The 72,089-nt window shown below is 45.7% G+C and overlaps 1 protein-coding gene across 1 annotated transcript; it reads left to right on the forward strand.

The window, feature by feature from the left end:
• Positions 1-33,643: 33,643 nt before the first annotated feature.
• On the forward strand, positions 33,644-57,429 carry LOC142574281 (solute carrier family 22 member 7-like). The gene is made up of 5 exons (XM_075683403.1): positions 33,644-33,772; positions 35,338-35,673; positions 40,761-41,053; positions 48,265-48,838; positions 56,060-57,429. Exons 1-5 carry the CDS (start codon positions 33,683-33,685, stop codon positions 56,753-56,755), a joined length of 1,989 nt encoding a protein of 662 aa, XP_075539518.1. The 5' UTR covers positions 33,644-33,682; the 3' UTR covers positions 56,756-57,429.
• The last annotated feature ends 14,660 nt before the right edge of the window (positions 57,430-72,089 follow it).

Genomic DNA, 72,089 nt, shown 5'->3' on the forward strand with positions numbered 1-72,089 from the left:
GACGATAATCGACGCAGAAGCGTAGGTTTCCGTCCTTTTTCTTTACCAGGACAACAGGAGAGGCCCACGGGCTTTTCGACGGCTGGATGATGTCGTCGCGCAGCATTTCGTCGACTTGTTGCCTAATAGCCTCACGTTCTCGCGTCGAAACTCGGTAAGGGCTCTGGCTGAGTGGTGGAGCGCTCTCTTCGGTTATTATGCGATGCTTTGCAACTGGTGTTTGTCGAATCCTCGATGACGTCGAAAAGCAGTCTTTGTATCGTCTGAGAAGACTTCTGATCTGTTGCTGCTTACTCATAGGAAGACTTGGATTTACGTCGAAGTCTGGTTCGGGGATAATGCTCATCGGGGTAGATGCGGCTGAATCCGAGAGGACAAAGGCATTGCTGGTTTCCACAATTTCCTCGATGTATGCGATTGTCGTGCCCTTGTTGATGTGCTTAAACTCTTGGCTGAAGTTGGTTAGCATAACTTAGCAAAGCTAGTTTTGTATTCCACCGTACTGCTTCTTTCTTCACCGTCACTACCCCGCACCTCCACCAGATGTCACGGGGTAGTGACGGTGAAGAAAGAAGCAGTACGGTGGAATACAAAACTAGCTTTTATTGGGCGAACCTGTGCCCACAAATCAGGCTACACTTATAGCACAACGATAGCGGCGAACACGGTCGGCGATCGTCGGAAATCTGATCAGCGGGTCAAGCGCGTCCGCTTTTATACAGGAGTCGGCGAATGTTCCAGACTAATCGTTCGGACCCGCGTGCCTTCCACAAAGTTCTACACCATTCGCGTCACGCGATGAAATCAGGTAACACAAGGTTCGGCGACAACAGACAGCCGGGCAGAAGCCTCGATAACTTTCCAGAAGCGTCGGATACATGCAGGCGCGTCCCTCGCTGTGTGATTACATTTGTTAAGCGGCGAAACGTGGTCGCCCGATAAAGATAAGTACACGTGTCAATATTCATCCTAAACGTTTACAGCAGCCCCAAGCACAGAGCACAAAAATTTAGACAAATACTCCAGCTCGCCCGCAACCGTGCCGGCGACAACCCCATGATCGTGGCCGGGGACTTCAACGCCCCTAACACAGCCTGGGGATACGTCGCCAGCAGAGCCAAGGGCAAGGACTTACTAAACGACGCCGATGAACTTGACCTAACGCTCATCACGAACGCCGCATACCCCACAAGAACGGGTAACTCGGTCAACCACGACACAACGCCAGATCTCACTTTCGTCCGCAACGTTCCAGACTATCAGTGGAACAACCTCTTCGAGGATCTGGGCAGCGATCACATTGTTGAGGCAACGATTGACACCCCATCCAGAGAACCCAGAAAAATGACGTACGTCGACTGGAACAAGTTCCGCGAGTTCAGACACGAACGCCGAACAGGCAAAGAATCACTGGAACAGTGGACGTCGCAACTAAAGGCCGACATTAAGGCGGCCACGAAGGAAATAGAGACAGATCTCCCTGTTGAAAACATGGACAGCCGACTGGCTCACAATCGCTCAAAAGAGCAAAGACACTATCGACGGCTGAGGAAAAGAATTTCTTCCCTCAACCGGCGGATTGCAGAATATTGCACGCAACTACCTAACCAGCAATGGAACGAAGTGTGCGACGCCGCGGACGGCCGCATCAACAGCGGGACGACGTGGCACTTGCTCAAACATCTCTTACAGCTAGAACCAAAGCGGACCACGGTCGCACGCTGAATAGGATTATGCACGAGGAACTCAAGATTACCACGGAAAATGAGCTCATTGACCGTCTCGCCGACCGTCTCGCATTTTGGCCAGCGGGAGGTACTTGTCTCGCCGACAAGTACCTCCCGCTGGCCAAAAATGCTAGAGGCACGACCGCCGAAGCATATCGCGGCAAGGCCAACCCAGAGATAGATCGGGACATCTCAACCGAAGAGATACGCACGGCGCTTGAGAACCTAAACAGCAAGTCAGCGCCGGGGCCGAACAAAGCACAAAGGCTGCCGCCGCCAAACCGGCGCGTGGCTTCCGAAGTGCACAAAACAAAGTAGAAAGCGTGCACACATGCATACATACCACCTGTAAAGTACATGAAGCACCCTAAGAATGCTACCGGGCTTTAAAACAAAAGGGTGCAGTTCTTCATTTGCTGAACCACCACAACAGGCCGCGTTTGAAAGGTTAGCGTACAAACTTGGCCTGTGTGTCGCTGGCGGGGCTTGGGAGGACCGGCGAACCACATTATTTTGTCGTTGCGTGTTTTTTTTCTCAACAGACACGTTTGTCGTTTGCGCGGCACCAAACCCTTAACACCTTTTCCCACCTCAAGTCTCTCCTGCCCATATTAATGCCACGCACGTTGTTCTGCCGAGATTCGACACCGCAGCCGGAATCAATGTGACACCGTGTCCAACAGCCTCCGCTGGTAACTACCTGCTGGGCTAATTCGCCGTGCGGCTAATTACGTGCTCCATGCAGAGACGCCAAGTATAGCTGCACGTAATCACGGTTTCACCGGTAGTAGGTTCACAATATACACCGCAAGGTGTTTGAACCCGCCACCTCCCATATTCGAAGTAAGAAACGTTCATCGCCTCTTGTAACGAAGCTGGTTATCACATCATAGTCCCTGGAGGTATATGTGCCTGTCGGTGGCGTCATTGCGTCGTAGATTGCGACAACGCCAATGCAGTAGTAGAAATGATCTGTGAGCTTTGCAGGACAACCTGTACAGTTGCGCCTGTACAGTGACTGGAGACGTGGGAGGGCCGGACACAACGTGTTCCTGATTCAATGCGATTGTAATTTTATTGTGTTTAGCATTTTTAGGGCACATCAAGCAATTTTCACGCGCTGCCTGTATGTACGGCTGCCTGTTTTTCTGCCTGTGTCTCTACTGTTTTCCAGCCAACTTGGATCACTGGGGAGTCCAAGGTCTTGTGGGTCACAGCATCCCGCTGCTGTGTGATATCAGGGAACCGGATTCGAAGGCGATCATCGGGCCAACTTGGATCACGCGAATGTGACATTGCATATGTGCCGTATTTCCGCGAACTTATGTTACTGAGCGTGTGCTACAACTTACGTGCCCCAGTTCAATGAACCTCGTTCATACCAACTTGGATTAATTGGCACCTCTAAGTAGGCATCTGCCACACTTCTATGAGCCTCTTGGATGTGACTTTGGGTCGATGGGTATGTGCAACTGTGTGAGTGCCACGCTGTTAATTTGTGCACTGAGTCCTATGGCAACCCATCCGCAAAGCCTTAGTTTATTTTATGTTTTATCCTCTTTTTTTCAGCGGAAGCTTTCCTGCTCCCCCGTGGCGTCATAAAGTCGGGCAACTCAATGCACTTCAAGTTCAGTGCCCGTGTTTGCTGCCCGCAAAGCGCGCCGAGCGGCCGTCCGCTCCCGCGATTTTAATGTCGGACAGGGACAGTACGTGTGTCTGGGTGGAGCTTCTCTTTTCAGCCGTTCAAACTGATTTAAGCGTTGAACAGCTGTATGCGTTTTGTGCCAAACATTGTTAAGCAACCAAAAGTAAGAATGCGTGCATTTCCAGGACGAAACTGAAATTACGGAGGCGTCTAAAGAGACTTAAAAAGAGAAAAATCATGCTCCAACACTTCGTATTGTGAAAATTTAACTTGAGGTTTGTCCTCTCAATTTAAGAATCAAGTGGACATAGACAAAACACGTTACTACGGGGAATCAATATCTAGTTTAATTACAGCATCAGCGAAAAAGTTTGGAAAACTATTTCGCCTAAGTCCTTGTAATGGGACCTTCGAAATTAACGCGGCACAGGTAACTGATTTTGAATTAATATCCAACTCATTTAACGACCACTTCAAATCTATTTTTACTAGAGATGATGGTGGCATTTTTTGTCTCCTTGCCACGTATGCTAGACCTCGTAATCTCAGAACAAGGTATCTTCAACATGCTGATAAAACTGAGTGTAAAGAAGTCACCCAAATTCGTTTCTTCAAAAATATGCCGAGTGGGTGTCTAAGTATTTGCACGTTTTATTTAATAAATCGTTACGCGACGGTGAAATACCGAATGACTGGGTGACAGCCGGAATCAAACCGTTAGATAAAAGTGGAAGGAGAAACAACATTAACAATTATCGCCCGATTTCATTAACATCCACAACTTCCAAATTACTCGAACACATTATACATAAACCAAATGCTAAATTTTCTTGATAACCATAATTTTTAACCAAACATCAGCACGGTTTTAGAAAATATTCTCGACGTGTACTCAGCTGATAGACACAATCAACCATTTTGCAACATCAATTAACAATGCTACGCAAATTGACGCTATGTTCATGGATTTTTCAAAAGCAGCTGACAAAGTTCCTCCCAAAAGCTACTCTTTAAATTACATAATGTTTTCAAAAATAATCAGCTAACTGAATGGACCGCTGTATGCCTAACCCACTGCAAACACTTTGTGTCCATTCGTAACAGCCTATCTGCATCAGTAACGGTGGATTCTGGAGTGCCCCACTGCTCGATGATAGGGCCACTTTTCATCTTCCTATATACCAAAGATATTGTACGAGATATTGCAGTTCATAATTAAACTTTTCGCCAACAATTGTGTTTCGAACTCCGAAATTAATGCCAAATCGAATCAAGTATTGCTGAACAGTGCCCTTCAGAAAATTGCTTCTTGGTGTTGAGAATCGAAGATGGTGATAAACGTTGAAAGAACGGTTTTCATGATAATAAAACATAAAAAGGAACATTTAAACTTTGATTACAGTATTAATAACACTTTCCTCTCTGAAGTTAGTAACTGTAAATATTTAGGGCTTTAGATTTCGAATGATCCCAACTGGAATACTCGTATTAAATCTGTGTCTGAAAATGCGAACCTAAACTCTTTTTCCTTAGTTAACGCTTTTGAGCACTTAAGCTTTAATCTATTTCTGTTCACCACTTGGCTTACATGGGACCCTTTTACAAAAACTAACATCGCCAAACTAGAACAGCTAAAAAGAAGAGCCATGCATTTCATTTAAAACACATTTACGAGAACTTCAGTTACAGAACTTTTCAACAAGGCTAATCTATCTCCTCTGGCACAAAGAAATCATTGTTCGCGACTGAAATTGTTATCTCCACTAATAAGGGCCATTGCAAGAGTGACATAACGGAAATCGTATCCATCTCATCCGGATACGCTACTCGGCAAAGACAGAATTTCACTCACCTCCCTTCTTCTCACGCAAATCCAAAATCAAGAAAGGGGCTGACAGATGGAATAGCACACTGCGGTATAAGAGAGAGAGAGAGAAACAACATTTATTCGGACCATCGAGGTGGTTGCTTTTGAGGTCGAGTGGGTGGTGTCGTCATTCCAGGACTCCACTGGCCATGGCTGCTCGACGTACTTGCTGGACGAGAGCTTCTTGTCCCGCCAAGGTATCGCCGGTCAGCTGTACCTCCCACCGCTCAAATGTCCTGCTAGGCGTCTTTAAGTGTTGAGGTTTGCCCCCGCACCCCCACGAGATATGAAAGAGTGTAGGGCGTGTGTCGCCGCACCAGGGGCAGATGCCGCGATATGTATGTGGGAACATTTTACTGTATCTGTGTAGGTTTGGAAATGTGTTGGTCTGAATACTGCGGTACGAAAGTTATAAACAGGGATAAGGTGCCTCAGAAAGGCTGGCCAACGTTTCGAAGAGGCCCTGTCTTCGTCAAAGGCGGCCTTGTCATCATCGGCATGTTAGTTTTAAAGGGTTAGTAGAGACGTCACGTGCGGTTGTTGTCGGTGGCGGCTGGTTGTAAAGGGAGAGACTTTAAAGAGAACGAGCGCTGTCACCTGACGTCTGTAAGCGTGCTTCCTAAGACGAGAGGACAAGAGCGGGAGAGCGGGAAGGCGGAGAAAAAAGGAAGAAAATGCGAAAAAAAGAGAAAAAACACACCAAGAGGGAAAAAAGAAAAAAAACAGAAAAAGAAGAGCATGGGAAGGTGTTGGGGAAGCGAGAGGGTAGGGAGCATTTAGGGGTGTCGTTGGCGGCATGTTTTTGCGGCTTTAGAAGAGCCAGCCAGGCGGTCAGTGCGCGAGTAACAAAAAAGACCCAAAAAGACATCATTTGAAAGTATGACTTTAGTAGCGTAGCAGCAATGCCTCGGGTAATTTTGAAGGAGTTAAGATGGCGACAATGAGTCTAGGGTGCAATGCATGGAGTAATTGCAAGGCAGCGGTATGGTCTTTCAAGGTACGTTAGCTCCAGTAGCTCAACGTAGGTGACTCCCATCTTGCAGGGGCGCCAACCCTGCAAGACGGGAGTCAGCATCCACAAGAAGAAGATGGAAGTACTCGGTCTGACCGCTGAATGACTCTGTAAATTAGAGCAATAAAGTGTATCCTATCCTATCCTATCAACGCATGTGTTATTACGATGGTATACAGAAATGACGATACCCTGTGTGGCTGAGCCGCCGAAAAGGGTATCGTGGCGTCTGGGACTTTGGAATTTGTTGGTGAGGGCGTTTCAAAAAAATATAATACAAAACAGACAAAAGGAAGGTGAGGGGGGAACCGCAACCGGAATAAGAAATAGGAGAGTGACGTGAGTAGAAGCGGGCGAGAGTGGGCGTACATGGGAAAAGGGGTCGTACAGTTTATTTAAACATAAAAACATGAAAGAGTCTATGAAATTGAGTAGTAGGCACGAAAAAATTGGAAATGGAGGGATGAGTGAGGTTAAGAATGAAAGTTAGCTGGTGGCACAATGTGTTATGCGCGTTGGTTGATGATATGAGAATTTCAGGTTTAAGTTACCGCTTTTGAAGGTCCTAAGTTACCACGTGTCAAATTCATTCCCATCGGGTGTAGGCGTTTAAATTTGTGTACGAGGTATAATTCCGTATATTTTCTCACGCGACGTAAACAGAAATTTGTTTGGCATTGAGCAATCTATCCAAATGTTGTATGATCAGTTTGATGAAATTAAGAGATGTCTGGACTGTCCCGAAAAAGAACATCAACAATGTAAAGCGTAAGGTGGAAAAGATGGAAGGGGCTCGAGCCCCTCAGGACATTAGTAAGCTTCGGGATGGCATTGACGCCCTTGAATGGCACAGCAGGCACCTGAACCTAGAAATTCAAGAACTTCCTGAGACGGAGAGGGAGAACTTGTTATCTCAGGTGAACGCAATAGCACAACAACTTAACATCGAATGTTCATCGGAGCAGGACGTTCTGGCTGTACACAGGCTGCCAGCTAGGTAGGGCTGGACCCGTGGCATTATTGTGCGCTTCGCGCGTCAGGAACTGCGAAATGCCTGGCTTGCTAAGAAACGATCACTCAGAGATAGTTCCATAAAAGTTTTCATTGCCGAAAACATGACGACTCGATCCAGAAAGCTTCTGGCTGCCGCTAAGGAATGGGCAAAACATTCCGGGTATAAGTATGCATGGCACGCGAGTCGGCATCTGCTTGTACACAAAGAAAATGGTGCCCAGGCTGTAGTCATTAAGCACGAGGATGAGCTCTCGACTCTTAATTAGTATTGATTGCTAATGTTCCTTGCTGTTGATGTTATTTTTTTTCAGCACCATGAATCACTTAAGGTCGCTTTCTAAACAAGAATAGTTTGCCCACACAGAAGCTGAACAAAAGAGAATTAGTTGTGTTCATATTAACGCTCAATCCGTTTCTAGCAAAATAGAAGAGCTGGAAAGCTTTTTTGTGGCGATAGATAAGCTGTGGGACGTTGTTGTGATAAGCGAAACCTGGTATGCGAATGACAGTCACATTCCTGAGCTTCCGCACATGAAAACATTTTACCTTAGTAGGTTAATAAGACGCAGGGAAGGTGTGTCCCTATTAATGTCTGACCATATACCTTGTAATACACTTTCTAATTTTTCTCGTACAACGAGTGATAATGAAGTGCTATGTGTTCATTCAGAGAAAGACCTCTTTGCTGTATGCTACCGCCCTTTTGGTGGTGTTCTTGCCCATTTTCTTGAATTTTCTGATGATCTGTTATCATTTACTAAGGAACACCGCCTAAATGTAAATATTGGAGGAGATTTTAATGTAAACAATGGCGCGGATACAGTACGCCGGTCCGATCTTGAAAGGGTATTCATTTGAAATGGTTGTATAAATACAATTCACTCCGGCACTAGAATAACAGAAAATACGGAAACTACGCTTGATTTGTTTATAACGAATTACTCTCCTCAGTGTATCATAAGTGCTGTTTTGAGTAGCGCTATAAGTGACCATATGCCTATTTGCGTGCTTGTCAAAACTAGAATTGCCCCTCGCACAGAGACACAAACGGAACCTTCCAGAAAGTTACCGAGGATACCCTAACAACTTTTCCAACAGAGCTGAAGCAAATGAACTGGGATGACGTTTTACAGGAACATGATGCTGACTCAGCGTACAATACTTTTCTTAGCAGGTTTGTTACCGTGTATAAAGGACATTTTGTTTACAAAGCTAACAGCAGAAAAAAAATGCCTCAGAAAGCCATTGTTAACAAATGTTCTTTGTAAGAAAATGAAGAAGCGTGACAAACTATCTGCCAAATTTATCAAAACTCGAGAGCCTCTGGACTTAAAAACATTTAAAATGTTGCGTAAGAAATTAAGCAAAGAGCTACGGAAAGCACGTGATGCTTATTTTCTGTAGGTGCTTTCGTGTTGTATGAATGACTCAAAGAAACTATGGAATAGACTAAATGCTCTTATGAATAGAAATCAGAGGAGTGATCCAATTGAACAAATTAGTTTAAAAGGTAGATTGTTGGTAAAGGAGGATTCGGAAAACGCCTTCAATGATTATCTTCTACACAGAGACGTTGATCTCAATCATCCCATGCCGCACTATGTACACATTACTCCAAACGCAAACACAATATTTTTTTCAGCCACTCATGCCTTCGGATGTATGTTCTGTATACCTAAGACTCGAAACATCTCGCAGTCGCGATGCCGATGGTCTACAGATTCAACCTATAAAATTTGTTATATATGATATTAGCCCCTGCTTTGACACATTTATAATTTGTCCATTTCCACAGGCGTATTTCCAGAAAATATGAAAGTTGCTAAGGTAGTAGTATTATTTAAAAAGGGTAATAATATAGATATAGAAAGTTATCGCCCGATCTCGATCCTCTCTGTTTTTTCAAAAGGTGTTGAAAAAATTATTCTAAGTCAGTTGTCTTCATTCTGTGAAAAATACAAGATAATTTCAAATGCTCAATATGGTTTCCGTAAAAACAGGTCGATTGAATTAGCTCTTCTCGATCAAAAAGAATTTATATTGCAGAACTTCGAACATAAGCTATTAACAATAGGCATATTTGTCTACTTTACAGAGGCGTTTGATCATATAATTCACAACATATTATTCTACAAACTAGAGAAATATGGGATTAGAGGCATTCCACTTCAATTATTAAAATCTTATCTTAATAACAGAGGCCAGTTTGTTTCTGTAGGCCACAATACATCGGTAACCAAAGAAATATTTTGTGGCGTCCCACAGGGTAGCATTTTGGGCCCGTTGCTGTTTAACTTATATGCTAACGATATTTCTTCCATCTACGAAAAGGCGAAATTTATAATTTAAGCCGGTGACACAAGTGCTTTCATCTCGTCCGGTTCTTGCACCAATTTAATTACTATGGCCTATCCTATTGGCCCACTGAGAACTGTTTAAAAGTAAATACGGCGAAAACAAAGGCCGTAATTGTTCATACCAAAGGCATGAGTCTTCTTCCTCAAGATCTGACATTAGCATATAGATCCATAAATATAAAGCTTGCTCTTTCTGCAAAGGTGTTAGGGGTACACTTCACGAGTGCTATGCAATGGACGACCATGTAAGCTTTGTACTCCAAAAACTTAGCCACATAACAGGTGTTTTAAATCGCTACATATATATTTTACCCGTCTCTGTAAAATTATTCAATTATAATGCCTTATTTGAGTCTCGCATACATTATGAGCATCTTGTATGGCGCACCAGAACTGAATTTAACTTGATTAAATTATTTCGTATGCAGAAGACAATAATGTGTGTCATCGCTAATGTACCGTTTGCCGCCCATACTGAAAACCTGTTCAAGAAATACAACATTGCTACAGCCCATAATATCTATAACTGCAGACTATTACGCGAGTATTACTTTAATACCAAACGTAACAATACTTTACTTGTAGAACTTGCAAATCTATCCGTCAATTCTTACCGTTATTCAACTCGTACACCTGAAGTATGGAAGGTTCCGCGCTCTAGAACTAACTACGGTTGTCAAATGTTGTGTAACAACCTTCCAAGATTACTGAATTCATATGACAGAGCAGGCTACAAGTTACAGGATTTATCGCTGTCAGAATTTAAAACTCTATTGCTTTCACCTCTTTAGAGCGCGTTTGTTGATGATTAATAATGTATGTTATGTTCTTTTTTGTCTACGTTACCAACTGCATATCATTTATTTATTTCAATGCCACAGTGTCTTTTGCATTGTTATTGTGGAAATATTTCACTGTTTTTTGATACACTGTATAACTGCAATGTGTTATGGTTATGGCCACTATAAAAATGCAATTTATATGGCACTTGATGTGTTACCCCATGCAGCCATATTGTACCTAAGGGGGTGAGGTTACCCCAAGCCGCGCTTATGCGGCTTTTTTCCCTCATCCACCTCCATTTACCACTCCTCTGCACATGTGTGTGTGTGTGTGTGTAAGTGGAAATCAGTAAATCAAATCAAATATAGAGCCTTGCTTTGTCGAATATATGACCATGTTCATTGAAGTAGCTGGCTAGTGCTTTAGGCAAATTGTGTTTTGTATCTGCACGGTGACCGTTGAGTCTTGTATTAATTTTTTGTCAAGTCTCACCTATGTACTATTTGCTACAAGCGGCACATTCTAGACAGTGAGACTACGTTGCTTGATGTGCAGGTGAAACTCGAAGTTACCTTGTGTGAGTAATTCGACGCTGTACTTTTTACTGCAGTAGTAGATTGAATATGTTTGCATGCAGAGCAGCTGGAGCGGTCACAGGGACCGGTTTCCAACTTCAACTTTGTCCTTAGTTTGGCATGCACGAGAATGTGCTTAAAATTAGTGTTGCGTCTGTAGGCTACTCTGAATAACCTTTATTCTCACGTAGCAACTTGTTCAGGTATTCATTCTTACCACGCACAATAGTGGACTGGAACCTGCTAAAAAATAACGTCATCTCTGCGCCAACATTACCTTCCTTCTCAACAAGTTTACACTGACGTTATTTTGTTTGTATCATGTTTCCAGTGACAGTGTTACTTATTTGGTGTAACCTTGTGTGTGCCCAACCTGTATGCTTTGCATTTCATATTGTATTCATATTGTCACAAGCTGTCATGAACCACGCCTGCCGCGCAGACAACGAGATGAAAGAAAGAAAAAAACGACGTTGCCCAAGCTGCCGCGAGACCGCTCTTCAACAACCGCGCCTAGAAGCCAGATTCATCTGGTTCTGCATTAAACACCTCGCGTGTAACATTTGGTGGAGCTGTGCGGGGTAACTTCCACGACCTACAACGGAGCCACCAGCACAAGAGCTACGCCGAAGTCGTCGCCTCGCCAGACTTTCGCCGTCGCGCTCAATCGTGGCCACAGAGCAAAATACCCTCACAAGCAGTGCGTCGGCGAGCCCAGTCCCTATCCAGCACTACCGAGAGCCACGCACGTTCTCGGCGAAGGCAGAGGAAGATGTGGATGAGTGGCTAACCCATTACGAAAGGGCAAGCCAATACAATAACTGGAACGCTGCCAGTCAGCTTAGGAACGTTGTTTTCTTCTTGGCCGGCACGGCGTTGGTATGGTATGACAACCACGCGGACATGCTAACTACATGGACACGCTTCGTTGAGGAGATCAAAAAGTGTTTCGGTGACTCGGACGCAAAGAGGAAACGTGCGGAACTCACGTTAACCTAGAGAGCTCAGGTACCCGGCGAGACTTGCACTACCTATATCGAAGAAATGTCGAAGCTGTGCGGAACTGTCAACCCTCAAATGACAGAGGAAGATAAAGTGGGGCACGTGGTAAAAGGAATAGCGGAAGACGTGTACAACTTCCTCATTGGTAAAGAGAACTTTAACACTGTATCAGAACTGATACGGCACTGCCGTACGTTCGAGGCGCTGAAGACTCGCCGAATTACACCAAAGTTTGGACGGCTGGCCAATGTAACGACTGTAGCAAGTGTTGACACGAGTCCTCCGCTCCCAGACGTTTCGTCCGCCATCCGCCAGATATACCGCGAGGAGCTCCAGCGACATGACGAACAGGCACGTTATGTGGCGCCACGTTGCAGCTCCTCCGTTTTCCGAGACATTCTTTCGGAACCTCCTTCGGCTACTTGGAACCACTCGGTGAACGTCGCAGTTCTTAACGGCTCCAGAGACGAACCGCATTACATTACGACCGAACCACCGCGCAATGAATCGCCCCCTCAACGTTTTGATCCACGCCCACGCAACTTTCGTCCACGAAGACTCGCCGCTACCTACGACTTTCAAGGGGAAGAGCCTCGTTAGCCTCAACCGATGTCTTCGGCAGAACACTTCAATCCGCATACTGAAGTTGGCCCTTCGCCAGTGTGTTACTGCTGCGGCATGCCTGGCCATATAGCTAGGTACTGTAGCCGACGCCGAGCATCAAAGCGCCGACTATGCGGTCTAGCGATCGTACACTGCGCACTCAGTGGCCAGGAGACTCCACTTCAGGAAGCCACTTTCGAGAGGACCGATGCACCGCCCAGGAGACCTACTTTGGAGAAGAAAGAACCCGGAACCGCTACCGCTCCCCTGCCTCCGACCGTACTCTGACGCCACCACCAGCTTTCCGAGCCTCCCGATCACCATCCCCTCGGCCGCGATTCACGTCACCATCGCCTCGGCGCCGTTTCGTGTTGCCCCCGCCGGGAAACTAGCCAGCGCGGCCGATGGAGGTGAGGTCGCTGGAAAATGTGTGCTGCCGACTCAACTGCCTCCAACTATTTTCATGCTAAAGAATAAGGTTCATGTACTGATTGATGGGGTCTCTACAATGGCTTTAGTCGACACGGGAGCAACTGTTTCGGTCATAAGTATGGGGTTTAAAGGCCTTCTGGGACGCAAGGTAATGTTTCGTTGGGACCAGTGCACAAGTTTCCGTGGAGTCAGTGGTGAATCATTATACCCGGTTGGTGTGTGTAACGTGGATGTGTCTTTGGGTGGGAAAGCTTTTAATGCAGAGTTTACTGTTCTTCCTCGCTCCTCGCATGACGTGATTCTGGGGATTGACTTTTTGCAATTGTGTGGACAATTGGACATCGGGTAGGTCAAGGTCCCAATCAGTGTGGTCGGACCAGACGTACTTTACAAGCATGTCTGTTAGGATACGACTCAGACGCTCAGTGAGACCATTGTTCTGTGGATGGTAAGACGTAGTCAGCTTGTGCTTGGTGGAGCAGGGCTGCAGGATGTCGGCGATGACTTGAGAAAGAAATGTCCGGTCACGGTCTGTGAGCAGTTGGTGTGGAGGTTCATGCTGCCGAATCACGTCGCGTTAAAGAAAATTGGCGACATCTATGGCGCAACTTGTTGGAAGCACTCTGGTGATGGCGTAGCGTGCAGCGTAATCTGTCGCCACAGCGACCCACTTGTGGCCAGATGTGGATAGAGGGAAGAGGCCAAGTGAGTCCAAGCCAACGCGAAAGAACGGCTACGAAGGAATGTCGAGCGGCTGAAGGCACCCGGCAGGGAGCGTCGATTTTGTTTTTCTGCGCTGGCATTTTCCACACGCCGCAACGTATTTCCGGACAGAGCGCGCAAGACCTGGCCGAAAGAAGCGCCGTAAAATCCGGTCGTAGGTGCGGGAAACGCCAAGGTGACCTGCCGTTGGTAAATCCTGAAGTTCTTGGAGAACAGCTGACCGGAGGTGCTTAGGAATGACGAGAAGTAGGGCAGGACCGTGGGAGCGTACATTGTGGCGGTATAAAACACCATCCCGGAGAACAAACAGGGGAAGGGATGAATCAGAAGGCAAAGATTCCAAGCAATCAATGACGGCGTGCAAAGTGGCATCACGGCGTTGCTCGTCGGCAACGTGTAGCAGCTGAGAAACGCAGAAAACGCAAGCGTCGGTTTCGGGGTCAGGGTCGGCGGGTGGTTCGTCCTCTGGATATCGTGATAAACAGTCTGCGTCTTGGTGTAATCTGGCCGGCTTGTACTCTACTGCATAGTGATATTCTTGCTGCAGCAGAGCCCAGCGACCAAGCCGGCCGGCAGGATCCTTGAGTTACGAAAGCCAGCAGAGCGCGTGGTGGTCCGTGATTACAGAGAAGTGCGTGCCATACAAGTACGGGCGGAATTTGGAAACCGCCCAGACGACAACCAGGCATTCACGATCTGCAATCGAATAGTTGCGCTCCGCTGCTGTGAGGAGGCGGCTAGCGTATGCGATAACGCGATCTTGACCCTGTTGGGATTGGGCTAAGACGGCTCCCATACCGTGACCACTGGCATCGGTACGCACCTCTGTAGGACAGGACGGGTCAAAGTGGGCTAGTATAGGTGGTGTGGTGAGTATGTTGGTGAGGTGGGCAAACACGGCAGTTTGAGCGGGGCTCTACATAAACGGCACGTCCTTTTTAAGAAGTGTCAGTAAGTGGAAGCGTCGGAAGTAGAAGCAGAGTCCTAAAAAACTTCGGACGTCTTTGACAGATTGAGGTACAGGAAAACACGTGAGAGCACGAATTTTCTCCGGTTCTGGTTGAATACCGGAAGCTTCGACGAGGTGGCCCATCACTGTAATCTGCCGACTACCAAAGTGACACTTCGATAAATTTCATTGGAGCCCAACCTCGCGGAAGACTTGAATAACAGCGGATAAGGGCTAAGTGTGTCTCAAATGTAGGCGAAAATACGAGAACGTCGTCTAGGTAATAGAGGGATGTTGACCATTTGAACCCTTGATGCAAAGAGTCCATCATGCGTTCGACCGTTACTGGGGCGTTGCATAGACCTAATGGCATAACTTTGAATTGATACAGACCAACAGGAGTGATGAACGCGGTCTTCTCTTAGTCGTTTTCATCCACAGAAATCTGCCAATAACCAGACTGCAGGTCTATGATGAAAAGTAGTTGGCACCGATGAGACAATCGAGGGCGTCGTCAATGCGAGGCAAGGGGTAGACGTCTTCCTTGGTAATGCGCTTTAGATTACGATAATCTACGCGGAAACGCCATGCGCCATCTTTCTTTTTAACAAGCATCACGGGCGACGCCCAAGGGCTTGACGAAGCTTCAACAATGTTTTTGGCAAGCATCTTGTTCACTTCATCTTGAATAACCTTACGCTCTGAAGCAGAAACTTGATATGGCCGCCGATGAATAGGACTGGCATCACCAGTATTTGTGTGATGATTAACAATTGAAGTCTGCTCCATTTGGCGATAGCTGAGGTCGAAGATGTCGTGGTATGAAACAAAAAGGCTTCACAGAGCTGCTGCTTGTTCACGCAATAGGTCCACAGCAATCATGGGGCGAAATGTTGCGTCAGGGCAAATAGCATCCTGTGGACATGGTGAAGAATTGGAGCAGACGTCTACGGAAAAAGTCGTAACGTGGTCATCTCTGATAGCACGGAGCGTTGTAACCGATATTCCTTTGGGTAGAGCTTCCTTTGGCAGATCAAAATTCACAACGGGGAGGCATGTCTTTTTATCGGCGACGGTGACGACGGAGTGGGGCACAGTGATGTTGCGCATCAAAAGTACACCAGGAACAGGTGTAGCGACGCAATAACCATCGGACGCAGGAAAAGAAGATAGCAAATAGACGAAAGCCAAGGCTTCAGGCGGCAGGCGGACAAGGGCGGTCGCACTAAAGTTGTTCGGCAGTTCGGCACGAATATGTGCGAGTAGGGAAAGTTCGAGGCAAAGGCTACCGGCAGAACAGTCGATCAAAGCTGAATGCGCTGTAAGAAAGCCGAGTCCGAGGATTAGGTCACGGGGACAATTGGTCATCACTGTAAAAAAACAGGAACTTGGCGGTAGGCGATACTAATACGGGAAATACACATTGCAGTGACGTCAACAGTGCTGCCGCCTGCCACGCGTACGGCTCGAGTAGTAGCAGGCGCGAGAAGCTTCCTCAGTTGACGACGGAGATTAGAACCCATTATGGACACCTGGGCTCCAGTATTAACACCGTCAAAGGGACACCGTCGACGCAAATATCAAGTAAGTTCTGGTTCGTTGGGAGAGTCCATGGAGGATTTCGACACGACGAAGGTAATGCAGCACTACCTCCAGGTCTAGTTTTCCGTCCACACGCCGTGGTGGCTCTGTGGCTATGGTGTTGGGTTGCTGAGCACGAGGTTGCGGGATCGAATCCCGGCCACAGCGGCCACATTTAGACGGGGGCGAAATGCGAAAATACCCGTGTACTTAGATTTAGGTGCACGTTAAAGAACCCCAGGTAGTCGAAATTTCCGGAGCCCTCCACTACGGCGTGCCTCATAATCAGAAAGTGGTTTTGGCACGTAAAACCCCATAATTCAATTCAGTTTTCCGTCCGGGAGGGTCCATGATTGGTCGGCGATGAATAGTGGCGTGGCTTGGGCGACGGGGACCGATGGTGCTGAGGTGACGGCGAGTGAGCAGAACGACTGACATCGACGGATACGTCAGAGGCAGGAGGCATATGGGGAGGCGAGTAACGGCGCGGGTCAGCATATGGGCGAGGAGACGGGGAAAAGGAGCTCGAATACGGCGACGTGCAGGAAGCGCGGCAGTGGCGAGTGACGTGGCCATACGGAGGCAACGGAAGCATATGGGCTTGTCGTCAGGAGTGCTCCACTCGGTAGGGTTATTGTATCTGGGGGAGGGGATACAGATAGCCGTGAGGCGTAGCAGTCGGCACCGGTTGGGCGTCAGGTTGGGAGACGGAGCAGGCAGCAGAAAACCGAGGTTTGCAAATTCTTGCCGCACAACTGCCTGAATGAGAGAGATCGCTGGGGCTGGTTGGTCAATGGTGGGGTCAAGAGGGCATTGATGGAACGACGCAGGAGTTGTGGCCTCGAGCTCGCGGCGAACGATACGTGTGACGTGCTCATTTAAGGGTGGTGAAGCGGTAAGGTCGACGCAAGACAACGTCGCAGCCGTGTTAGGGAGCCGGGATAACTGCGGAAAGACGTGGCGGCTTTTGGTGAGCTCAAAGCGACGGCATGCCTTGGCAATGACGTCGATGGTGGACACATTGTTGAAGACCAACAAGTTAACCGCGTCGTCCGCGATGCATTTGAGTACGGGGCCGACTTTGTCAGCATCGGCCATTTTCTCGTCGACTTTCCGGCAAAGAGCGAGCACGTCTTGTATGTACGAGACATACGATTCAGTAGAAGACTGAACTCGGATAGCGAGCTCTCTTCTAGCAGTCAGCTGCCGACCGGTGGGATTTCCAAAGGGGCCGCTGAGCTTCTCCTCGAAAGCGTCCCAGCTAGAGATCTCGCCCTCGTGTGTCCGGAACCAGACACGAGGAGTTCCGCCCAAGTAGAATAGGACATTCCGTAGCATAATGGCAGGGTCCCAGCGGTTGTTTCGGCTAACACGCTCATACTGGTTGAGCCAGTCCTCAACGTCGACATTATCTTGGCCGGAGAATATGCCAGGATCGCGGGGATTGGTAACCGTAACGTACGTTGTTGTCGGGGTTGCATGAGTAGAAGAAGACGAGGTTTCGTTACCGGGAGCCATGCCGGAAAGCAGGATGGTACGGCCGCTACGGAGCTCCGGGGCGAGGACGGGGAACGGCCCCCTCCACCAAAATGTAACGCGAACGAAGGAATAAGTCTGGAGACTATTTACAAAGTATATTTACAAAAGGTAACTGCAGCGCTGGCCAGTTCAGCCGACAGCTCGAGAGCAGAGAGCGTTCGTCGTCTTCGTCGGGGCGCCCGCGTGCATCGGCCACAAGAAACACGCAACAAGCATGTATCAATATTATAGCCATGCGATTGAAATCGTTTAGATCAATTGTACCGTGGACACGACAGTCACTTTTGCTCACTGCGAATGCAAATATTGCATTAATGAGCGCCATTTTTAAGCATATAAAGTCATATTCTAAAGATTATGCGGATCGCACGCACTGTGCGAATCGATGTAAGCCAAGCTTTCTGTGTTGTTTCTTTTGATTGACGGTAATTAGCGGCAATGCTGACTGCGAATGTATGATTTCTTCAGCGTATACTGCAATAGGAGAGCGCTGAATTGATGGCAAACGTTATCTTGCGTGCACTACCGCTCTTTGTATGCGCAGTACACAACATACAGTGAGCCATGTTTGCTTGATGCGTTGTTGTGCGCCATTGTTTGTAAACTGAGATGGTTGAGCATTGTCATTGCTACACATGGCACATCGCATCCAGACAGATGTGTTGGCAGAATTATGGTGCTCCACGTGCCAAAACACTTTCGGATTTTGAGGCACGCCGTAGTGACGTACTCCGGATTAACTTTGATACGCTGTTGTTCTTTAACGTGCTCCGAAATCAAAGTGCACGACGTTTTTGCATTTCGCTTCCGTTTAAATCGGGCTCCCACGGCAGGGATCGAACCCGCGACCTCGTCCAATGCCATAGCCCTCAAGCTACCGCAGCGGGCACGTAAGTGTTGATTTGACGTACGACCACCTCAGTAGTGTCACCTATACCCTACGGTAATTCATTGCGACTATGCGTCTGTACGCCTTGCGTCAGTTGTGCACTTGACAAATTTGCATGGTGTTTAATGTTTAGAAATAGCAGAAACCTGCAGAAACGTACCATGCCTTCAGTTTGCCCGCAACCGCTGTCGTGTCTACAGTAGTAGAGTTCCGTTATCTTCTCTCGTCGTCGTTTCCCTGTCCCGTCCTTTCTACCTGTATGAGATCTGCGAGCGAAGAATGGCAAGGGTGTTACTCAGTCGTTTCGCGAATACCCCGGTTCTACCCACTCTCCACCACTTCTGCCTGCCCCGTCTCTACCATTCTATATAGCTCTCTTCAGGACGTGTATGTTAGGATAAGGGTAAGCGCTGCAGTTTTTGCAATGCCTTTTGCAGGGGGTCATGGATAATTACATCACTCAAGAGGGCTAATGGGACGTCGCCCAGAAAGCTCCAGAGAGCACTATGCACATGTGACGCGATGCAAAGGTCCAAGCGAGTTTCTTGCGTCGCCTTTCCTCTTTTCCACGCTCCCTCCATGCATATGTACGCTCTGAACCTTCCCCCGACACGGCGTGCAAGACAGCAACAGCACCAGTGGCGAAGTCGCAGGAATAAGCAAAGAAAGCTTCACTTTAACAAAGTTGTCTTTATTTGTTGGCGTACAGTGGCGTGTCGTCATGGCGTCATCACGTCCTTTGCGGGATTTCTAAGTTGCGAGAGCTAACTGGCCGACTTAATTGCCCACTAGACTTTCTGCCTTCAGGAGAAACCTTATCTTGTTGCCAAGGGGCGAACGGTCTATCCACTTTACTACAGACCTACAAGACTGTTTTTTTGGCCTGTTCATTATTTGCGCCCTCCACAGCTGTACTGTAAAGGTGCTTCTTTTTTACAACATTGCATTAATAAGTGAGCTCGTTTTCGAATTATATTCTCTAATAATATTGAATTCTTTCTATCATTGTCGTACGTAATCTACACAGAGTACTCAGGCACCCTCTAATGAAATGCGCTAAATTTTTGTCTGATTATGCCCGCCATTGTGATGCAAACAAACGTAACGTCAACTCATTTTCTCAGAAATAAACGCTGAATGAAACGCTGACGTCATCCTGAGCAAGATCAAGAACCGCCGTAGTGCTCGATCTTATGATGCCCCTATTCGCAAGCTTATTTTTGTGTTTCTTTTGTGCGGGGGGAGGGTGGGGGATGGTGCTCTTGCATGGTAGTAACGTCCCTCGAATGTTTCTGATGTGATGGGCCCGCTAACCATTACGCTACCACCTATATACTGTCACGTTGTAGTGATGTGAAGAACAAAGCACTTCGAAAAGAGTGAGTCACGAATATAACTCATTATCAGGTGAGCTTGCGCTGGAAAACACTCGGACAAGGACGGCTGCGCGCAAAGTAGTGCTTCCTCTGAATCTGATCTACGGATCAAGGTTCATCAGATTGTAATGTCTGTACATTGTAGCGCAATCTCGGGCCCCCAAATGTGATGGAGAATGTACGACAGTATTCGCTTTACGCGCGCAATCTGATAATATAACGCTCTTTCGCTATTGAATCCATGACAACATACAGGATATTAGAAACACATGCAGGCGCGTCTTGAGCGAACCGATAAACTTACAACAGTAGTTAGACGCTAAGAAAAGCCCTCCTCCCCCCGCCCTCCCTTCCTAAAAATAGTGTGCAGTTGCTTTCAATATTAGCTGAAACATAATGTGGTAAAAAGGGCCCCCAATAGTGCACAGCGCCGCCGACAAACCAAAAATTCAAGAGCTAAACACTTTCCAATTAGTGGTATTTATCAAACCAGTATTTCGTGGTTCGATTTAGCCCTGTATTATGGGCCAGTTTTACCACGGGTACTGTGTCGCAGCTCATATTTCATCTTAGCTATAATTGTCAGAAAATCAAAGTATTTCTTTCTTTAAGTCTTCACATTAGACAGCCAAAATAAATGCAGCGAAACCCTTACCCTACTACTTCAGTACTTTTCGTTCTAACGTACATGTCCTCGCTGATGCATATATTATAAAGTACTCAAAATGTATTCAATGCTCTCCCCGAGGCAGCTGTTCTTTATTTCTGATAATGCTAGGAAACCGAGCCTGATGCCACCAACGCTCAGAAATCTAATCGGGAACGCACACAATGTTTTCGCACACCTTGTGTGATGTACGATAGCGCTCAGGTGCTTCTTGTATAATGTAGGAAAATCGGTTATAAAGGCAAAAATGCACCGGTGGGCGCATGTGCTTAAGCTCATGAAGTTGATTTGCACCAAGATAACCTGTCCAAGCTTTCACACTTGCTTTATAAGAAGCTTAGAGCACCACCATTATGCCGGCTGCTTTTAACTGCATCAAACTATTGAACCAATACAAGTATTTGTGACATCATTTTATTACTGGAGTGTTCATAGTGGTAACCTCTGGATGCGGAGTAAGTTGAGAAGTTGTGTGCGTCATGAACGAACCTACGTTAATTAGATTATAGTACTTGATCTTACGTTGGGGGGGGGGGGGGAGCGGCTAAAGAAAATGAGGAGTTTGGAGCCCGTCCTCGAGATTATCCAGCCGAGAGAAGAAATTTCGATTATATATGCTTCTGTAAGAGCCATGTGAACAAATATTTTCAAGTAAACACTCTTGGAAGGCGTAACTGATGCAGAAAAAGAACATCTGTAAAGTCAGAAAGAACAGCGCTTCGAGACGAGACACGAAGGAGGAACCACACAAACACACTGCGCTAACAATTTGAAGCGCTGTCCTTTCTGTGATAATGAAGCAACTAGCCCATCAGTCAATGCTTGCAAACCTGTAAAGTCAACCTGACCGCACCTAGCCTTTTTTGATGCTGTCATCAATATTATGGCCCCGTGACCATGTTCCCTGAGGCCAGTCCCCTTTCGATTGTAATGCACGCTGTTTTTCCGAAGGCAAGCAGTTTAAAGTTTTAGCAGTTTTAGTGTCAATATATCTGTGAACGTGTGCCGCCGAAAGCTTGCTTGGTTGCGCAAGCGATGCATGACTCAATGATGGCGCAGATTTAGCGCGTCGCTGGCATCAAGACAATGCGCTGCCGCCGAGGGAAGGAAGATAACGAAAAGGAACTGCTTGGTAGCTGCTCACAGAGCCTTGCAGATAGTGACGGTGTCATCGTGACGAAATCTGGGGCGGCGATATCGACTGCTAGGCGTTTTTTTAATTCTTTTTTTATACAGCGAAGCCGTTAAGAGGAAGCTTTAGCTCGGATGCTCCTATCTAAATACATGTAAAAGGAAAATTCGTTTTTCTCGGCAACCACTGCGCCAAATTTGACGGGGTTTGCTGCATTTAAAAGAAAAACTTAAAATCTAGTGACTGTTGGTTTCGAATTTTCGATTTAGGTTGTCAAATTTTTATAAAAGCTTGGCGAAAATCGCAAATTTTCAGAAAACGAAACTATCAAGTTTACAACTCCGTAACTCAGCAATAAAAAATGATATCGCAATTCTGTGAATTGTACCTGATAGCACATCTAAAGCGGACAAAATTTATATGTTACACATGAACCTCAAAAAATGGGGTAATGTGTAATTACAACTTTTGCAGAACCCTTGTAAACAACGTAACAAATTCATTTAAGATGTAAAGTGACATATCAACTTTGTCCGCTTTGAATGGTCTAATGGATGCCGTTTACAGAATCACGATATCTGCTCTTGATGCAGGGCTATTAGTTTGTAAACTTCATGCTTCTATTTTTTTTCAAACGTGTGAATTTTTGAAAATCCTTTTAACAAAATTTAAGCCCTAAATCAAAATTCCGCTTCCAACAGTCACTAGAATTTAACTTTCTCTCTCAAATGCAACAAATTTCATTAAAATCGCTCCAGGGGTTATCTCAGAAAAACGTTTTTTGCGTTTTTACATGTATTTGAATAGGCCGCGTCGGAGTTGGGCCCGAGCTAAAGCTTCCTCGGAAGTTTTAGCTCGGGCCCGACTCCGACGCGGCCCATTCAAACAGATGTAAAACGCAGAAACAATTTTCTGATAACCCCTTTAACGATTTTAATGAAATTTGTTGGATTCGAGAGAGAAAGGTAAATTCTAGTGACTATTGGAAGCGGAATTTCTATTTAGCGCCTGAATTTTGGTAAAAGAATTTTTTAAAATTTTACACACCGATAAATATAGAAGCACGAAGTTTACAAATTAATGACACCGCATCAAGAACTCATATCGCGGTTCTGTTAACAGCATCCATTAGATAATTCAAAGCGGAGAAATTTGATATGTCATTTGACATCTTACGTGAATTTCTTTTACGTTGTTTACGAGCGTTATGCACAAGTTGTATTTACATATTAATTAATTTTTGAGATTCCTGTTTAAGATGTCAAATTTGTCCGCTTTAAATCTGCTATCAGATACAATTCACAGAATTGCGATATCAGTTTTGTTGCTGAGTTACGGAGTTGTAAACTTGATAGTTTCGTTTTCTGAAAATTTGCGATTTTTGACAATTTTTATAAAAAAATTGACGAACTAAATTGAAAATTCGAAACCAACACTCACTAGATTTTGAGTTTTTTTTTTTATTGCAGCAAACCTCGTCAAATTTCATGCAATGGTTGTCGAGAAAAACGAATTCTTCTTTTAGATGTATTTAGATACAAGCTTTCGAGCTAAAGCTTCCTCTTAAAAGGAAGCCTTAGCTCGGGTGCTCCTATCTAAATACACGTAAAAGGAGAATTCTTTTTTCTCGGCAACCACTGCACCAAACTTAACGAGGTTTGTTGCATTTAAAAGAAAAACTTAAAATCTAGTGACTGTTGGCTTGGAATTTTTCAGTTGGGTGGTCAATTTTTTATTAAAAGTTGGCAAAAATAGAAAATCTTCAAGAAACGAAACTATCAAGTTTACAACTCTATAACTAAACAACGAAAAATGATAATACAATTCTATGAATGGGATCTAATGGTGCATCTAAAGCTGACAAAATTGATGTGTTACACATGAACATTAAAAAAATTAGTAATAGGGAAATACAACTTTTGCAGAACCCTTGTAACCAACATAACAAATTCACGTAAGATGTAAAATGACATATCGAATTTGTCCGCTTTGAATGATCTAATGGATGCCGTTTACAGAACCGCGATACCAGTTCTTGATGCGGAACTATGAATTTATCAACACTGCTTCTATATTCTTCAGACGGTCAAATATTTGAAAATATTTTTAAGAAAATTCAAGCCCTAAATCGAAATTTCGCTTCCAACAGTCACTAGAATTTACCTTTCTCTTTCAAGTACAACAAATTTCGTTAAAATTGGTCCAGGGGTTATCTCATCAAAACGTTTTTGCGTTTTACATGTATTTGAATAGGCCGCATCGAAGTTGGGCCCGAGCTAAAGCTCCCTCTTAAGAGGAAGCTTTAGCTCGGGTGCTGCTATCTGCGAACACAAGGATAAGTGAACACAAAGATATGCGCATGTTTCTTTTTATGTTGTCCAAGTAATAAAATCTGATAATAAAAGCGATGACTTAACAAATAACCAACCCATTCCTACGTTTTAGGAAGTAAAAATAGAACATACAACATTTGAAGAGCCCTCCTGAAAAAACCAAAACTTAAACCATATATTGAGTTTTGTGTTTCGACCATCTGGTGGAACACTGTCGAACTCAGTCCTACGTGGTGTTAAAAAAAGAATCACGCAGCAGGGCATCGAATCACTACCAGCATGACGCGAAACGATTGGTGAGAGTGATTCAACGACTCGGACACGGCTTCCAACGCTTCCTCCTATGATACGTTCGGCTATTTATAGATACCACGTGAACTTGCACTACTGTGTGTCAGAAATCGCTTTTGGGAACAGTGTTATGTCATGTGTAGAGAGTCGAGACAGGCATCAATCGAAAGCTGAGTCTCCTGACTACGTACACTGCAGCGACTTTTACGATAGGCGTTGTAGTTCTATCACAGCTACCGTTTTTGCCTCGAAAATCTAATACAAATTTTCGTCGTTTCCATAGGCTTCCACTGCCAAATCTTCAACCACTCTGGGAACAAATTCTTGCTTGCCAGAGAGTCATAACTGCATTTGGCTCGTGTGGATTGTCTTCCGGAACTGTGTGTCACCTGCCTTTTTCAATAATCGACATGCAACTTTTGGTATCCGCGAAAAACCTTCTCGTTCCATTGAAAACGAGCTAGCTTCGGGCCGGGGACGCTCGGAGCGCCAGTTGGTACGTGTCCAGAAAAGCTGGATATGATACGTTGTTTCCGCTATCAGCCCAGTTTGCTGACACTTGCAAAGGTCGATCATGAGCATGAAGGCGTCACGAGGATATTGTCACAATGAATGAATCAATGCATGACGATGACTGTCCGACGGCGACTCAGTGACGACGATGGCAGGACAATGGCGGCCTATTTAAGATTCACTGACCACAACATGATTACGATAGGATGACTTAATGACGTCGATTGAGCAACAACGACAGTATGACGATGGTGGCATGACCAACAATGTGGTGGCGTTTGTGAAGCGATGAAGCTGGTAAAACGACAGAGTGACGACGACGGTATGAGGATACTGGTATGACGACGACTGTCTTAAGACGATGGGGACGCGACATTGGCATGAGGAGAGTCGGATAACGAAGTTGGAAATATGATTATGAAACGACCACGATGGCATCACGACAACAGTATGACAACGAATACGTGACGACCTGCATACGATGACGGCGAACGACGATGATGGCATGACAACAGTATGATGACAATAAGATGACGTGGGTCCGGCTGCGATGGCGCGACGATGACTGCGTGACGACGATGGCATGACGAAGACGCCGCCATGACGACAGCCTGACAAATGGCACCACGACGTCGGCACAACAGTCGGATGACGAAGTTGGAATGACGACAATTGAATGAAGATGACGCCATCATACCTAGTGGCTCAAGCTCTTAGACAACTTGGGGCACCGAGTTGACGTGAAAGGCGTGAAGAGAACGACATGACGAGAGTCGCATGATGAAGCTGCTGTGACGACGATCGAATGGCCATTGTTGAATCAGATCGGCGGTATGACAACGAACACATGACAAGTGCATGGCGAAGATGGTGTGGCAAGACTGTATGACGAGAGTCGGATGCAGAAGATGAAATCATGACGATACGACGTCCCATACCTACAGTGATAGAGGCCATCACACAAATTGGGCCACTGGCTGGGCAAAAGATTAGACAGACAGACAGACAGACAGACAGACAGACAGACAGACAGACAGACAGACAGACAGACAGACAGACAGACAGACAGACAGACAGACAGACAGACAGACAGACAGACAGACAGACAGACAGACAGACAGACAGACAGACAGACAGACAGACAGACAGACAGACAGACAGACAGACAGACAGACAGACAGACAGACAGACAGACAGACAGACAGACAGACAGACAGACAGACAGACAGACAGACAGACAGACAGACAGACAGACAGACAGACAGACAGACAGACAGACAGACAGACAGACAGACAGACAGACAGACAGACAGACAGACAGACAGACAGACAGACAGACAGACAGACAGACAGACAGACAGACAGACAGACAGACAGACAGACAGACAGACAGACAGACAGACAGACAGACAGACAGACAGACAGACAGACAGACAGACAGACAGACAGACAGACAGACAGACAGACAGACAGACAGACAGACAGACAGACAGACAGACAGACAGACAGACAGACAGACAGACAGACAGACAGACAGACAGACAGACAGACAGACAGACAGACAGACAGACAGACAGACAGACAGACAGACAGACAGACAGACAGACAGACAGACAGACAGACAGACAGACAGACAGACAGACAGACAGACAGACAGACAGACAGACAGACAGACAGACAGACAGACAGACAGACAGACAGACAGACAGACAGACAGACAGACAGACAGACAGACAGACAGACAGACAGACAGACAGACAGACAGACAGACAGACAGACAGACAGACAGACAGACAGACAGACAGACAGACAGACAGACAGACAGACAGACAGACAGACAGACAGACAGACAGACAGACAGACAGACAGACAGACAGACAGATAGATAGATAGATAGATAGATAGATAGATAGATAGATAGATAGATAGATAGATAGATAGATAGATAGATAGATAGATAGACAGATAGATAGATAGATAGATAGACAGATAGACAGACAGATAGATAGACAGATAGATAGATAGATAGATAGATAGATAGATAGATAGATAGATAGATAGATAGATAGATAGATAGATTATAGGCTCAAATCGCTGAAATTAGGCAGACTCTTAATAGCATGAAAATGCTCTTACCTATTACACATTGGAAGTAAGCCTAAGATAGATTGAGCGGGTACGCCAGGTGTGGGATTGCCTTATCCACCCTGCCGCCTCTTTAAATCTGCCCATGGTACCCTTCAATGACACGTTCTACGGGATGTGCAAAGCGAGCGCCGTCAGTTCCCTTCCTAGCTCAGCCCGTCTTCATCTGCCATGTCGATGACTAAGATCACATCCACCGAGGATTAACGTTATCTGACCGTTTACGTATCAGCGGTAGTGAGAGGCGCAGCCAGCGACCCTCTGTAATGAGGAGCTAGATCACTTTCTAAAAAAGGGTAGCTCTGGAGTCTAGCCTAATGGTAGGATTCGAGACATTAAGGAAACCATTGTATTATGTGGTTATTACATATAAGTATCCATTCTTAGTGTCCTCATCACAATTTTTCATCCGCATATTTTTCCTCCTCTTTTCACCGCCTCCAGCTGTGCATACAGCAGGCCAGAGTGCAGTAGTTTAAACCAGAACGTTATAGCATAATAGGCTCACATTACCTACAATAAGTTGCAAAAATTCAGTGCCCTTACACACTGTGAAGCAGGCTTGCCAGCAAAGGTGTGAATGTGGGCCCCTTTATGGCGAACTGCACCTCTGCCGTAGGTTGGCTCGGCATTGCACTACATTCGGGATTGGCCCACGTATGAAAAGTTGTTGATCTATGTTCATGGAGACGAGATCCGCCAGAACCTAGCCATAAGCAACTTCGCTGTAATGAGAAACGATGTTGCTCATTGGGCTAGTTGATGATTCTCTTTCTGTTCAATTTCTAAAGTAAGAAGCGAGGTACAGATCAGGATGATGATTTCTACACTACGACAGATACCTAAAGGTACAGATGTAGAGATAGGTGTTGCTGGGAAAAAAGAGCTGTCATTGCCTTTTGTCGGATTAGTTTATCTGGCATTTAGCTTCACCTTTGGCAGCTCTTCATATCGCCTGATGAAGTACGGTATTCGAATTTTTCTGAGTGGTTGGAACCAGTATTCTCACGCTTCACCGCGCAGTGCACAACAACGGTAGAAAAATAAGTCTGCGGACTCTTTTTCCTGTTCTTATTCTTAATATTTTGCATACTGTATAATTACCCTCAACCCAACTTATGATTACTACCGATTGTAATGCTTTGTTCCCTACTGAGTGTTTCATTTGCTCGTTTTTCTTAGCTTTCCTGTTAGTTTCCATCGTTTCACCTTATTTGAACAGTTGATGTTAACCACTGAACAAGTCCCCCCCCTTCCTTATGCAGTGTCTTAGGGCCTACAAGGTGAAAATAAATCAAATGAACGTTTCGGCAGCAGCAATCTTACGATGACTGTCGGCACTATAATGAGATTAGCGTTCGTGCAATGTAGCAACAGAACATATTGGTGAAGACACTTTTATTTAGAATCGGTGGTCGTCATTATGAGTTGCGTTACTTCAGGCATGTGTACACATTGCTTTGAGGTATCCCCCTACGTTACTATGGCACCCGCTTTCAGGGGTCGGTCACGATCATGAAATGATACGACGACGACTATATGAAGGCGACGGAACGACGATATAATGACGGAGAAAGAATGACGTCCACGTAATGGTGAAGGCTGTATGTCGACGACGGCGTGAAAACAATGGGGTGACGAGTGCATGACGAAGATCATGTTAACGATGACTGAATCCCTAAAAGTCTATGCCGACATTCACGTGACGATGAACGCGTGAGGAGAATAAAATGGCGACTGGAGTGACGACGATGCAAGCGCCACGATGGCATCATGACGACGGCAGGACGAATGCATGACCACGGTGGCGGGGCGATGACGGCATGACGAGAATCGGATGACGCAGCTTGAGTGATCAAGATGTAATGACCACGGTGGAATCAGGACGATGATATGACGTTGAAGGCAGTGCGAGTGTACGACGACCGCGACAACAGTCGGAAGACGAAGCTGGCATAACGATGATACAACATCCACGATCACACACCTAGCTGCCCACGCTATTAGACAACTTGGTTCACTGGGTCGGCGGGAAAGGTGCGGCGGTGACATCACTAAAGTCAGATGACGAAGTTGGAATGCCCAAATTGGAATTATCACGACGCGTTACAACCAGGGTATGACAACTAATACGTGCCGAGTGTATAGCGACGATTGCTTCATGACAGCAGCACGGTGAGAGTCGGATAACGAACTTGGAATGACGACAATGCAACGACCACGATGGCATCACAACCACAAGCACACACCCAGTGGCCTAATCTATTAGACAACATTGTCCACTGGTTTGGCGTAAAAGGCCTGAAGACGACGGGATGACGATAGCCAGATAATGAAGCTGTAATGACAACGACTGAATGAACACAAAGACAACATGACGACGGTAGAAAAAGGAACGCATGGTGACAGATCGACAGCGATGACATAAGGACGACGGTGAGATGGGAGTCTGATAACTAAGCGGGAATGACGAGGATAGAATGACTACACGGTGTCAACTTGGGCTATTCGGCCTGCGTAAGAGGCTAATAAATACATGAAAGTGGTGGAACCCGTCTCACGATGTCTCTCGACGGCAAAGTGTTTAGCTTGACTCAATATAGCGATACAACGTAATACCATCGTCAAAATAAGTTATGCACGAAGCATGTACTGCAGCGGGATTCTTCTTTCGCGCTTACCTAAGAACACTTGGCACCATCTAGTGCCACGGCCGCGAAGCCTGCGCGAGGCCTCCGAAAGACACTGCTCCCTGGTGCGTGCGTACGCTGAGAAACGCGTCATGAGGCAACCGGGCTCTTCCTGCAGTTCTTCCTGCACACGATGCGCCATCTTGTGGCACTACCTAGAAGTGCGCGCGTGGCCTCCGAGATGAAAAGCGTGGTGTTCGGGTGCCTGCGAACGCTGAGAATTGTTCCCTCGCCTGCCGCACACTTAGTGGTGCGTACTCGTCATCAAATGAAATAAAGTTTTCTTTTTTTATGTTACTACCTATACATAGGCATGAATATTTTATGAAAAGACAGTTGTGAGCCAGCGCCTGCTGTGCTCTTATTTTCTAATGTCTCCTGTTTTGGGGAGCGGTTGAGAGATCTCACGAAGACTAATAATTGCGAATGTCTTCATATACACCTCGAAAAAATTGTAGTCCTAATTAAATTACCACATGCACCGCGAAGTTGCCAAAGTGTTTGCCGTGTATGATGTCCAAGTTTCCATTGCTCGTTTTCACACACAATCAAGAACAATCTGTTCTCGGTCAATCTAGGAGGTTTATTTATTGTTCGTTGCGTGAGAACCTGATGTAATCGAGCTCTTGTATTTAAATATTTACCTGCTTGTTTTCTCAATTTTTATATCTAAAGTTAAACGTAAACGATGGCCGACTCCCATCTGGGTATGTGCGTAAGAAAAATAGTGCAGTCTGTAAATTAATCAGGTTGAGGTAACGTTCCAAACTGTGCTGCCATCATCCGTATTTTTTATCACAGTCATCTCTTGCGGCCTGAACACAAATCAAGTGCTAAATTAGGCTATTGCAGTTTCTTCTCTCTCAAAACAACATCTTTGAAAACGTGAGTACGTTAGCTAGTTTTGCACTTGAACTGACATGTCATGTTTTCCTACCGGAGAAGTCAGCTTCAGGTGCATTCTTAGAAACATATACACCTGCATAGAACACTTTATTTGCGAGTATCCCCGACTTCAAACGCCCAAATCTTGGTTTGATTTCGTGCCTACGGATCTGGGTCAAACCACTATGGGGGATCGGCCATGAATCGGGCGGCAGTAGGTAAAAAGGGAACAATACTCCTATGTATTAGTAGTGTGGTTTGCTAAGCCAGTTACCCCTATACGTTCACTGAAATAGAATTCTGTAATTCAAAAATTGTAATCAATGAATACTACTCGGTAATATAAATTTTCTGCGTATATTATTTCAAAATTTGAAGTTAATATTTTGTGTTCATGTTGAGGAAAGTGAAATGATAAATTTAACATGTCAGTTTTCTTGTTTCACTTAACAAAATAAATATGGCATCACATACGTTCCTAGTGCAATATTCTAGTACCGACGCCCCAAAAGACAGTATCACAGGAAGCATAATGACCAATCCAGGTCGGTGAAATGACCCTTCTAGAAGTCGTTTTCTGTGCACATCGGACCTACGACACTTAATATACAAATGCTTCATAGTTTCAGGTTCCTTGCAATAAAAACATTGAGGGAAGGTGCCAAACCAGACCTGTGGGAATAAAAATTAAGCATTGGCATTAGGCAACGCATTCTCGTGAATGAAACTTGAAATTTTCTTGTTGAACGCCATCTGCTGTGCAAACGCAACCTAAGGTGCCGAAAATCGGTGTTATTTAATACACGTGATTTATCATGCTCTCCTTGAACACAAAATTCTTAAAATTTAACATACTGCAGCTGTGATGCATGCCGAAGGTGTTAGCAGTACCGGGCGCTTCTGTTCCTTTCTTTCTCCGAGTCTTCTTTTATGGCGCCATTATATAAAGCGTTCATTCTAACAGAACCTTCGATGAGGTCCGTCTGCCTAGATCGCACTTCCTCTTCATGTTATCATTGCGTTTTTCATTTATCGTATATAAATATGTGCGAATAAAAAGAATTTTATTTTTTCATTTATAGTTTCAATGTGTGGAAAGGTTATTGTTATGCATAAGTACATTGACTCGTACACTGATTTGCCCACCTGCTATGGTCTCCAAGAGAGACTTGCAGTATTGGGGTAAGCAAAATTCAATAGCTAAAATAACTAAATAAGTGAGATTTTAGAAATAATCCCAAATATTGACTTTCCCGTCCCTTGTCCAGTTTCCCTTAGTTTTTATGCAGCATTGCATTCAAAGTCGTCATTATCATCATAACCAAGAAGAAGAGGAAGAAGAATTCACCGTATCACGGACCGTGGCTTTCCTTCATCGAGTGGGACAAGGAGGCATCCTGCGCTTTGCTAGACTGACAGAATTATCTGGGTATGTTCTGTACGCTTGTCGCAGTTAAATTATACTGTTTCTGGAGTAATATGCGTGGAGATGATTCTCACTTTTAGCGGGTAGGGTGGACGATTCCCAGCATTCGCTAAGCCTTGTTCACAACTGAGCACTTTCTTATTTCTGCCCTCGTGTATATTTAAGAGGGGGGGGAGGGGGGTTCTACAACGAAGCAGGCATTGTGATTAGAAACAACGAACAATTCGACGGTAAACGCAAGCGTCGACTGCGTCAGCGCTGAAAGTGCATCGTTTCAAAATTTTCGCACCCGATTTGAGGACCCAGTGTTTTAGTGTGCTCAACATTGGAGGGGACATGGCAAGTTATAAATGTGACATATCTGCAAAGGTCCGTGGGCGGAAAGTGTTAAGTTATGTTGTAGAAAATTGTGAATTTTTTTATATTGCAACCCATAGTCATTGACGAGTGTTTAGAACGGACCAAATGCCACTGATGGCTCAGACCTGTTAGGTTAACTTGCAGAAACTTGCATTGAAGCTTATGTTAACATACGTCAGCCAGTTAGTTTACTTCGCTTTATTATTGCGATATCAATTATATGGACACTCCAAGAGCATTTATACCGTCGCCGTCGCCGTCGCCGTGACTTTCCGTCTGGGTGAAAGCGTCTGAGGGTGAGCCGGCGAACGCGGTTCAACAGAGAGTTTTAGCCCAGCGGGTTTACGGCCAGCGGAGCGGAGCGGGCGAGCGGAGACGCCACTGCGCATGCGCACAATGCTGAGGCGGCCAGCGGCTTCGGCGGGAATTCACGCACCTTGCAGGAGTTGAAAACTTTAATTGAACGCGGAAGTGCTTATGTAGAAAATTGTGCTAAAGCGTTTTTCATCCTATCAATAATATATTTTCGAAAAATACGCGTTTTCATTTGTGTGACACTTGTCGAAGGCATCACTCACAAGAGAAAGACTATGTACCATGCACGAACCGCTACAAACAACGGCCATCCGCTGTCCGGAATAATGCCGCTGTTTTTAACTACGGCGTTTTTGGGGATACACATTCTGCACCGTACTAAAGTGAGAAGCGAGGGCAAATTGTTTATATACTGATAAAGATTCATTCATTCATTCATTCATTCATTCATTCATTCATTCAGAGGTTAAATCCTTCACCGGTGTGTTATCGTGAACGAAAGCGTCTGCGAGCGCGCGTTCCTCCTTGCCTTTCCAAGATTACTTATCTAATAGCGAACTGGCTTCCACCGTCACGCGCATGTCATGCAGCAAAGTCAGACATCAAAAGGCACGGGACACGTGAGCTTCAGCACAAGGACTTGAACAAAATATGAATATCAAGAAAAGTAATCTTGCTCATGTTCTGTCAGTTAATAGTTCCATTTATCAATCGTTAAATAAGTCCGCGCAACCTTAGTCCTCATGGCCGTTTTGTATTTCTGATTGTAACGTTGAGTCGATTCGTGATTCCGTCACTGTCTTTCAGACTGTCGAAGCCCGATGTTACAAGCAAGGAGGCAAGCGTGAGAGATGTACGGATCCTCGCCTTTCGTGTCCATGACGTCTGGTGGGGCCTCGCCCAGAAACGAGCCCTCAACTGTGATCCCGTTTGATGACAAGGTTTGTTCGTGCTTTTAGTACGGCGTAAAGTACGGTTATGGTCGACCACCATGGTTCGGCAATAAAAAAATCGTACACAGAAAGACCATCCGCTGTCCGGAATCATGCCACTATTTAAACTACGCCGTTTTTAGGGACACACATTCTGCACAATCGTTACGCCAGCAAGAGAGGGCACGTTGTAAATACACTCAAAGTTTCATGTATTCATTCATTCATTCATTCATTCATTCATTCATTCATTCATTCATTCATTCATTCATTCATTCATTCATTCATTCATTCATTCGTAGGTTAAATTATTCATCGATAAGATTCACCGGCAATTAAAGCGCGTAAACAAGTAACGGTAAGTAAAAGTACAAAAATATCAAATCAGATGCTGCAGAAAACTGAAATTTGCGATTATATAATGATAAAGATGCCTGAAACATGAAGACATGGCCGACTCGGGAATGGGATCTCAAGTCGCGTGGGAATGCAGTGAGATGCGTCAAACGCAAGCACAGACGCGAAATGTCAGCTTCTGCGCTAAGTGGAATGATCGGCTTATACTTGAGGTTACTTGAAAACGATAATAGGCAGTTTTAGCTTCCCGTGCATGAGGGGCCTAATCGGAAGGGGAATGCGTACAGGCCCCGTACCCTCCTCCCCCTTCTCCGCCCAAATATCTGTGAACCGTGTTACCTAGCATACAACAACGTGCGAAAAACACCTGCCTGCCCAACTAACCCGTCCTCGGTCAAGTGCTCCAAAACACCCCCCCCCCCCCCAGAATAAAATACTTTTTTGCTGGATATGCCACTGTACCTAAACAATTGGCGTGATACCGCAACTTAGATGAGTTGCTGAGTTTAGCGGGAGCAGGCAATAATGATATTCCAGTGACAGGCTATGTTCGACTCAGCTGCTGGGAACAAGGCAGCAACAAAATCATGAATTTGCAGAGGCTACTGTAGTGTCCAGCCTCATTTATGGTCATGCTGTTCGTGAAAGGAGCTACATGACACATGGATGTCGTAGTGTGCAGAGATTTTGCGATTAACTACCTATTTACCAAACTAAATATAACTCATTATTGCAAGAGTAAGACCTAGGCTAGTCAGTGTGGTAACAGAATAACTAACAGCTATAATGATCTCCGCAACGCTGCGCACCACCTTGTTTATTCTCTTCGTGGTCGTCTTCGGAGCGCTCATAATTTCATCGTGTAAAGAATGAACTAATCAACTGACAGATTACATGGCTGCGATGGGCTGCGCTGAGCTGCACTGGGCTTGACTGATTTGACTGAGTTGACTGACTGAGTTGACTGACTGAGTTACTTGACTTACTAGCTAACTTGCCACCTGACTTGGCTGACGCACTTACTAGCCGATTGACTGGCTGACTTACTAGCTCACTTGACCGACTGACTCATTAGCTGACTGGACTTGGCTGGCTTACTAGCTGATTTGACGGACTTGGCTGGCTGGCTGGCTGGCTGGCTTGGCTTGGCTTGGAGTGGTTTGGATTGGTTTGACTTGCCTGGCTAGCTGAATGAGTAAACACACGCGTTTTTGCAGCCGGTCTCTGCGCACGGTGATTTGACAAGCGTCCGAGACCCCTTGCTGGAAGGGTTCGTCATTTCAGACGACCCGGAACGCATCCAGGAGAATGTCTACGTCATCCTGGGTCACGGCAACATGCAGCGCCACGTGCTGCTCTGCGGCACACTCTCCTTCTTCGTGATGCTCCTCAACACACTCGAGTACAAGGTCATCGGCCATTTCGTTGACCACTGGTGTCGACCACCGGATGAGCTGCGCCACCTGAACACCACGGCCTGGAAGGTCATGGCCATACCTGTCGAGCCGAACGGCAACTTCAGCCGCTGTAACGTCTACGACCCACCCGTACAGGTTAGATGGCCTCCTATTACCGTACTCTGTAAAAGCGGTAACCTATTCAATGACGGGCACTCTCGTAATTTATTGGCAAGCGGGGCTCTGTTTGCATTAAGTAATTGTATCTACCCAAGTTAAGGCATCTTGAACTCATTTCGTCAGGCGCGAGTCGACTTCAATCCGTGCAAACTTTTTGTGAGTGAAGCTTTGGTAGCTGCGATGTCAGGTGTCATGCTACAAGATATATAACGCGACGCCTCGCATTGAAGTTTAGTGGTATTCATTTTGTAAATATTTCTAACATCGTGCAATCTTCGCAAAAAGATAGCCAAAGCGTCCAAACCTGCGCGTCCATCAACATTAAGGTAATGAGCGCCGGGTGGCTTTGGGATTTGAAAATATGCATCAAGTGGCGCTTTCACCCAGACTTCAAAAGTTCATATCACCGCGACAATCGTATCAAAGGGGATTGGCCATGAAGACAAGACAACCTTGGCACAGTGTTCTGATTATACCGGTTGTTCAAAATTAAGCTTTCTGGTTTTCTTAAAGTTAGGCACTGGGGGGCACGCGAAGACCACCTATGCATATAAGTTATATGGCTGGAGAGACACAAAGTGAGACGATAATTATCGCTATCAGCAGCTCAATTAACTAAAATTGAATATACTATACCGAATAGTCATACTATACCGAATATGTCCACCCACAATGCAGACAATCTTAAATCTTTCTTTCTCGCCCAACAAAAGCTTTTCCAACGTCTCCACTATTACCCCCGGACGCCTCAGTTACCAACCACAAGAACCCTTATGCGTCTTCAGTGTTAATACCAGAAGCTTCATTAACAAGTTTCCAAATTTCACTGTCATCCGCCCATTCACCACATATTGCTGGTGTAACAGAAACATGCTTACATGATAACATACGTATATGACTGCGAAAGAACACCTCCAGGTTATACAGTTGTTAGAACTGATAGACGTCATGGAAGAGGAGGGGGCGTTGCATTAGTTTTGCGGTACAACCTTAAATTTTGAATAGTTCCCAGCTCACCTGATACTGAATCAGTTTGGTGTAAGGTCTTTTTGGCAAGCATTTCTATAGTATTTTGCATTATCTACCGTTCGAAAGCAGCTCAGCTGCTCGCTTTAACAACATTCATGCACGAGCATATCTTGTCTTCTTCAAGATTGATGTGTCTTGGGGATTTTAACGCCCCCGATATTTCGTGGCCATCATATACTTATCGCTCACCGGCTATGATATGGATATAAGGAAAGCGCCGTTACATTTTCATTATATTTTGGTTTAAAGCAAATAGTTCAGTCGAACAGAAGAGGTGCTGCAGTTTCAGACTTAGTTTTTTCTTAGTCCCCGCCATTTGGATAATGGTTTCGAATGTGAAGTTACAGGTGGTATATCAGACCGCACGGCCGTTCTCGTATCTATTCCCGTTCCCGTTCGTAACAGTCCTTTTATTTATTCCACTTTCCCCTATTTTTCACTCGCCGACGATGCGTCTATTATTGATCTTCCATGTGATTCTTTTGATGATCTCGAACGTTTCAGCGAATCTAATGATGTGAATTTCTTGGTGGCTTTCTTGAAAAGATTGTGGCAAGCTGCATCCAGCGCTTCGTCCCTCTGAAAACAAAAAGAAAGATCCTAATCCTCCCTGGATTTCACGTGAGATACTTCACCTGTCGCTTCGCGTTACAAGGCTAAGGTGTTTAAAAGGAAATTATGACTACCTTAATATAGACGAATTTAACGTAGCCAAGGCGAAATTTCGCCTCAAAATTAATTCATGAAAGGACTTTCACTTCTGGGTTACATTATAAGGTCTAATGAAAAGTAATCCTAGAAAATTTTGGGCTTCAATCTTACCCAGCTCAGCCTCCACAAATACAGTTGTTTTAAATAATGTCCGTTCCTTCGATCCATTAATTATTGCCATCGCATTCAACGAATATTTTCAATCAGTATGCACAACTACTAAATTCGACTTATCTACTTTGATTCATGATTCACATTATTCAATTGGTGATATTAAAGTCTCTCTCGAAAGTGTGATGAATCTAATTTTGCGCTTAGAAAATAAAAACTCATGTGGCCCTGATGGCCCTCATGGTTCTCAGTATGTTTCGCATTAACAACGCTTTCCTTGTTAGATATTGTGCTTGCAGCAGTCGATATTTGCTTGTAATTTTTCAAAAGTCTTTATCTATCTCGACAGTTCCTGTAGTTTGTAAATTGGCAAAAATTATTCCTTTTTGTAAATCCGGCAACAAGCAGCCACCATTAAACTGTCGTCCGATTTCATTAACGCCTCAATCATGTAAACTTTTTGAACATATAGTCTTTAAGCGTATTATGGAGTTTCTTAAAAATGATAACATTTTGAGTGATTCCCAGCATGGTTTTCCCCGTGAGTTTACTACAATAGCTCAGCTCGTAGAATTCTCGCATGACATTTCACACGCTCTCGACAGTGGAAATCAAATAGATTTCATTTTCATAGATTTTTGCAAGGCATTGGACACTGTTGCACTCTCAAAACTGCTCCATAAGCTTCGCGCTATACCTAATAACTTTTCATTAGTTGACTTGATCGCGTGTTTTTTACCTTACCGTTCTCAGTATGTTTCGCTTAATTCCTCAAATTCGTCTGTAGTAAATGTGACGTCCGGAGTTATGCAGGGTTCAGTGCTGGGGCCACTTTACTTCTTATTGTATTTAAACTATTTGCCGAATTATATGTCCGCAAAAATCCGCCTTTATGCTGACGACTGTGTGTTGTATAACCTAATTAACACGAATGTTGACCGCCTTTCAATTAAGGTTTCTTTTACACAATATTGCAGGTGGTGCGACAATTGGCAAATGGATATAAACTTCGTAGACACATTCACTTTATCTTTCAGTGAGCGCACTTCTGTTTCCTTATTTATTTATTCGTTTGACGGTTCTTCCCTTGAACGGGTGTTTGAATACAAGTACATTGGCCTCATCTTCACACCTAACATGTCCTAGGGTGCTATAACGTAAAACTATTCCAAACTTTTCTATTCCATTTCTGCGATCAGCCCTCCGCGATTGGTCAAGAACTTTTTTGGACCACCCCTACTTGACCTGTCTGTAACGCGACGTCACGAAAACCGCGATAGCTCTCCATCTGATATGACGTGTACACGCTGATTATGCATGATTTGACCGAACGAAATAAAGATAGTTATTTCTGATTCGACGCCTTTTCGTCATTAGCCCTCGGCTATTGGTAAAAAGATTTCGGGCTGCACCCACTTCACCTGCCTGTCACGAGACGCCACAAAACCGCGAAAACTCTCTGCGTCAAAGTGATGTGTACGCGTTAAAGATGCATTAATATGCCGAATCAAACTGCATTTTCTTCTGAATAGCCGCAGGCTGCCCCTTTCCGAAAGGAATGAAAGATGACTGCATGCCGCCGATCATTCAGGCACTGGCTACACGCACCTGCCGGAGAGCATGGCCTTATTTACGTATAATAAAACTTTTTGCGTGGCCGTGTAACGTTTTCGAGCGCTTTCGGCACGTTTACGACTTCGCTCAGCAAACTTTTCTTTGCTGGGGATCCTTTTTAGGGGCATTCTTAACCTCCCGTTGCATGTCGCTGCATTTTTCGACCACACACCGCAAGATAAGTACGGGAATGCAGACCAGTCGCAGACGCCGGCACCACCCGCTTCATCTGGTTATCGATTTTCAGTGCAGTGGCTCGGCCCCATCGAATCCCTCTCCACTTGAGCGTGCTCCTCGCCTTTTGTTAGCCAATTAGGTAAGACAAGCCACACAGTGTAGGTAATGTTATTCGTTTTTCAAGCAAACAAAAGTGACCTCCTATGAACGAGGAAAGCGTTTGATTGGTCTATTCAGACAACCCTGCAAATGACCACCTGATGCTTTCGTCGGCGGTTACACAAATTTGACGTCAGGAGATTGGAATAAAAACATATTGGAAAAGTTTTACGTTATAGGGCCCATAGTCAATGCATACTTAATAGACATGCAATAAAGCACTAACGAAAATTTAAATCGCACATTACGAAAAGCTCCCTGTTAAACGAAATTGCTAACGTATAAATCGCTCATCCAATCCATCCTCGAATATGAATGCCCCCATCTGGAACCCTTATAAAGTATCTGACATTACCACCCTCGAATCAATTGTTGAAAAGAAACCCATCCGTTTCATATGCCGCCGTTATGAGTGGAACTTCTCGCCCTCAACTCACCTTGTTGCACTATGTCTACAACTTCTGTCAAGGCGGTCTGATCGCGAATACTTGAAGTTGTTGTCTCCTTAACACCCCACGCTAATCACTAAGGAACAACTATCTGCCTCCTGATAAATTCAAACCTGCTAGGAATAGCCACAAACTTAGCACTATTTCAACGGGTAACTAACCTATTTAAGTATAGCTTATTTCTTCGTACAATTGAAAAATAGAACTTACTATCAGGTGAAACTAGGTCACTAACTTTAGAGGAATTTTCATACAAGTCAACTTGATTCATGCCGCGTTTATTACTACTCGTTGTAGTACCTTTTCTCTTGAAATTATGATGATTCTCACGGCGTTGAAGCTGATATGTGCAGTAAAAATGTTTTGTTGTTATATCCAGTGTACAAGCCCACTCCAGCGATAGCCCAATTGCTCGGCAGTATGTTCGCATGTGTCAATAAATAAATAAATGTGCAATCCAAAAACAGCCCGGCCTATAGGCTGACAAGGTCTAATTAAAACCTAGGCTTGCGCAGCAATACTCTGAATCCAACTGGCGTTTAATCGGTGCGTGTGTACGCACGCAGGCATCAACATGCACGCGCACGCATACACACGCAAGCACACATGCACACAAACACGCACACAAACGCACGCTTTACGTTTGGCGGAAATTTACAGGCACTTTGGTCTGCACGGTAACCTTCGCGGCACCCCAAATGGTGCTGGATAGCCAGTTACCTTGCAGAATGCTTCGTATAACATCCGATTCCCACCGTGCTTGAGATGTAGACAAATTCTCTCAGTTTCTCACTCGCTGACCACCACGTGCAGGATGGCCCGGACGAAGAGCGGCGCCAGGTGCCGTGTCGCGCCTGGGACTACGACACCGATCGTCTCGAGGACAGCATCGTGAGCCGCTGGGACCTGGTGTGCGACAACGCCTGGCTGTCCCCGCTTTCCTCGGTCACCTACATGTTGGGCGCCGTGCTGTGCACTCCGGTGGCCGGTTACCTCGCCGACCGCGTCGGCCGCACACCCATCGTCAAGATCGCCATGAGCACGCTCCTGGTCGCCAGCATTGGCGCTTGCGTGGCCGACACCTTCTTGCTATTCCTGCTGACTAGGTGAGGAGGAGGAGGAGGATTAGATCTATGTTAAAGAAACCCAGGTGGTCAAAATTGGGCCGCGAAGTGAACTGAACAAGCTGAGGGTACCGCGATGAAACGTTGATTACGGCAATGAACGTTGTTCGACATCAGCCACGCCAATGCGGTTAAAGTTTTGCATTTGATTTGAGTCGGCGATAACCAATTTCTTATCGTGCGACCCCACAATAATGTGAACAATCGCATAGTTATTATGTCTTTGGGTCTCGATAGCGAAGGGTACTATTGCTTCTTTTCGTTAGGTTTATCTTTCTATGCCGACTCTTTCAAGCTTTGTTTCGTAGTGCTCTGGCTCGCCGGTTAGGACTGAGCGAAAGGTCTCAGCAGAAGGTCTCACGAAAAGAAGCAAACATAGAGTAGACTGTAACGGGAACGCAGTTGCAGTGCGGTACATTTGATGCCTTGTGCGTGTTGCTCGGGGTGTATGGACAATAAGGTGCTGAAGTTACATAGCAAAGTAGAAAACTGAGATTTATTCACATTAGAAAACGCTTACATGCCTAAATTATGATACAGCTAGTGTAGATTAATCTTGCAACCGTGCTTGCTTCCCTTTCGTATAGCACACCCGCGTGATAAAAATTTGGAGGACGCTTAAGTTTCTCCTTCAAGAATGGAACGCGATAGCATTCAAAGATCCCCGACTGCTTATCACGCTTCCCGGCAACTGGAGCGTATGTAACCGTAATGTTTACCGGGAAACGCTGGCCGCGAGCGCTAAGCACAAAGGCGGGCTTCCTGGTAGAAACGCGGCCTCTTGCGTGGGCCTCGATGCGACGGGGACGAGCGCCAGCAGGGGGTATTGCAAGAAACCGGCCGTGCCGCTTCGTGGCCCCCAAGACACCCGCGCGCCGGCGCGCGCAAATGGCTGACGCCGCGGCGGGTCTGTGAATGCTATAAATGCTGGAAAAGGGCTTTCTTTGTATTTCCGAGTAACATAATTATGTTTTCTCGTATAGTCAAATTGCAATCTGAGAGCTATCATGGCTGTAGGTTGCGTATAAGTCATAGTTCACGATTTTTTCTCGTATTTTAGCTTGAGAAATACAATCGGTTCAGTAAATTTCTTGCGTCACATCTGAAGGCATGGGTATGGGTGGTTTGAAAATCTTTTTCCTCTAACGAAGTCCGACGCCGGACGCCGACGCCCGATTTTCTGCGACAGGGGCTCCTTAATGCACTCGCGTTAAAAGGTGGTGGGTGCGGATTCGCATCCCTCTGTCTTTCTGTCTGAGTCTGTTCGCACCAACTCTGGACACTTCGCGTCGCCCAGGTAGCACAAAAGAGATACGTAACGTTTTCGTAGCGTTTATCCAAGACGATAAAAACGGGTTAAAGAAGACACGAATGAGAGAACTTCGGCGGGAAAACGTCGTATATCTCTTCTAATGTCCGGCTTAATTACTTTCTTGAGACGATCTAGAACAGGTCTGCAAGACGTATTCGAAAAGCTGGTCTAGAAATAGGATTGGGAAAGACACAAGTAATCCCTTTTCCAAAACTATTCGTAACCAATTTCTCAACGTTTTTAGGGCGTTATCAAAAAGCTGGTCTAGAAGCGGTCTTGAAATGTTTACGATCATCTGAAGCTAATTTTCGCGGGTGACGGGCGCGATCAGACATCGTTGTTCAAAACAAGCGTTTAGTTTCGCCTCACGCGACTGGCCTATGCCGCGCAGACGTCGTCAGCCGCACCCGTTGGCACGGCTTAGGCCAATCGCGTGAGGTGAAACTGATCGCGCGTTTTGAACAACGATCTCCAGTCGCGCCCCAGATGTGTAGAAGCGTCGGTGTTGACTGTAAGAGCCATGGCGCAGTGCCAAGCACTGTTCCCCGCATGGCCGGCGCATCCTCTACCAAGTCGCACGAAAATGAGCCTGTTAGGAATAATAAATCCTTAATACCGCCTTTAGTAAGCTACGATGCTTACAACCACAATGGGAATGACATCCTGCAAAGAACAAATGGCCACGTCTTGGCAGGTGGCCAGACCAAGCCCTTCATGCCAAGAGTGCATGAAATGAGAACATTGTGACAAAGCAAAAACACTTTATTAAAATGTGATGCTTATGCAAGGTTCGAACAAACTGTGCGAGAAATGCAAATAGAAGTAAAAGTACATCAACAATGACAAAAGTCGCAGAAAGGATTCGTAATGAACTCGAAAGTGAACATTCACTAGCACATAAACAAAATTCCAAGTACACATACAAAAATGAACAGAAAAACCTGGAGTGTACTAAAGTGTCTAATTTATCATAGTAAAGTGCGCGTGCTATTAGATTGACTAGAGTTATGCAGAAGTGACATCGGAGCGAATGGAAGAAGTAGACTGAAAAATGCAAGAGTATGAATTGGGTGGTAACCACCTCCAAGCAATGTTACCAATCATCTAGAAGCTTGAAAAGAGCACAAAAAGAAATACCACCGCATACCATTATAAAACAATCCTGTGACAGAAATAAAAAAAATGGGAACAATGCAAAATTGGAAATATTGCCTTTAGGATATATCAAAGAAGGTAATGGCGAGAAAAAATAACCATACAACAAAAAAGTAATAAAGTGAAATTAGTACAGAATACTTAAACGGGGGATTCAGTGTAACAAGTGAACACTACTGTAGTACAGCGAACGATGAGACAGTAATGCTGCATCTTGCCACTCCAGAACGTGAGAAATGATAATGCAAGCCTCATATTAGAAACTTACATAAACATGGAAATAAACTGGAATGCACTGGAAGCTGCATTTGTGTAACAAAGGAAGCAATGGTCATAATAAATAGTAAGTGTTTTATCTAAAAAGCCCTTTACAAGAGGCAAAGTTGTACCTCTCTGGCAAAAATAAAGTTGCGACGAATAATTTGCAAACCAGCAAATACGTTAATAAGCACACTGACATGTCACACTTTGCGCACATCTCCAGTCTCGTAAAGTAAAAAAAAGCACTCTGAATGAGAAAAACGTTTAACACATGTAGCCCAGAGCAAATTCTTTGCCAGTTCACTCACACTTTCACATCCAAAAACATTTGCCACAAAGTCCAGGCACAGTTCCACTGATGTTTACCAATTCACCCCCACTTTCCCGTCCAAAAATATTTGGCACACAGTCCAGGCAGAGCTTCATAGATAAACAGCTTGAGAGCACCCTACTGATTATTGTGCAGTCCCGCTGCTGGAAATAGAACTGCCGCACATGCTGGTAGTGGTTTCAATGTAGACACACTTGCCGCCTTGGACAGGTATGCTCAGATATCTGCACTGGTGCTCCATTTTGTCGAAGTAGACACATTGATGAACTACGCTGGTAATTGAAATGTTTTTAATGCACAAGTATTGGCTTCACCAGAAAGACTTGCCCACATACCACCACTGGCATATATATGCACTTGCTCTTCACTCAGTAGCATTGAACTTAAAGTGTTCCCTATGTGGGAGCCATGTGTAAAACCGGTGTCACACGACCACTCTCGATCGCGATCAAGCCCGATCCGGATAGAAATTATCGATGCGACTGGCTCACTCTCGTAGCTTGCGCAGAGGAGCCAATCACGACCGAGAAATTCGATTTGTAACGGACTGGATAGCGGCTAAAAGAGCCCCGTGTGAAATCGGTATCAAATAATGCACAGACGTACATTAGGAAAATGTGTTGCACAAGGACAAAGAACTGCGACATGCCCTGTTGTGCGAAGCGCGCGACCAGAACACATGTATATATATATTAAAAAAAACTGCGAGAGCGCTTCGCGAACTCCATGCGCACACATGGCGCCCGCACGAACTCGGCAGGCCGCCGTAAAGCGCGAAGGGCGCACAGCGTACATTCCGACACATGTCCAAACTGCAAACAATCGTACTACCTAAAGCATACAAGTTATTTTATACCAAGGGCATACTCGACTCACGTATGCAGTATCCACGAGCGAGTTATGCAGCGTACATGCTGTATCCATTCGCCAAATAGTAAAATTGATAACAAGCACAAAGCTACAAGGGACTCAATACATTACTACCACTTGAGGCGTCAAATAAAATCGAATTTGGCCGTTTCATATATTGGACACAATATATGGACACATGTGGTACCCGGTAATACCATGAAATACCCATCACGTGGTTAAAGGGGGCGAAAACACAATCGAGAACCTGAAGCGCAAACGATAAAAGCATGGTATGGTGCACGCAAAATTCTGTCAGTGCGCTGTAGCGCGAGGGAAGAAAATAGGGCGAGCACTTGACCTCACCTTTTGGGATACCGTACTAGTACTGAATACTTAAAAAAAAAAGCCTGTTTGAACCAGTTCTCTTGTCTGCAACACTCTTGCTAAACGGGAGACTAAAATACGACGATGACGGCTCTATTGCGGAGATCGGCAAGGTGCACACAGACAGCAATTTTGCCGCTTTTCTTCTCATTCTGCAAAATGCTTTCTTGTTAGGATCACGCATAGCGGCCCATCCCGACGCTAGGGACACACAGGCACGATTTCGTCCCTCTAACTTTGGTCCTTATACTGCCCTTAACGCCTTAATTACAGCGTCAGTGAAAAGGCGCCTCACATAACATGACAATGAACTTGAAGAGCTGATTAGTGCCCTCCACTTCGCGCCCTCCAATTGAAAACACTGCTGATTTCCAAATTAAGCTACACAAGCAGATCGCACAACCCAAACTAATCACAGAACGTCGTTTTCTTGACGGCAAAACCCTGCAACACTTACATGACAAAGGGCAGCGGCAGCACATTCAGAACAGTCGCAAACAGACCATAGTGCCATGCGAGTCCGATAACGCAACTATGCCCGGCTTCACGAATAACGTGGCCGCTTTGGTCACATAACAATTGAAAACACTACTGATTTTCAAATTAAAACCACACAAACATATCGCACAACCCAAACTGATCACAGAATATCGTTTTCTTGACAGCAAAACACTGCAACACTTACATAGCAAAGGGCAGCGGCAGCACGTTCAGAACAGCCGCAAACACACCACAGCGCAATGCGAGTGCGGTGACGCGACGACGCCATGACGACGCGACTATGCCCGGCTCGCCCGGCTGCCCGGCATCACGAATCACGTGGCCACCTTGGTCACATGATTTGACGACGGTATCGCCACCTTGCGCAAGGCTGGATCGCGTTGATGGGTTGTTGAATATTGTAAAAGCCGCTAAAGAGGCTGACGCGCCGTGGCGTGGCGGTGGCGTTTTGAGTCGTTTGCAAAACGTATTCACCCCTCGTTTTTAAGCTGTCTGGCTTCCAACGTTAACAAAACGTATTCACCCCTCGTTTTTAAGCTATCTTGTTTGGAACGTCTTTGATGCGTCGATTTTGGTCAAAAATCTGTTTCAGACGTTGAATCCCTTAATACGACGTTTTCAAGACTTTGTGTGCTACCTGGGCGTACGCGGGGTGCCATAGCAGAGCAACCGCCGAATTTTCGTAAGAAATTACACGTCATAAGCTTAGGGCTGTGTTTGACGGAATACGCTTACTATGGCCTGAGGGAGCTCTCTCGAACGCGACTACTCCCTCTAGGATCGACAAATGTACTGCCGAACTACGCCTGTGCTAAGCCCAGCTAAATTTTGATCCCATTGAGCCATGCTTGGGGCGACAACGGTATCAACTCTGCACGCGACGCATGTATGGTAGAGTAATAGATTCGTTCTTTCTGCACAACGACGCCAAAAGAAGACGCGTGACATTTATTCGGGGATTAGAAAGCTCACATGCCTTACTTATAGTACAGCTATAGTTGCAGGCGTCTGTCTTTGGTATCGTAACGTAGGTGCAAGGAGCCTATACAATGAAATCTTGTAATCGAGCTCGCCCCCTATTCCTAGTCTGTCCACCGTGATCAAGGATAGTGGGCACGTACTAACATCCCTCTCTCTTCCTGCTTGGGTCTCTGCGCGAAGAAGGGCGGTGTGCTTAGTTGAGTTTGCTTGTATATGCGATGTAATTCTAGGACAATAACAACGACACAAACAAGAAGTTGCTTCTGGTCAGCACTACGGATTTTCCACGTCGACCTTGACAATCCCAAAAAGACATGAAGCCTATATGCCCCCTGCAAGACGAAGGACGCTCCAATCGCTCTCCGATTATCTCAGTCTTGTGCCAGCCGACACCCATTATATGTCCCCTGCTGTACTCGACAGCGCTTGTCTTCTCACGGCATCCTTCGGTAGCTAACAGACTGCCAGTGGTCTGCCGTGCGCGTAACATGTCCTGCCCAACTCAACGTCTTCTTAAGCTCAACTGGGATATTGGCTAACCCCATTTGCTGACTGATCAACACCACTGGATTCACGTCTCCTAACGTTACGCCTATCATTTCGTTCAGCATAGGGAGCCGCGTGCGAAAACAGCATCTAAAGCATGTAACGAAATGTAACGAAATATGCAACACTAATATGGCTTATATCTTTGCAACCGTACTACTCACGCGCCTTACTTTGGTGTCGTTATGTATAGGAAAGAATGCAATAATCGACCTGGTGATACAAAAACTGTGCCGTTGTGCCGTTGTTGCGCCGCGCATCATGCAGACGGAGGTAAATTTAGCCTCTCCCTCGGCGGTCAGACAGCCATAGCTCGGCAGTACGTCTGTCGATGCGAGGGGAGGTGGTCACGCTTGACAGAGCTCACTCTGCATAGTAGGCATAATCCATCCAACTGAAGTCTGTGGTCATGAGTTGTTATAAGGCTCACAAATGGGCAGTTTTTGTTACAAAATTGACGGTTGCTTGTCGAATGTGCCCCGCGTTCAACACGTAACAAAACAAAGGAATGTCCCTCCGCGCCTACCATCATCAACTACGTACGTCAGGCCAATTACGAATTCGGAGGGAGCGGAATAGCATATTAGACCACAGAACCACCACTGCTTGTATCACAAGTTGAGCATGTAATTAGGCATTTTTCAAGGTGCGAATAAATGTCATTCTTCTATTTTGCTACGTCATTTCCGTGCCCTAGTGCCCCTGCACCATTTAGCGGCACAAAAAAGATGCCTAACGTATTCCACTGCGGCTGCGTCCCTGATACAGCCTAGCCTATGTTTTGTTTTCCATCGCTGGTTGCACAGCGTCAAGCTTAGCGCATAATTTGGCTATTTGCTCGCATACGCTCAGTCGACTCGGCTCTCGCAGATTCATCGTGTCGGGCTCCGCGCACTCCATCGTAATGGTGCTCTACTTACTGCTCTACGAGGTCACGGGCAGCGAACACCGGACACGGTTCGCCATCATCGACACGGCAATCGCGTTCACGCTGGCGCCACGCATCGTCAACGGCCTGTCCCGACTCACACCGCGCTGGAGCCTCGTCCAGGCCGCCGTCTTCCTCCCGACTGGAGTGCTCGCCTTGTGGTGCTACCAGCTCGACGAGTCTCCCGCCTGGCTGTTGGCCACGTGGAACATCGTGGAGGCTGAGCGCTCCTTGATGCTGGCCGCCAAGCGCAACGGGCTGGACTTGGACCGCGCAATGAACAGCTACCGGCAGCTGCACGAGCAGTTGCTCAGGCAGGAGATGAGGATGGCGAAGCCGGGCAAAGCCTCCGGCTTCATTTCCGATGGTCACGTTCAAGCAGCCTTCCTCTTCCAAACCCGAATCGTCTGCGTGGCCCTGTCTTGGTTCACCCTGACTATGGTCTTCTACACTTTCACACTTTCTCCGGCTTCGGACGCCGACGACACCCTGGAGATCGCGCATCTGGTCCTACAGGTACACAGTCTAATGTCTCTATAACGATGCTCTCGGGACCTCCTAAATACTTCGTTATACAGCTTACTTCGTTGTAAAGGCCACGCACCGTACCACTCACGGCGGGGCAGGCTAAGCAGGATAAATAAAGAAGCTTTATTAACTATAATTCAAGGAAGGCTATAGTCAAGTAAGGCTTAATTTTTTGTGCACACTTTGACAGAGAGCACGACTGCAAGAAAGCTCTGTGCACCTAGGTTCATATTGTCACGCGTTAACGCAAGAGTAAGTAACAGTACGAGCAGCCAGAGACAAAAAATGCCAGGCACTAAGCGACGGTTCTCCAGCTGGCGCGGGATCTTTGACTTCGTCGTCGTTTTTGCTGGGCACGCAATGCTGACTGTTCGCTGGCTCAAAACAGCAGGTGGTATTATTTTCTCTCCCAATGAAGCATCGACTCGATGCTCAAACACAAGACGTACACGGAAAGTACGCACATTAGGTATGACAAAAAAAAAGGAGGGGGGGGGGGGGAGCGCGCTTGCACACATGCGGGCACGCACACGGGTAAAAAAATGGGTTCTGTCGTCGGGAACAAAAAAAGAAAACGCTTCGCAGTTCTTTAGAGGACGACGCGATGACAGCAAAAAACAAAAGTTTGTTTCACCAGTACGCTTAACATCACCGTGAAAAATACGGCTTGAGGCGGACGACATGTACAGTCTCTGCGCGTGGTAAACGGCGCTTGGGCGATGGTAGGTCTCCGTCTGGAACCACTTCATAGTTCACGTCGCTTACACGCCTTAGTACTGTGTATGTTCCGAAGTACTTGCTCAGGAGTTTCTCGCTGAGGTCTCGCCGTCTTATGGGGGTCCAAGCCCGAACTTGGTCACCAGGCTCATAGGCAACTTGTCGATGGTGAAGATTGTACCTTATGGCATCTGTACACTGCTGCTGTCTTATGTGGACACGGGCCCGTTGATCTGCTTCCTCGGCACGCTGAACGTACTCCTCGACGTCAGGAGCTAACTGGTCGAGCTGATCGATGTCTTCATACGGAATCATGGCGTCTAGCATAGTTTGAACATCTCGACCATAAACGAGGCGAAACGGCGTAAATCGTGCAGTTTCCTGTGTGGCAGTGTTGTACGCAAACGTTAGGTACGGAAGGATTTCGTCCCACGTTTTATGCTTCGCATCCACGTACATAGAGAGCATGTCTGCCAGCGTTTTTTTTTTTAGTCTTTCTAAAAGAATGATTATAAAGAGAATGATTATAAAAAGAATGATTAGAAAGAGAATGATTACCCCAAGTTAATTAATGAATCATTAGTGATTGACATAAGGTCGATTAGGGAGGATTAAGGTTGATTAGAGTGAATTAAGAAGGATTAAGATGCATGAATAAATATTAAGCTGGATGGAGGAGGATTAAGGCGGATTAAGGTGAAGGGTTGATGAAATGGTATTAAGACCGATTAGGGTGGATTAGGGTGCGAGAACAAGGATTAGAAGGATTAAACTGGATAAAGAAAAATTAATGTCAATTAATCTGGATTAAGGTGAATTATGGTTGATAAAGGAGGATTAAGACCGATTAGGGTGGGTTAGTGTAGATTAAGGTGGATTAGGGACCATGGAGTGCGATTAGACTTGATAGAGGTGGATTAGGGTGTATTAATGTAGATTGGGACTATTAAGCAGGATTCAGTTGCATTAAGGTGCATGAATAAGGATTAAGGTGGATGAAAGAGCATTAAGGTGGATTAAGGTCAATTAGGGTTCACTGAGTATTAAGAACGATTAGTCTACCATAAACCTCCTAATGCACATTAATCCACCGAATCCACTATCATCGACCTCAATCCTCTTTCATTCGCTTTAATCCACCATAATCCATGAAAGACCTCCTTAGTGCACCCTAATCAAGCTTCATCGACCTTAATCTACTCTAAGCCTCCTTTATGCACTTTAATCCTCCTTAATCAACCCTAATGCTTCCTCATTCACTTTAATCTACCCTAATCCGCTATAACCGTCCTTAATTCACCTTAATCCACCCGCATCCACAGTCATCTACCTTAGTCCACCCTAATCCACCTTAATCCACCATAATCTTCATCCATTCACTTTAATTCACCTCCTTAATGCACCTTAATCTTCCTTAATCCACCCTTATATTTCTTCATCTACTTTAATCCACCCTAATCCACTATAATCGTCCTTAATGCACCTCAACGCACCTTCATCCACCCTAATCCACCTTCATCGACCTTAGTCCAACCCAGCCTTCCTTTATGCACCTGAATTCACCTTCATTCACCCTAATGGACCTTCATCGACTTTAATCCACCTTGATACACCCGAATTCATCTTAATCCAAGCACTAATCAATCATTACTTTGCTAATCATTAATCATCTCTTATACGCGGCTGCACGTGCTTTGGTTCGCTCCCCGCCTTCCTTCGGTCACGTGATATTTTCTGTAGCTCACAATGGGACCTTGAAACAGAGGTCTAAGGCTTTCGCTTAATAAGCCACACACTAAGGGATGTGTCACAAGCAATGCTAGATCAGACGCACGAAGTAAAGCATCTGATGATGTGGCTGAAAAATTGTCTGGAGTACAGAACTCGCCTCAAAGCCCCCTTTACATCGGTATAGCCCGTCCATACGGCTCCAACCTCCTCGTAAACGTTGCCTCCAGCATTATCGATGCTGTTATTAGCATTTCTCAAAATGTTCAACCCCGCTGGGGCGCGCAACTGGCCCAAAGTAACACGCCTCCACAGAATCCTGCGGCCCGTCCGCGAGAGCCCAAGAGAAAAAGCGCGCCGTGTGCAGCCGGCGGGCGAGGAGAATCGGGGAGGAAAGCGCCGTGAGGAGGAGAGTGTTGCTACTTTGAAATTATCAAGGGGTTTTATGTGTGTGTAGACATGCTGCACCCTCTAGTGGCGATACAGAGAAGTCCGCGCGATGCCTCCGCGACGGGTAGCGTGGCGCGTCGGTGCGTGTGACCGTTAAGTATTCTTCGCCGACCCAAGTTGGCGAGCGGTTCATTGAATAGTGGCACGGACCCAGTGCATTCATGGAGCAGTTGGCTAAAGCACTGGCGTGAGAGACGTTCCTTTAGAAATGGTGCATACCCAATGCATTTGTGGCATTTGTGGCGCAGCCTGCTAAAGCGTCGGGTTGCTGTAGGTAAAGGCCAACTGCAACGACGCAACATTCTGGACCGCGTTAAAAGCCCAGTTTCAGGTAATTTAAACATGCAGTAGCTCAGTGGGAAATATTACGCTTGAAGTGCGAGTGGGCGCTTCACAAAACGCTCATAAAATTGATGTTTTTTCATACCGAAACTGAAAGAAAAATTCTGCCATTACCACTCGCCGGATCCCACGTACTATTTAGAATGTAGAGAAACAGCGCCCGGGTCGTTTGCTTCGCTTGCTTGTATACCGTTGCCGTGTATCAGCGAACACCTCCCGCACTTATGCTAGACAGAGTTAATATACTCTGCTAGCTGATTCGTGCGCTGTACCCACACCGTTGCGCGCCCGCGGTGTTCTTTTAATGCGGCGTATACAAACCGGTTTTCTGTATCTGGTTGTCACGTTCAGCGAGCGGAGCCTGGGTGCCTTCTGTCTGCGCTCGGAGAAGAGCGCATTGAGGTGACCAAGCTGAAGGTGTGGATAACGCGGACTCGATTAACGCTCGGTGCAATTAGGCTGCGTCGGCGAAAATTAGACGCTTAACCGTCTAGCGTGGCTGGCGCGGGAATAGAACATGCGGCGATGTCACGCCGGAGATGCTGGAGCAGAGTGCATCGTGCGCTAGCTTGGCTTACCAGTAGCATGCTGCTGACTACCGTCCCTTGAAGATAGTCACACGTAAGGTGTGTCTATCTAGAAGTGGGTAGACGTAAGAACGTCTACCCGCTTCCGCGGATTCATAACGCCCTCAATTGTCTTCACGGGTCTACCCACTTCTCATCCATCGAATTCCGCTCAAGATATTAGCGGATTTCTGTCGACGACCTGTACCGCGAAATGACTGCATTTGTTACAGCCGACACTCTCTTCCAATTTGAAGTTGTGCATTTTGCCATATCTGATGCCCCCGCCGCGTTTTAAAGAATGAGTAACTCTCCGTTTCGTGGCTACACAGGTCGACTTCCCTCTGTTATCTGGAGAATGTGATCATTTTTTCATCAACATTTGATCATGCCGATCAACCTGGTCGGCAGTGCTTGGCGTTTTCCGACGTGATGGCCTTCAGTTGAGCTCTTCGAAGCGCAGCTTCCGCCGTTGTGAAATTACTGTCCTAGGACACCGTGTGAGTTCTCGTGGTATCCAACCTCAACCCGATCAAATTCTTGTCCTGAAGCATTTCACTGTTCCGCGTTCCGCCAAAGACGTCTGGAGGCTTGTTGACTTGTGTTATTTCCGAAGTTTTGTCAAGAATGTAGCCGGCATTGCCCGTCCGCTAACACAGCTCCTGAAGAAGGAAATCACATTTTCATGGAGTCCTGAACAAGCCAATGCATTCCGCACGCTCCCCAGATTGCTTACTACTCCTTCCATCTTGGCGCATTTTGACCGCGCAGCGCCTACGAACGGACGCACGGAAGTACGAACGCATACGAACAGACGCCAGTTGACACGGCATCGGCGCTGTTCCCGCACAGTGGCGACAAGGGCAAGACCGCGTCATCGCCTACGCCCGTCGCCTCCTCTCCCCTTCAGAGCGCCAGTTCTCCATCACTGAACACGAATTCCTTGTCCTAGTTTGGGCAGTCGCATAATTTCGACCCTACTGGCCGCGTTTTCGGTCATCGCGGACCACCATGCGCAGTGCTGGCTCTCGTCTGTCAAAGACCCGTCCGGACGACTTGGTCACGTGGCGACAAATCTTCAAGACTACAGCCTTGATGTATTTTACAAGCCTGGCACAATGCACCAGGACGCCGACTGCTCATCACGTCATCCCGTGGACCCTCCCGATTCCACCGCCCATGATTCTGACACCTGCGCCCTTGCCATCTCCTACTTGAGTGACATATGCAATCAAAAGCTCAGTGGTGCAACCTTGCTGTCCATCACCGATCGTTTACGCTCGAATCACTCCGACCCGTCCCTCCGCCTGTTCGTATTCCGCGCCAATATTCTCTACCGTCGCAATACCAACTCCGACGGTCCCGAGTATCTACAACCCTTCGTTCTACTTTTCTCCACCAGCTCCACGATGCCCCAACATCCGGCCACCTTGGAGTATCCCGTACATACGACCGCGTGCGGCGTCGGTTCTTTTGGCCAGACCTTTGCCTTTCTGTGCGCCGGTACGTTGCTCGTTGCGAGGCCCCAAGCGTTCGTCCTTGCAGCCTGCCGGCCCACTTCAGCCTATCGACATTCCAACTAGCGCGTTCTACCGCATCTGGCCTTGACCTCGTTGGCCTATTTCCGACTTCTCTTTCGAGGAACAAGTGGATGGCCGTAGCTACTGACTACGCCACACTAGCGATCACTTGCGCCACTGGCATTACATACTTCCTGCTTCACGACGTCATCCTCCAGCACGGCGCTCCACCGCACTTGCTGACACATCGCGGTAGGTCTTTTCTTTCACAAGTTCACGGCGATATTCTTAGCTTTTGTTCCGCACCTCACAACCTAACCACCGCCTACCGCTCGCAGACTGATGGACTTACAGAAAGCCTCAACCACACGTTCATGACAATGCATGGTATCCATGTACGTTTCAGCAGATCACTGTGATTGCAACAAACGTTTGTCTTATGTGACTTTCCCATACGTCTCGTCCCGTCACGACACTGCCCGCTTCTCCCCTTCTTATCGCTTGTTTGTCCGCCACCCCACGTTGCTCTTTGAGACACTCCTTCTATCACCTCCTCACGCTGCTACAGAATATGCACGCGACGCTGTTGCTCGTGCGCAAACGGCCCGTCACATTGCACGGTACCGTCTCTCTGCCTCGCAGCTAACTCAAAAGGCCGGCTCGCTACGAACCAGGCTCTTTATTGGGTCCCTTGCCGCCGCATCGGCCTATTTTCGAAACTTCTTTCCCGCTACTCCAGGCATTTCAAGGTTTTGCGCCACATCACCGAGGTCAAATACGAGATAGCCCCGTTGGATGGTCGCTCGTCATCTTCAGTGCCCCCCACCGATGTCGCGCATGTGTCCCGTCTCAAGCCGTGCGTTTCAGCCTACGACCCTTTCCTTGTCTAAGCACCGAGACGGCGCTCCGACCGCCGGTGGTTATGCTACAGGACATTCCCGCATTCTGAAGAACGTGCTCAGCAGGTCTACGAAGAGGACGCTCGAAAGAGCTGGTTCGTGGTTTTCGTTATTATGCCATTTTGGGTGCAACTTCTCTGTGTATATACCGTAAACATAATATTACCTACTCTTTATCTACGTCACAATATATACCTAAATATATACGGAAATTTTCCCCAACGGACAACTCCACTATCGCCGGCGCCGACACCGGATATTCTGCGACATGGAGCCCTCAGCGTTATCGGGCTAAATCGACCACGAACCCCGCATCCCGAACCATGCAGGTCCTCCACGTGGTGCACTGAAATAATTGAATTTCGCAAAGTAAAGTATGTCAGACTGTTGGTAAAGAACGACACTATTCGTAAAGTGCGACACACACACAACCTGCAGATATGCTAGCGTCGGATTGTAGCTTGAATACACGAGAAAACATAATTCTGCTATACGGAAACTCATTTTCCAGCTGCCGCTTGAGATGTGGCGCCACTGCGCACAATCTCCGGGATCGGCCCACGCAAGAGGCCGCGTTTCTACCAGAAAGCTCGCCTTCGTGTATTGCGTTCGCCGCCAGCGTTTCTCGGTAAACGTTACGGTTACATAAAGCTGCAGTTGCAGGGAAGCGTGAGTCAGGCATCGTTGAATGCTACTGTGTTCCGCTCTTAAAGACGAAGCTTAAGCGTCTTACAATTTTTCACTAAGCAGTATTGCACTAATGAAGAAAAATTAGCACTAGAACCATAACACCATAGCAACAGCACTTGAAACACTACTCAACAGCACTTTTACGGAAGTTAGTCACGACGACACGTGTACCAGGACCACGATTCTTGGCCAACGGCTCCCGAGTCGGCATCCGCCACTCCAGATGATCTTCATCAACACCGCCACCATCATGAACATCGCCTCCATGTTTGAGGCGTTTCTTATACCTGCCTGCAGGTGTTCTGCTACGCCTGCGTCTACAGGTACGTGGAGCTCAAGGGACACCGCAGCGCGCTGTCGCTCGCCCTCGTCTCCCTGGGAGTCTCCATGGTGCTCGAGGCGGCGCTGCTGTACTCGCCCGGCGGGCGATCTGCGCGCGCGTCCGGCATCGCCGTCCAGTGTGCCTGCTTCTGCGCGGTCAGCCTCAACTACGGCTACGCGGCCGAGATATTCCCGACCCACGTGCGCAGCATCGGGCTCAGCTGGTCGTTCGTGATCGGCCGCGTCGGAGCGCTCGCGGCCACCGCGCTGCCCATGGTGGTCGGCGCCGAGGCGCGTCTGGCCGTCAACCTGGTCATGGCCCTGCTCGTCGCGCTCACCGCCATCGCCATCCAGTGGCTGCCCGATGTTCTCGTCGTGCGCAAACCCAAGAATCTGTCCGAGTCGCTCAGCATGACCTTGACCACCGAGGGGCGCAAGGAATTGATCAAGGCATCGCTGGCGCCGCAGACGCCAAGACGCTCCGCGAACAAGCATCGACGTGGACGGGGGCGCGGTGCCAAGAAGGCGTCGCGACTGGCGGGGTCTCCGAGTCCTTCGCCGCTTTCGTCGCTGACTCAGTCGCCGTTTTTGTCGCTGAGGTCGTCGCCTTCGCCGTCGGGTCAGTCATCGCCGAGGCGCAGCTCGACAACGACGCCTGCGGACCGCATGTGAATCGAAGGCCATTGGCACGCCTTCTTTTGATTCGCATCTTTCTTCTCAGTGCTCTCGTGGAAGAAAGATTGCATCGTGCGTAGACCGAGCTGGGCGTGTTCTAGCTAGAGTGATCTCTGCATGCTGCATTTTTTTTTATTTTTAGCTTTCTCTGTCTGTGTGTTTGTGTTTTGGTGACACCGAATACCGCAATGTGCTGCCAAGCTAACAACGAGTAGTAACCGAATTATACGAGTTACGGGTGCCTTGAGGTTTAAAGCGCGTAATAATACTGCATTCATTCCTTCATTCATTCATTCATCCATTCATTCATTCATTCCGTGGTTTGATTTCTATCATTGGCGCAGCAACAGTTTTTTGCTAACGTCTGGCTCTGTATTATGGTCAGTACGCTCAATAGGAATTTGCTTGTCCGGCTGTACAATCGCTGCTTCCTTTTTAATCTTTTCTTTTTTTTTTCTTCTTTCTTTCCTTTATTTTTTTTTAAGCGCGCTTTATTCAAACGGAGAAAAGATGAAACGATCGCGCCATCTATAACGGTCACGCCTCAGCACGACGCACTGTCTTTCTGTAAGAGGTACAGATGGCGCCACCATTCTTTTGATTGAGATAAAATGTTTTTTTCTAAATAAAGTTTTTTTTCCTTCTCCATGAATAAACTGTTATTGAGCAGACTTGTATTGGTCCTATAGTGGGAGGCCTCTCTCTCTCCAGGAAACTTCGGCGCCGAGCCGTGCTCTTCGCCCGATCTCACAGAAATATGTTTTACCATCCAAGTACCGCCGCAGACCACGTGTTTTGGCAGCGAGTTGTTTTGGACCATAGAGTTGATCACTGTATTACCTAGAGGGAAATCTGGCGCTGATGCGCTGTGATATGCATGGAATGCGCGTGCGTATAAATGTCGTACAAAAATCCCTCACGTGACCTGATCCTAGATGCCTAGGGGCAGGATCGTTTAGGAACTTTTGAGAAGGCGCGATGTTGGCGCCAAGTGATGCCTTGGCGCCACGTGGCGCGTTGAATCGTTCAATCTCCGGTCCACGCCGACTACTGGCCGTATGATGTCTCCGCAGTGGGTTCATTATTTGTTGGCGAAAAGTCGTGCAGTAATGGTGTGGCATGTCGGCTTTTGGTCTCGGTGAACTCTGGTGGTGTGAGACCCGTATTTTTAATGAATTCAGTGGTGCTGACGATCTAAATATTCAAGTGGTGTACAGCCTCGGCGATGCAATTTGCGAACCGGCGCTGTGCAGCAGCGTCGCCGTGTTCGCCCTTTTAGGCAGCGTCATCACATAGCACATGAACCTTGACGGGCGTCGTAGGCGGAGGTATTGTATGTGCTCTTCGCCACGACTTACGTTACGTAAGTAATATAATGCTTAAAGTGGTGTTTGCTCACAACTGTGCATGGGGCAGTGCATGTCTTCAATCATGTGCAGCGCTAGTGCGCCATCCGTGACTTCATGTGATTTACCTTTATCGTGGGCATTACGACAATTATGGCGTGGTGCTGTGAACTTAAGGGAGCTTTAGTGACATGAAATGGACTGCTAGAATTCCACGAACTAAAATGCAGAGTAGATGTTTAATATTATTCGTACTAAGGGCGCGATAAACACGGTGAGGTGGAGCTTAATAGTGTGCCCCGTTATGTTCAGCTGCATTTCTGCCCGTTTTTCGCGCTCATAGTTTTAGCAATGGGACGCAGGGGTCTGTGTGAATGTGTATATGCGCGTCTGCAATAACTTCACCGCAACATATTTGTGTAATGCGATGAAGCAAACAGTGTATTGCGGTGACGGGATGTATGGCAGCCCCAGTTGCAGCTTTGATATCCCAGTTACTCTGAAGATACTGCCCCGCCCGCTTTACTATAATCTCAGGTGCTCTTGAACTCTTTATTTGCCGGCATTTTTATTTTCACGTGCTGAATGGTCCCACCGCAATACATATATGTAGTGAGGTGAAGCTTATTAATGTTGCCAAACGCTTTGACAGTTTCATGACATGGCCCATACAACAGTCCAGACCTTCACTTTAACATTTTTATTACGACCATCAAACTAACCTTACAGCGCAGAAAAACAATGTAAACACCTCAGTTGATTAGCAAGTAATGCTGGAAAGCACAAGTCTAGTGGAAGGGTGTGGTGAAGTGCTTTAAACACTCAACCGAAAGACTTTAAGTGCTTAAAAATTTCTACCATATTGACTTACTGCGATATTGGTTGCTTTACATTGAAAATAATAGTATTGGCTATGAGGATGTAAGCGACTCGTGTGCTGCTTGGTTGTGCAAACCACATGGGTCCCAGAAATACCCAAACAGGGTTCTCGTTTACGCATGCTGCTTGCGTCCACTAATCTCAAGCTCTCTAATGTCAGCAGTATAAAGAGAGGCTGTAGAAATAGGGCTTTGTACTTGACAACTCCAATTTTGTTTCTTCTATACTCATACAACCTAAACACTACGTTGTCATGACAGCATCTGCCTAGCTCATTGCCACATTTCGCGACAAAAGCAGTGATCATTCATATAGAGTTGCCTGTCCTAATATTACTCCAAGAATTATTTAAAGAGTTCATTTTTAAGCACGAAGCATGTCATGCCCAACTAGAAAATTAACCGCGCAATAAGCTACTAGAAGTAGCCAAAATATCAGCAGTCTTCTGAAGTCACCTCGATTTGCAGCTCCTAAAATTCGCTATTATTGAATTAGGGGAAGGAAAGAACGGCTTCAATAAACATATGTCTCATCAGAAAGTTGTGGTAGTATTCTGTAGCCTAAGGCAGTGAAGGGAAGCCGTTTTGGCATTGGTCTGCCTCTGTCCCAAAACCAGGCACCACAGCCGAGGCGACTTCACTTGGCTTGGACATCTTCAATTTCGCTTTCCTGAGCACAGAATACTCAGTCGAGTTGAGCTCAGTGCACATCAGCCACATTAGGGATGCAAAGACGTATGGCCAAGAGGTAGCCACCTTGACGAATCAGACGCCACAGACCCTCAAATTAATAAATGACGCCAACTATCCCAACTGCTACACTCTCCATTAAAACCAGAAGGACTTATCTAGCATAGGCAACTGGGGCCTTCATCCAGAGTGTCATTGCGACTCTGCCCCAAGAAGCAGCAACCATTATCCAATATAACACTTGATGTAGGGGTGAAAATGTGCCACATTCACAAAATTAGGGTTGCAGGGTGGAACAATTTCCGTGATGCACTTGAGTCTGCAGAATGTGAAAGTGTTGAAACATCGCTAGCAACACACTACAAAGAGCGACGTGCGAACTAGAGCTTACTGGGGCGATATCCAGCCCTGACAATCACCTGCTGCAACTTTGGGGTGAGCAAGCCAAGCTGCATGCTGCGTACTTAAATTGTGGCTGCACGCAACAAACCCTGATCAATTTCCTGCGCAAGACTGAGCAGGAGAGATGTCATGCTAAGAAACTTGCCAAAGACTAGTGGATGGACCACTGCGCGTCATTTCAACGCATAGGTCTCGGGAAGATGCGACACATTCTCGGCTATAACAGGATGAACCAAATACTGTAATAGTATTGAAAACATGCTGCTCGATCTTCAGCGCACATCTAAGTAATTTGAGGAACAAGGCCCCATCTGAAGGCCAACAGGGTGAAAGCCTCGTGCCGCAAGTGGTCGTATTGAACCAACGGCTCAACAAATTTGAAGACCGTTCACGTCGCGAAAACTTAATATTTCATGAGGTTGCAGATAGCGCTGCGGAAACTTGGGCGCAGTCAGAAGAGAAAATTTTCTCGGTTTTAAATTCAGCATTAGGCACGAACCTAAATAAAAGCGATGACCGCATATCCAGAGCAAACAGACTTGGCCGTTTTATCCCCACCAAGTCCAGGCCAATTATTGTCAGATGTTTATCGTCTAAGCTGAGGCAAACGATTCTTTCTTCTAAAGGTAAGCTAAAGACAACTGGTGTTTCCGTAAGTGAAGATTTTTGTAAGGCAAATAGAGCTGTCAGAACTAAACTGTACGACTTTGGCAAAGAAAGCGGTCAATTTTTCACTGTGAAATACAACAAGCTATATATCAACAAAAAATGTTATAGTTACTCTCCTGATAACAACAGTGTCTGTGAACTTCAATTGGGCAATGTTCCCTGCACTGCTGAATTATCGTCGACTGCTACTAACTACCATTCTGACGCGTCTTTTTCTTAACAGAAATTAGGCACCGGCCACGCAGCCAACCTTGTCGTGATTTCTCTTTTTTAATATCGAATGTGCGAAGTGCAGTTAATAAACGTGACGCTCTAGCATCTAATTTCCATTCATGTGCCGCTGACGTGGTTGTATTGACCGAGACTTGGTTGACCGATAAAATTCTTAGCGAATAGCTGTTCCACTGTGACAAGAAATACGTTGTTCACCGTCATGACCGCAACCTAAAATCGGGCGGTGGTGTTTTAATTGCCGTCGCCGACAATATAGTGTCTTATAGGATTCTACTTGCGTCGTCCTTAGAGTTGGTTTATGTGCGTATTGTCATAAACCACCAAAACACATTGCTTTGTGCGTGTTATCGGGCGCCAAGTGCACCATATACTTTTTGCGATGAACTGCATGACACTCTCAATTTTCTTGTCTCAAAATTTCCACACTGACCGTTATTCCTTTTAGGCGATTTTAATTTCCCCAAAATAAGGTGGACTTCGGTATCGCCCTGTGTTGTCGGTACGTCCACAGAAAGTCAATCTTTCCTTAACTTGTGCTTAAACTTTAATCTTACGCAACTTGTTTCTACGCCAACTAGAGCTGGTACTACTTCATCTAACACTCTAGACTTGATCCTTGTCACTGAACCAAACTTAGTACATTCTTTAACTTGTTTCCCAGGACTAAGCGATCACTGTTTTTTGCATTTTTTTCTAACAGGCCCCGTTAGATGTGAGAAGAACAATGCAAAATTTATTAGAGATTATGCGAGCGGGGATTACACTGCAATTATTAATGAGCTTGCAGTATTCATTGATGGCTGTATACCAGAATTTTTCAGCCGTACCGTGGAAGAAAATTGGAACTTGTCTAAAAACAAAGCCACGTCCCTTGTCGCTAAATATGTACCACTGCGCAAACTTTCCGGAAAGAAACGCTCTCCTTGGTTTGCCACGAAACTAACAAGACTGTCAAACAAGAAAAAACGCCTTTTCCGTGTTGCAAAACGCAGTCGAACATCTACTCGCTGGAATGATTATTCTAGTGCGCTGCATGCCTATCGTACCGCATTAAAAGAAGTGAAGGATGTTCTTTCAGTACCTATCTACCTTCACTCCGTTCTACAAATCTGTCAAAATTTTGGAGCACTGTTCAAATAAAAACGAAAAATATATCTCTTACAGATACCGATGGTAACACCATGAGCAATGCAGAATGTTGCAATGTCCTAAATGACACTTTCCCGAAATCTTTTTCTATTTCCTGCGTTGATACAGTGCCGCACATGCGCAAAGAAGATTTTTTTTTCCCATGGATCCACTAGTTGTCAATTTTGCGGGGATTTTGAAGTTAATTGAAGATTTAAAACTATCGTCTTCCTGTGGTGCCGACGAAATTAATTCTAAATTTTTGAGGAATACTGCTGTCTACTCCTCTATATCTTTTATGTACCTTTTCACCCAATCTATTGAGTGCTCAACTTTGCGCGCAGACTGGAAGGTGGGGAAGGTGGTCCCTCTGTTGAAATCAGGTAACCCGCATCCTCCTCTCAATTACAGACCCATTTCACTTATCAGCGTGCCTTGCAAAATCCTTGAACACGTAATATTTTCCAATCTTGTGTCATTTCTTGAATCCAGCTCTTTCTTCACTTCATCTCAGCATGGGTTTTCGCAAAAACTACTCCTGCGAAACACAACTAATATCGTTTATACATAACATTTCTTCCTCTTTAGACAAAGGCCAAGTCATTGACTGTATCTTTCTAGATTCTGCGAAAGCGTTTGACAAGGTGTCTCATCACTTACTGCTTCTTAAACTTAGTACTCTTAATATTGACACTAATATTCTGAAATGGATAGAATGTTTTCTCAACAACCGTACCCAGTTTGTAACAGCTAACGATTCCGCATCCCCGCATTGCGCCGTGAAGTCAGGTGTTCCTCAAGGCTCCGTCTTGGGACCGTTATTATTCCTAATTTATATAAACGACTTACCTGCCGTAGTTAATAGTTCTGTTAAACTTCTTGCCGACGATTGCGTTCTATACCGTGAAATAACTAATCAGCATGATAACTTTATGCTTCAGAAAGATCTAGATAACATTTCAAGGTGGTGCTCACAATGGCTAATGTTCTTAAATCCGACTAAATGCAAAATTATGTCTGTCTCACGTCGCTCGAACTCACCAACTCCTTTCGGCTATATTATCAATGAAACCAACCTTGAGCACGTGACTTCCTATAGATATCTCGGAATCCAGCTAAACAGTAATCTTTCGTGGCATGCGCACATCGAATATATCACGAACAATGCAAACAGATCTCTTGGCTACATTCGCAGGAATTTCTCAAAAGCCCCACCCCATTTGAAGTTACTGCTCTACAAAACACTAATTAGACCGAAGCTAGAGTACGCGTCATCTGTCTGGGACCCTGGTCAAAAAACACTAGCGGATACCATTGAGTCAGTTCAGAACAGGTCAGCACGTTTTATCCTTTCTCATTTTTCCCGCACATCTAGCTTTTCTTTAATGAAGTCAAACCTTGGCCTTATTAACTTGCACATTCGAAGAAAAATTTCCCGTCTCTGTCTTTTTCAAAAAATATTTTACCAAATCAGCTCGCTTAAACAAGACTTAATTTCAGAGCCTTCGTACATGTCGTCGCGTCTTGATCATCGGTTTAAAGTGTTCATTCCTATCTGTCGCACAAATGTTTTCTCTGACTCATTTCTGCCGAAAACCAGTGCCGAGTGGAACCGCCTTCCCCCCTCCATCGCCTGCATCGAAGAGGCATCATCTTTCAAGACTGCAATAACTGATTATGTTTTGAATTTATCACCTTAATACTAATAATTGTTTGAGCATGTATTTTTTATTGTTATTATTGTACCCACCCCCTCTGTAACGCCCTTCTGGGCCCTGAGGGTACTGTAAATAAAAAATAAATAAAATAAATAAATAAGCTGCAGATGCTTTCCCCGACCACCTTACAGTCACCAGAGTTGTGCTCACCTTAATGACCACTTGCCAAGGAAGGAATGGAAAGCCCCTTTAAGATGGCAGAACCTGTTGTTGCTCTCGAACATGTCAACACTTAAAGCGCGCATTGCAGATGTTGAAGAATCTTGCCGAAACGAGGAAGCAAGCACAATTGCTTGTAATCAACGAATTCTGTAATACTTGAATTCCCCACAGAGTGGAAACATTTGTTCATGACGCCACTATAAGAAATCAAGAAGTAAGAAGTAAGTAAGTAAGTAAGGCAAGAAATCTGAAACCATAGCCAACCTTTGATCAGCCTCACTCACATTGATAGTGTACATATTGACTGAAGGAATGTGCCTAGTGAGGCTGAACGGCAGTATGGGAAAGACAAGGCCATTTGCACATGTGCCAGATTAGTTTCTGGCCTAAGGTTGGCACGTGCGAATATAACCTCTTTCTGCATCAAAGCATCAACATCAAAGAATGATGTTGAGCACAGTCTACAACGAGGAGGTGCTGGTGGCCTTTCGTGAAGCCTTCCCAGGTATTAGGCTTTCCAGTGTTGCCAAAGCCTCTTATGCAACCAAATGTTTGAAATATAAAGTTACAGTAAACGCCAAAGAACTTTTGCCAACTGCACGGGTGGAAATACAGGTAAAACCCGGACCAGCACACTTGGTTGCAGGAGTGATTTGCTGATGAGGTAAGAAGGTGACTTAAGAGTTGGTGATATGGAGTTGGTGATTGAAGGTGACTTGAAGTTGGTGATTGGTCCAGTATGTATATCTACTGTTAGGCCGAAACAGATGAATTTTCTCCGAATCAATATCAAAAGCTCATTTTTTTTTCAGGATGCCACTCATGTGCTTTAGGCAAGTGTGGACAGGGTTATATAAAGCTGCATAGGCAAAATGATGCAACTAGATACAGCTGTTAAGTGAAATATTTTCTTGGCTAAGTTCTTGTTCCTTGAACGCATTGGAGATCATTGACTGTAGCACCAACGTAGACAACCCCTACCAGCAAAAGGGCATGTAGTGTGCCCAACTCAATTCTTGTGTTTATGCCAGTCTTTTTTACACCAGTAGCTGCTATTGGCTAACTCCCCTGGTTCTGGTGTCTACTGGTGTTGTCACTGGAATTCCCAAATTTCTGGCTAGAATATTGCAAATAAAGTTTTCATTGTGCTGCGAGGATTCAAACGTACGATCAAAAGATTGGCAGTCTACAACTCTATACTTCAGCCACTCTGCTGAAGGTGCAGTCGCGGTGAATATTGATCCTGAAGAGCGCAATCAAGCCAAGAGGTGCCATGATTGGCTAACGCCTGATCAATGCCTGCGTACTGTATATAGAGGTGGCGTCCACCCCTTCGAGTTCTGACGCATCACCTTCCCACTTGTGAAGGCAGTCCTATGTTAATTTTTCTTTTTAAATGTAATGACAGTGATTGAGTGCATCTGCTTCATTAATCTTGGCTTCTCATATTTACTGGATGGGGATGTTGGTGTCTTGTTTTCGTCGAGCACAGCGCGAGACCTAGCAATGGCTAGCCCAAATATATATTTGAGAAAACCAAAACAAATTCAGCAGTAAGAAGCTATAGGGTTGTTTAGGTGGAGACCAGTGGCGAAGTCCGGATATGAAAGTGGAGGAAGAAACGTCGAGTCTTTCCACTTCAACACTGGGAGGCACAACTTCCACAAACAAATACGACTTGTACTTATTTTACTTCTCTAGAGGAGATTACTGACTAGCATTGACAAGAGTTCACTTCAATAAACACCGCATGAAGCGACCTTCCTGCGCATATTTCGCCACCTACTACATCATTGTTTTGTCTTATGAGTGAAACTGCAATTTTCTTTATGCCACAATTGCCCAATTTTGTGTTTTTCAGTAGGGTGTTAGCAATGCTATTAAGGCACCTAAATACTCGTGAATAGTAGTAGAGAAAAAAAAATAGAAGTAAGAAAGCAGTGGCTTTTTGTGTGTAGACTATGCATACACCTGGTGCTCTCATGGTCATTTCTTCCCTACCTGCTAAACTATTCTAAACAAGAAAAGCTTATACAAAATTATAGTGCAAAGTCAGACCAGAACTCAACCGGAATTATCCTTGTTAAGCAAAGTATACATATTTGGTGACATTTCCTGCGACTCTGCTATTGGGCTTTCTTTCCTTCCTTTTCAGCTGTTCAGGTTCGTTAAGTAGTGACGAGTCAGTTTGACAATTCAAATCAATGAAAGGCTTAGCGAAACCTTTTTCTGGTTGTTTTTTCTTGGTTTCACACTCCACATTGCATTTTTAGACGCGCTTTCCATGTGTTTTGCGTTTTTTGTGTCTAGGACATTTTAACAATTTTTACACCGTGTGAAGTGTGTGGTGCCATAGAGTTCTTGGATGGAGTCTTGCCCTTTCATTCTCTACAATATGATGTCGGTTTCTTGTGCCCAAGGCTGCTTTACATTTGAGTGTGATTGTAGCATTTTGCTAAGATTTGCCTCTATCACCCAAGCTTGAAATATTGCTACCCACTGCTGGTGACATGAAACATGAGACATTTTTTTTCAATAAAAGGAAGTCTGTCACTTACCCTGTGCACTGGGTGTCTTTGTCTTTTTGAACTACAATTTGTTGCCTATATTTGCTCTGTTGCATTTAAGATTAGGAATGGCTATCATAGTTGACATCATTTAACCATATTGCACACAATGTGGATGATATGTACTTGCAATATATGGCCACCATAAATGTAATAAATAGAAGTTAATAATTCAAGAATAGTGCCTTTGCATGGTGGTGCAGCCATGAATTGTGGCTATAAGGTACCAGCGGTGCACGTAGCACTTCTTGTAGAGAATATAGTTCAACTCTACTACTTTCAAACATCATTATTTTTATCTGCATTTGTATAGCTCCAGTTCCTGTGAACAATACACATCTGGTGGAAGAGTGGCTTGCACCTGCAGTTGGGGCCAATCAATAGCCAAATTTCTGCCCGTTTTCATGTTGTTAGCATATTAGTAAAGGCAGTCGTTTTTATAGTAGCCTGTTTGCCCAGTGTAGAAGCCGCTGTGGGGTGTCAGGATCTCGTACACATCTTCAGCTTTGGAGGGGGCAAAGCATCTGGCACATAGTTTGTCACAGGCCATGTCTTCGGGGCAAGTTGAGTTTACTCACTTGCAATGGGAGAACCAAGCTTGTTGAAATTAAGATAAACCGCCTGTACACTCAGTGGCCTTCTTCATCTTGTGTGACACATGTGGTTATAGCGAGCCTTGCTTTATGCACTTCTTGTCCGGCAGCAGTCTTTTGCTTTTGAAACGCTCAAGATAGCTTTAAGCAAGCTGGAAAGGAATAACTCTGAATAACCAGCAGATGTTAATTGTCGAACTTATCATACGAAGCTTCATGCAGCATGATGAGGGCATAAATAAATGAAGGTGTTCCTCAAGGCCGTGTAGCACGTGTCATGAGTTTGGAGCAACGTGATGCATAGCACTTTTTTGATCGCATGCTATAGGTTCAGCAGGTGGGACCATTGTTGAAGTGCAGCGCAAGTTCGAGAAAACAGATGTTTGTGAGCAACACTCTGGTAAGGGAGACGCTGGAAAAACTAGTGGGAATCCTGTTGAACAGCTGGTGGACGCAGTTGCTGGCTCCATCAGGCAAAGTGTGATAAAGAGAAGGAAGTCATGAACACATCAGAGTGTTTTTACATATAGACACTGTGCTAAGGTTCTCAGGCTGGTCTCTGTCATACCACGCCAAGTCTTAGTGCGCAAGCTATGCACGACCAACTACATATGCCTGCTGTTCGGATAAAGAACTGCTCATTGTAACTAATGAGGATGGAGTGGACAAAAAAACAGCTCCATTAATCTGGTCTCACTGGTATCTACAGTGTTTTGTAAGTGTGCATCGTCATACTTCCCAATGCCTTCTTGGGTCACATCAGCAAGGGCCAGCTTGAGGCAAGAAGTAATAGACGTCTTTACAAGCTGAAAATGCATGCGTGCATGGAGAGCACATTGCTTCCAAAAAGTAGGCACATCACAGAGGCACTGGAGAAGGAACAGATTATTGACAGTGGGCAAAGACAAGCTTCTCTGCTATTAAACACCCAGCACTGTTGCCATGTAACGACCTCCGAAATAATCCCTCTCAAAGAGGAAATCATCTTTGTGTATCCAGAGAGGGCGCACAGGCAAAGCCCCTTCAGCAATGCTACCAGTTTCAAAAGGCCCACTTTCCACATCCTGGCTGCTTCCTTCTTAGACTTTGCTGTGTGCAAACATTCTACTGTCCAAAAGTTGTCATTGAGAGCACTGTTGGTTTGGTGGCAATACAGTTCAGAAGCGATCGCAACAAACCTCCCTTCCTAGTTGGTCTGGATGCTCACGAAGTGAACCATGAGACAAGCAAGGTGACTGGATGCCTCCAAGCCCTTGTCCGTTTATCACACTGTTCCTTTAGTGACAACCAAGAGACCTGAAACCAACAAGCTCAAGTTCGTTACTCGTGCGGTTACTGTGGAGGGTCCATAATAAAAAGCACAAAAACAGAAAACTCAAGGAAAAGGATAAAGCACCATTTAACACTTAGTATTGCTGCAGCCCACCCCCTTTTATTTTGTCTGGCCGTGCTAAATTTTTTTTACTATAGATACACATGAACTTCTGTGCACAGCTTACTGCAGAGAGTACAGGTGATGTTCCCAAGTGTCGAATTTTTATATACGCTATGTGCTGGCTCAAAGAGGTTTGAGCCACTGCAATGTAAGTTTCTAGTAGAAAAGGTGCCTGGAAAAAAAACTATGTTGCAATCATCTTGGCAACATGTTGTCCCCTCAATAACAATTGTGCTTCCATATCAACTACAGCCCTCCAGTTTAAAGGACCAGCTCACTTATGAACAACGAATCAATTCTCAAAGAGCATGTGCAGTCCAGCCAAAAGCATGGCCATGAATCCGCACTGTGCTCCTGCATTCAGGGTGAATATCGCGTTCTATAATCGCGAAGGCGCTTTAGTAGGCTTCCCTGCAATATGAATTTGTAATGTACAAAAATTGTCAATGAAGCTTACCACGAGCACAGATGCACTTGCAAATTATATCACAATTGACTACAATGAGCAGAGTGTAAACCTATGTGCCCTTTTCACTCTCAGTATGCCTTACTGCACGATGCTTATTTTCACCCATGCATTGTAGTGTAGCAAGCTACAAAAGAAACGTTGCATAATTGGGCTTTTTAAGATTACCTTTCTCGCAATGCACCAAGGTTTCGCGGTGAAGCATAAGCAAGTACTGCGGTGAAGCGGAAAGGGGTCACTGTCACTGGCCATAAGAGTTCTTTAATTATACACTCGCGCACCCGCCGCTTCTCAGGCCGCCTAAGTGTACATACTATGCTGGGTGATAGCGCCCCCTCCCACCTTTAGTATGCTTCACCGCGTAACTAAAATGTACTGCGTCAAAGAAGCAGTAAATTTGTCTTGAGTGAATAAACAAATGGTTTTACAACAGTACAGAAATAAACGTGCACCATGCATCAGTCTACCACATGGAAGAGCGTCGCAATAAAAGGTAGCTAATTCACACAAGCCGTGTAGCCCACTTATCAGTCGTAATGTGTAATTCAAAATTTCATACACAAAGCAATATGTTTATATGTTTACGTTCGTACTCCTTGCGTAATAAGACTGCCATGACTTTCACAACAGAAAGTAATTTACAGCACACAAACGCAAAGAACACACACATATGCCTCGTTTTCAACTCGGCCGTCATGCAAATGACATATAGCACGGAAAAAGGTGAGTATGTTGTGTCTTATCATCGTGAACTTTATACAAGGCAAGGAGCACACCACAATCCCACGGTAGCCGCTAATGAGACCAAAACGGCAGCACATGTCTGTGAACGCGCAAATGGAGCCCGTAAGCCGCTCTGCTCCCCCGCCACCTTCACTGCACGGCTGCACCACTCGTTCCAAGCAGCGCACACGAACCACACATTCAGCACTGAACAGTGGGCGGTCTACGCAGTCGCATTTACATGACTTGTAGCTAGCAGCACATCCCTCGATGTCCGTTAAGCAAAGGCGGACACGGCGACGCCACATCGCGGTTCGCTGAACTGCGCGGCCGTTGCGATAGGCCACTTCGACATTTCAGTTGTCTCCACCGCCGGTTTCTCAAGGAAGCACGGGTCACAGAACGCAGATTCGGTACTGCCAGAGCTCACGGAGGTCAAAGCCGCCCTACCACTACGCACGGTTTTCCGTCAAGTAACACAGAACCTAAACCAACACACAAGCAACGCAAGCACAATCACATGAGCAATGTTGAACAACGCGCAGTCCAGAGTACGATCAAGCCGAGAACGAACACGCCACGGGGTCGCTCGGCGCCACCATCGTTCCTTCTCAAAAATTCCTAAACGATCCTGTCCCTAAGCACCTAGGATCAGGTCACGTGGAGGATTTTCGTACGACATTTAGACGCAGGCATGGAATGCCGGTATATTGTGACTTCGGATTGGCATCGTTCTAGGAGAGCCAGGCAAGCACCGTTCCATCTGTCACAATAATCTATTTTCTACTAAAACTGCACGTAAAAAGCTGTTTTAGCTTTATTATTACACAAAGACATGTTTCTTTAAAATATGACAACTTGTTATAGCATGTACAATCATATAATACGTAAGAAAGTATCAGCGGGCAGCTAAAGTTGGAGGACAGACGACAAAATTTGCGCTCGCTTTGAAACAGTTTGTCATCTGTTCTCGCCTTTCTTCCCTTCGTCATGCATTGTAGCTGAGTAAAGATGTAGTATGTATGAATGGAAACATTTTATGAAGATTGTCCTTTAATAACGCGTTATTTGTATAGCCATATCCCCGTTTTAGACGAAGCCTCTTACAACACCAGTCAACACAAGCCTCGCAGACACATATACCGTCATTCCCATGACGGCACAGCTCTCCTTAGGAAACTCCCATAAACGGTGGCGCCAGATTTCCCACTAGGTGTTGCAGTGAGAAATTCTATGTTTTGGACGAAACCGGGTTCGTGTTCAGCACCAAAGCACGATTTTAATCAAGGTACACCACCAAATATCACGAGTGTCAAATGACTAAAACTGCTGTGAAAGATAATCGGTGGTTCCGCCTGAATGGTACTTTATGCACGTCATCCTTTTACACAATGCCCCTTAGTGCTTTTGCATCTATTTTAGGGCGCCTATGCGAAGAGGTTGGAAATTAAGCCACATCGGCCGAAACATCACTTCAGTTCTGTGCTGTTTACTTCTACAGACTCTATAGCAGAGCTGTCTTGATTGCACTTTGTCCACGCATGCCGTTCAAGGTTGTTCACCAATTTTCGAGCACCTGCCACACTAAGTGTATAAAAATACTGCATGGAATAAAACGGTTTTGAGCTAAGGCAAACCAGGGCTTTGGTTAGGCCGTCTCAGGACGTTAATTTTTATTGGCACAGAAACAGGTGGCACTAATTTGAAAATTTGGAACACGTGTGAAGAGATGTGTCTATAGTCATTTGGGGATCGATTCGAAAACGAATCGAATCTAATAACGAATACTTTTCGAATAGTTTTTGAATAATCAGCAGCCGTTATCACAATTAATATAAAATGATGTTCAGATCCCAGTGTTCGGAAAACTTACAAGTTTCAGTGATTACAGAGTACGTTATGAAGAGTAGTTTATTAAAAGCACAAGTGGGGCATTAGGAGCAAAACAAGCATCTTCTCAGCCACAGAACTCTTCGGATCACTGTAGATACTGTAAAGTATGGCTACCTAAGAGACGCAGCCTGCTTCACTGCGCAAAATCTAATGTTTTATATTTATACTATGGCCGCGAGTGCCAAACTTTACCATACGCTTGCTCCAATATTATGTTTAATTAGGGGCAGTTGACGATTTCGAATATTAGAAAATTATCCAAATGATACTCGCGTTTAAGAATAGTTACTTTCGATTCAAAGTTTGGATCGAAGACGACGCTATCCGATTCTTTATTCGAAGGTTTCAGATATTCGCACATCGCTGCCTATGTGAATTCGCACAATTTTCTTGTTTTAGGCAAGACCAGTAGTTTCAATATTTCTGT

Source organism: Dermacentor variabilis, chromosome 3 (genome assembly GCF_050947875.1).
Source record: "Dermacentor variabilis isolate Ectoservices chromosome 3, ASM5094787v1, whole genome shotgun sequence".
In the NCBI taxonomy this organism is placed as follows: domain Eukaryota; kingdom Metazoa; phylum Arthropoda; class Arachnida; order Ixodida; family Ixodidae; genus Dermacentor; species Dermacentor variabilis.

What these genes read in the sequence shown, in the direction of transcription:
- LOC142574281 (XM_075683403.1), top strand. Translation starts at nt 33,683, where the DNA reads ATGTACGGATCCTCGCCTTTCGTGTCCATGACGTCTGGTGGGGCCTCG. An exon ending in TGATCCCGTTTGATGACAAG is followed by an intron (nt 33,773 to 35,337) that starts GTTTGTTCGTGC and finishes GCGTTTTTGCAG; the next exon opens with CCGGTCTCTGCGCACGGTGA. An exon ending in TCGCGCATCTGGTCCTACAG is followed by an intron (nt 48,839 to 56,059) that starts GTACACAGTCTA and finishes ACCTGCCTGCAG; the next exon opens with GTGTTCTGCTACGCCTGCGT.